Below are 72089 nucleotides of genomic sequence, written 5' to 3'. Positions count from 1 at the left end.
GTTTATGTGTCTTTTACACAATCTAAAGCAATATTCACATCATAGGATTCAAAGTTTTCAGCCTTTGTTCTTAGATATGCAGTCACACGCATCACTGCAAACATGAAAAAAAAATTCTTATCCGTCTAGTAATGCAAGGTGATAATACACCATAAAGAAATAAATCCAGGTAAATTTAAGGTAAAGTGCTTGGCTTTCACTGTGTGAAATTATTGTAAGATAATATTTAACACTAATAGCTAAACATGATAGGATACAGAACTAACACCAAATTTCGATACTGTCTGTCAGTCATGTTATTCATTGTAATGTATTCTATTGTGTTCATTAAAGACCTAAGTACTTGGTTGTCAATGCGGATGAGGGCGAGCCAGGAACCTGTAAAGACAGAGAGATCATGCGACACGACCCACACAAACTGGTGGAGGGATGTCTGATAGCTGGCAGAGCCATGAGGGCTCAGGCAGGTCAGTGGGAGACCCAGGTTTTCTGTTTAAATAGAATCAGAGAATCTACGAAGAGTTCAGAAGTCTAGTTTAAATTTGTGACATTCAGTTGGTGTACTTTGATGTTAAATGTTTGTTCATATCTGAAATTGATATTGATGAACCAAGAGTTGTTAGTACTCAGTCTCAATATCTATCGTATTTTATCTCTTCTTTCAATATTCACTTTGCAGATGAAAAAATGCCAAAGTATATCACCTTTTTCTATACACCTTACTTAGCTGCTACATTTCAAGATGTTAGGATTTGGATTTCAACCATAGATTTTAGACATGTGAAATTTATACTACCTGTAGGTAATGTTGAAATCATTTATATCGGATTTCTGTTCTGATATTTAATGTTTACTTTTAGCTTATATTTACATCCGAGGGGAATTCTATAATGAGGCGTCTAATCTAAATGTGGCTGTCAAAGAGGTGAGTTGATGTTAGACTCATTACAAAGCTTTTAAAGACAGTGTATAACTTTTCTACTTAAATGCTGCAGTCATTGGTCTTTTAACATCTTTTCACATTCTACAGTGTTCTTCATGTAGGATGTTTCATATTGGACTATTTTCCAGCATACCATACAGGTACTTATCTTGCAAAAACCCATGCAGGTAATAAGTAATATCTCCACCCCATCCCCCCTAATTTTACTCAGAGGTTAAATGTTGCCCCATTGGTTTAAATGAGGCTTTTGTCTTTTGTACTGTGATTCCTATGGTTAGTGACAGTTGCTTGTTTTACATCTACTCTAGGCCTACAAAGCCGGTTTCCTGGGTAAGAACGCATGTGGTTCTGGCTATGACTTTGATGTGTTTGTACACCGCGGCGCTGGAGCCTACATCTGTGGGGAAGAAACTGTAAGCATAAGTAAAGTCACTGGAGAACGATTTAGAAGTTGATGTTATCAGAGACTTGTTATCATTGTTGAATAACATGTATCACTTAAACAGGGTATAGAAAATTAAGTGAATACTGCATAACACATATGTAAGGTATGTGAATATTCACTTTCATAATTATGAGGTAGCTCATGTCTGGTGTAATATAGCATGGTGTAAACTTTGAATAATAATATTTGAGTTTTACGATAAGTGTTTTGTAATAATAGTTTGAATGAAGCCTGAGCTTGGACATATCAAAATTTTATTTATATAAACTTGTGCCTTGTATTAGTGGTAATAAGCTTATCATTACTGACAGTCATTTCAGTAGAGATGAAACAAAGACTATGTTATTGTCCTTCCCCTTCTATGAGTTAAGAACTATGTTTTCGCCATTTAGACATAGGAACACAGTGTGATGTAAGCTCAAAAGTTGAAATGAGTCAAAGCATCCACCATATGTACACTGTTTGGATTATTAAATGTTTCAGTCCCTAATTGAATCTCTGGAAGGAAAGGCTGGTAAGCCACGTTTAAAGCCTCCATTTCCTGCTGATGTGGGTGTCTTTGGATGTCCAACAACTGTAGCTAATGTGGAAACTGTTGCTGTAGCACCGGTAAGTAGTCAACACAGTGTTGCAATAGTACTAGTTAGTAGTTGTTATAATGTCGCAGTAGTACGAGTTAGCAATCATCATAGTGTCGCAGTAGTTCCAGTTAGCAATCATCATAGTGTCGCAGTAGTTCCAGTTAGCAATCATCATAGTGTCGCATTAATTCCAGTTAGCAATCATCATAGTGTCGCAGTAGTTCCAGTTGGCAATCATCATAGTGTCGCAGTAGTACCAGTTGGCAATCATCATAGTGTCGCAGTAGTACCAGTTGGTAATCATCATAGTGTCGCAGAAGTACAAGTTGGCAATCATCATAGTGTCGCAGTAGTACCAGTTGGCAATCATCATAGTGTCGCAGTAGTACCAGTTGGCAATCATCATAGTGTCGCAGAAGTACCAGTTGGCAATCATAGTGTCGCAGTAGTTCCAGTTAACAATCATCATAGTGTCGCAGTAGTACCAGTTGGCAATCATCATAGTGTCGCAGTAGTACCAGTTGGCAATCATCATAGTGTCGCAGTAGTACCAGTTGGCAATCATCATAGTGTCGCAGTAGTACCAGTTGGCAATCATCATAGTGTCGCAGAAGTACAAGTTGGCAATCATCATAGTGTCGCAGTAGTACCAGTTGGCAATCATAGTGTCGCAGTAGTTCCAGTTAGCAATCATCATAGTGTCGCAGTAGTACCAGTTGGCGATCATTATAGTGTTGCAGTAGTACCAGTTGGCAATTGTCATATTGTCACAGTAGTTCCAGTTAGCAATCGTCATAGTGTCACAGTAGTTCCAGGTAGCAATTGTCATAGTGTTGCAGTAGTACCAGTTGGCGATCATTATAGTGTTGCAGTAGTACCAGTTGGCAATTGTCATATTGTCACAGTAGTTCCAGTTAGCAATCGTCATAGTGTCACAGTAGTTCCAGGTAGCAATTGTCATAGTGTTGCAGTAGTACCAGTTAGCAATTGTCAAAGTGTCGCAGTAGTAGCAGTTAGCAATCGTCAGTGTCGCAGTAGTAGCAGTTAGCAATCGTCATGGTACTGCAGTAGTACCAGTTAGCAATCATCAAAGTGTCATCATTGAAATATAAAAATTCTTTGTCAATTAAAAGAAATTCTTCGAAGGCGTAAACAGATGTCACCATGTGGCTAGGGGTGACCTTGGTTAGGGATCACATTATTTGTTAAGCTTTTCTAGGAAGCTTCCAGTTAATTATGTCCCCCAAACGAAGTCCAGGACTCGAAATAATGGAGTTCCTCAGGAAAACATGAGTCCAGGACTCGGAATATCTGAGTCCCACAGGGAAAACAGGAGTCCAGAAATTGTATATTTGAGTCCCAAAAAACATGAAATATGGTGTGGACGCAGAGAATTACAGTAACAAGAACTTACAGTGAGAAGGACAAACATCCTCTGTACTTCAGACTGCATACCCCAGATCAGATATCAAAGGATGTTACCACATAAAGGGTCTATGTCAACAGTATGTCATGGGGTCAAGGTCACTCATATATCTAATAGGTTGAAGTTTAAAGACAAGAAGGAAATAGATTATCACTGTGACAGTTCTCACTTGTACTTAAGATGAATGTGAGAGTAATGTGTGTCATAATTCCAGGCAATCTGCAGAAGGTCAGGAGATTGGTTTGCATCATTCGGAAGGGAAAGGAACCGTGGCACCAAGGTAAATGAAATAATTGATGGGATCCAAAGTTTAATAAAGACTTAATTAGTTTCTCATTGTGATGGTTTTGGGTCTATTTCACATTAGTATTATAACATTCTGAATGGCCTGTCAACACATAAAAGGTCATTAGGGTCATCAAACGGTAAACACAGTGATCCCCATTTCACATGTTACAGCATCATAAAAACGTAAATCGCAACAACTTGATATATAATCTGGGGTCCATTTATTATGTAAAAGAGACAGAAAAAGTTGTTAATCACAGTCAGTAAAGACTGGAAATATAATCTGGGGTCCATTTATTATGTAAGAGAGACAGAAAAAGTTGTTAATCACAGTCAGTAAAGACTGGAAATATAATCTGGGGTCCATTTATTATGTAAGAGAGACAGAAAAAGTTGTTAATCACAGTCAGAAGTTCCTTTAATAAATTGCAAAGAATAATAAAATGAAATATTTTGAAATTTGAAAAGCCCAAGAAATGACACATGGACAGTCAATATAATCCCACTAGCTGAGCTCCTAATATCTAAGTTGATGTGAAGAACCAGTAACTGTGATCCCAAAGGAGTCATCAGAAAATGATTTGTTTGTACTGATGTATTTCCAGCTGTTTAACATTTCTGGCCATGTAAACAACCCTACCACTGTGGAGGAGGAAATGTCTGTACCACTGAGAGAACTCATTGAACGTCATGCAGGAGGTGTTATTGGAGGCTGGGACAACCTCCTAGGTGTTATTCCTGGAGGTTCCTCTACACCTGTCATACCCAAAAGGTAAATGTCACACACCTGTCATACCCAAAAGGTAAATGTCACACACCTGTCATACCCAAAAGGTAAATGTCACACACCTGTCTTACCCAAAAGGTGAATGTCACACACCTGTCATACCCAAAAGGTAAATGTCACACACCTGACTTACTCAGAAGGTGAATGTCACAGAAGGTAAATGTCACACACCTGACTTACTCAGAAGGTGAATGACACACACCTGTCATACTCAGAAGGTGAATGTCACACACCTGTCATTCTCAGAAGATAGTTTTACACCAGTCATACTCATAATTCGACTCAAAGTGTTCAAATAAGGTTGAGGATATCAGTTCCTTGATGTTGGATAGGATTAACGAAGTACAGGCGATGACAGCATAGTACACAGTACGGGCGACGACAGCATGGTACGCTATAACACCCAATCAACTACGTTTATACTCACATTGCTTTGTTCCATACATGTGTAAACTACCCTTACTGACAAATTACATATATACTGAACAAAATAAGTTAAGGATCATAAACTTGAAACAGTGCAGTTTTACATACAAATAATAATATGATTATATTTTAAATTTTAATGACAGAACATTCATTTTAGTCTTTAATTACACAAAACAAATTCATTTGTGGTAATTGCTACCAAGAGCAGATAACCCTGAGTAACAGCACCCTTGCAATCAAAGTGTAAGAGGAAGTAGAGCAAGTTAATCATGTAGACAAGGAAAACTCATCAAACTGCAATTGGCAGTTTAATAGGCAGTATGACCTCCGTTGACATCAATAACTGCCCTGCAACGTCTGCACATGCTCCTTATTAGTCGTCGGTGGCTGATCTGTGGGATGCGCTGCCATTCAGAGCAATCATAAGCTGTTGGCGGTTCTGTGGCGGATTAGGTCGATGTTGTGTCCCAAGCATGCTCGATAGGGTTCAGATCAGGAGAACGACTTGGCCAGTCCATGCGAACGATTGCTTCACAAGATAGTCGTTGACCACACGAGCACGGTGAGGACGAGCATTATCATCCATCAGAATAAAATCATGGCCAACAACTCCTGCAATGGGCCTTACTATAGGGTGTAGAATCTCGTCCCTGTATCGAACAGCTGTTGAAGATCCATTGTCTATGATGTAGAGGTCTGTATGGAAAACAATCCCTGTCATGACCCACCACCAAAGCGATCATGCTGGACAACACAGCAGTCTGCATATCCTTGGGTTCTCCATACCCTCCTCCTACCGTCATGGAAGTCAACACAAAACCTAGACTCCTCTGTGAACATAACATTTCTCCAATGACGTAATTGCCAATTCAAATGATGAGTGGCCCATTGATGTCTGGATTGTCGATGACCTCTGGATAAAATTGGCACTGCTGGTCTTCTAGCTCGTAAATTAGAGGCATGGAGTCTGTTTCTGATTGTCTGGGATGAAATCCTTAGATTTGTAGCACGCTGAAACTGAAGATTCAAGACAGGAGCACTCAAAAACCGCTGACTCTCTCCGTGATGCAAATGAATCTGTTTCCTGTCGTACAGCGTGGTCGTCCAGATCTGGGGCGTTGACGGACGTTATTTGTCTGTTGATAGCGATTCCATAGCCTACTAATCACGCTCTGAGAAACATGAAGCTGTGCCGCCACATTTCGTTGAGTTTGACCAGCTTGAAGGAGCCCTATAGCTCGCGCGGCTTCCATATCATTTAAATGTCTTCGCATGATTAGTTTTTCAAGTTTTCGTTACAAATTGATTAAATGTTTCCAAATTCAACTTTTTTTAGCTTAGAAGTAACAGAATCAAAACCTGCAAGATTCCTCTGTAGTAATAGACCATTTTTCACACCACCATAGTTAACTAGAGCGGAACGGCAAGACCTTCAGATGCACGTGCTTTCACCTTTGACATGACTTTAGGTACATATTGGAGAAACTACAATACATGATTTGAATTTTTAAAGATATTATGGTCACAATTTATGATCCTTAACTTATTTTGTCCAGTATAGATTACATATTTTATGGAATGACAAATGAAAATCAACTTTTGATACTGAAAACAATGTATGAAGCTACAAATCATATTAATAGGACTTGACTATGAATGAATAAATGTATGAAAAACGTGGCACAAACAGCACTAGCCTAAACAAATCTTGCACATATACTCTCTCCATAAAACATTTCCAGCACTTCATTGTCGAAGCACTAAATCTAGTGAAGTGTCCAATCACTGGTAGTAAACAAGCTCAAAAATTAGGACCTCTGGTAATTGTGGTAATCAGACTTCATCAAACAAATTGTACTGGTTTGACAGTTTCGTTTTTTATTGTTCCTGAAGATGCGCATAACCAAGCTAATTGTTTGCATGGCTTGTGTAAACATGCTGTTTGTTTACTGTAAGTCACTACAGGATGGTGACACTAATTAAGAAACAAACTTTTGACTGGGTAATTAATCTGTTAATTAATCAGCAGAGACCATGCAGTGTAGTGTGTACAATTGACTGACACACCACAATTAGCCATTTGTTGTGCACGGGTGATTTTCAGCTGTGTATGTATAGACCAATTTTGTTGCAAGACGTGCCAATATTTTGACAAAAATTGATTTTGAGACAATGAATGACTTTTTCCCTGACTTTACAAGAGACTATGAAACAATTGCAATGAAATTTGAGTCATCGTAACTAAAATTTTAGATTATAGATGGGAAAATATTGGGACTGGGAAATTGTTTTGACTAAAATGGAATTTTGAATGAAGCGATTAAGTGAAGAGTTTCAACTGTATATCCATCAGAAAAATTAGAGATTTCACAGTCTGATAATTTTCCAGCTTATATCAAACAATAACTTGTGTTTGATCTCATAGATATCCTTGTATATACAACACAATTTGACTGATGATTCGGGCAAGTGTTGGTTAGGAGGAGGTATTTCTGTATCATGATGATGTTGGATGTGATGATGGAGTTAAACAGCCTCAGCAACATATATATGTGGTTTTTATTTCTAGTGTGTGTAGCGATGTTATGATGGATTTTGATGCCCTCGTACAAGCCCAAACTAGTCTTGGCACAGCTGCCGTTATTGTGATGAATAAGGATGCTGATATTGTGAGGTGTATCTCGCGTCTTATTGAGTTCTATAAACATGAAAGCTGTGGGCAGGTAAGGACACTGTTATCCCCAATGTGCTTTGTCCCCATCTTTCAACCATTTTAATAACTAGTTCTAAAAACAGGAAATTTGTGTAAGGTTACTATTAACTTGATTATTGTGTCTCAATTCTGTCACAAAAAATCTCAATCAGTGTGTACAGTTAAAAGTTATGTATAAAATTTACAGTTTTAGGAAATATTTATCATTTTAGATTCATGGAAATATTTGCAAAGATTTTTTTTCAGCTTGCCAGGACTTGTATAGAAAAGAAATCTTAAGCAGTATCGTATCAAATAGGAACACCTGTTAGACGAGTTTGGGTGACACTATACAGATTAGAAATAGGCTCTAATTAAACACTGTCTGTTTCAGTGTACACCTTGTAGGGAAGGAACAGGTTGGATGACAAAGATTATGAGCAGATTTGGTAAGATACCTAGCATTCCATCATCGATATTAATATGCTTGCTACTTTTCCAATTTTAGTGATCAATTTTTTTTTTTGACTTTAAACTGCCAAAATTCAGAAACTGCAAGCGATCTTTATCTAAAAGTTATCAATTTAGGTTTTAGTTGGTCCAAACGTCCTGATGTTTTTCAATTTTTTCCACAATTATCATTCGAATGCCAACACAGATGCGTGACACTTATTTGTTATAGGGCCAGAGTTCTGACGTCCATTGACTGAATTTTAAGAAACATGATGACGTCACAGAAGAATTATACAGGGTCACATAACTTAAAGTATCCAACAAAGATCATACCAAAATATAGCTGCTGTTATTGCATTTAATAAAATTTCTTTTTCATTGGTCAAGATCATTAAGGTTTCTGAAATTAGAAACTGTTTATGGTTGATTTTTTCATCACTACAGAAACAGGAAATGCAAGACCAGATGAAATTGACATGTTGTATGAGCTCAGTAAACAGATTGAGGGACATACCATTTGTGCTTTAGGAGATGGTGCAGCCTGGCCTGTACAGGTAATTTGATATTTATCACACACACTAAGAAGAAGTCATTAATGCTCTGAATATTACCTGTAGAATGAGACCTTTGGTGTTAAGGGACTGTCTGTGTTGTTTTAACGACGACATAAGATGAACACCTGTAGGAGAAGACCTCTGGTGTTAGGGGACTGTATGTGTTGTTTGACCGACTACATAAGATGACCACCTGTAGGATAAGACCTCTGGTATTAAGGGACTGTGTGTGTTGTTTGACCGACTACATAAGATGAACACCTGTAGGATAAGACCTCTGGTGTTAAGGGACTGTCTGTGTTGTTTGACTGACTACATAAGATGAACACCTGTAGGATAAGACCTCTGGTGTTAAGGGACTGTCTGTGTTGTTTGACTACATAGACGACCACCTGTAGGATAAGACCTCTGGTGTTAAGGGACTGTGTGTGTTGTTTGACTACATAAGATGACCACCTGTAGGATAAGACCTCTGGTGTTAAGGGACTGTCTGTGTTGTTTGACTACATAAGATGACCACATAAGATGACCACCTGTAGGATAAGACCTCTGGTGTTAAGGGACTGTCTGTGTTGTTTGACTACATAAGATGAACACCTGTAGGATAAGACCTCTGGTGTTAAGGGACTGTGTGTGTTGTTTGACTGACTACATAAGACGACCACCTGTAGGATAAGACCTCTGGTGTTAAGGGACTGTGTGTGTTGTTTGACTGATGAGTAGATAAGACCTCTGGTGTTAAGGGACTGTCTGTGTTGTTTGACTAAGGGACTGTCTGTGATGTTTGACTACATAAGATGACCACCTGTAGACCACTGTGTGTGTTGTTTGACCGACTATATAAGATGAACACCTGTAGGATAAGACCTCTGGTGTTAAGGGACTGTCTGTGATGTTTGACTACATAAGATGATTACCTGTAGGATAAGACCTCCGGTGTTAAGGGACTGTCTGTGTTGTTTGACTACATAAGACGACCACCTGTAGGATAAGACCTCTGGTGTTAAGGGACTGTGTGTGTTGTTTGACTGACTACATAAGACGAACACCTGTAGGATAAGACCTCTGGTGTTAAGGGACTGTGTGTGTTGTTTGACCGACTATATAAGATGAACACCTGTAGGATAAGACCTCTGGTGTTAAGGGACTGTCTGTGATGTTTAACTGACTACATAAGACGACCACCTGTAGGATAAGACCTCTGGTGTTAAGGGACTGTGTGTGTTGTTTGACTGACTACATAAGACGAACACCTGTAGGATAAGACCTCTGGTGTTAAGGGACTGTCTGTGTTGTTTGACCGACTACATAAGATGAACACCTGTAGGATAAGACCTCTGGTGTTAAGGGACTGTCTGTGTTGTTTGACCGACAAATAAGATGATTACCTGTAGGATAAGACCTCTGGTGTTAAGGGACTGTCTGTGTTGTTTGACTGACTACATAAGACGACCACCTGTAGGATAAGACCTCTGGTGTTAAGGGACTGTGTGTGTTGTTTGACTGACTACATAAGATGAACACCTGTAGGATAAGACCTCTGGTGTTAAGGGACTGTGTGTGTTGTTTGACCGACAAATAAGATGATTACCTGTAGGATAAGACCTCTGGTGTTGGGGGACTGTATGTGTTGTTTGACTGACTACATTTCCTTTTTGTTGATAAAGAGACCTTAAATCAACTACATTTAGAAAATATTTCATAGACTGAAAACAGATTTTTTCTTGATTGCAGTATTGATATGAAATCCTGCTTTGATTTATGTACATGTATGGTACTAAACGGGGTCATCACAGTCTAAACATTGATTTTGTTATTGAGAATACATATTTGATATCCCAATATTCACATTTGATTTCTAATGTCCAGCTGGACCACTTCTTTGGTTCAGGAAACCCCTCTCAAATTTAGAGCTGATAATGTCACATGATAGCTTTTAAAAGGAGGCATTTAATTTTGTAAACACAAAATGCAGGATGACAGGCAGAAATGAGAGCGACAGTATTGACACAGTTAAATCCAGTTTTTCAGCACTGGATATTATTATGAGTGTGGCAAATGTTATTTGATAACTCTGAATTAGTTCAGAGTTATGAAATAAGTAACATTTATTGATCAACAGATAAAGATTTCCTTTTTAGAATTATTAGTCCCCTGCCGATGAAACCAGAGGGGACTGTAGTGTTTGTCTCCGTCTGTCCGTATGTTGGTTTCCAGATGATAACTTGAGAACAGATTGATGGATTTGGATCATACTTCATACAATGGTAGTTTATAAGGCAATATAGTGTGGGATTTTGTTTGGGGTCAAAAGATCAACTACAAAGGTCACTGTTACTAAAAATAGAATCTTGTCACAATTTAGTTTTTAGATTATAATTTGAGAATGGATTGATGGATTTGGTTGAAACCTGATACACTGGAAGATTATAAATAATAAAACAAGACACTTCTGATACAGAACAAGTTCTGTATTACTTGAAAAAATAATGTATAAATACTGCAGATCATGGGGCCAATATATAAACTCTGATTCATAGTAAAGGGTTAGCTTATTGCAAACAGTTAAGTAGTATTTGCTCCCATTTGCTTTACAACAGAACATTGATGGGCTTATTAGCAGACATGGGCATATTTGCTGATAAATACAGTAATTTACGGCAGGGGACGTGTTGCATGCAACACTAACTGTAAGCTTGTCGATTAACCTCTTTTTTGTGCATATTTCACCGAAAACCAGTTGTTATTGCTCATAATGTGATACACTAGATAAATATGAAAATACTCCATAAAAAAATATTGCTTAACCATGATGCCACTTTAAAGATTTCTCTCTCTCTCTGTAGTTGAACTTGTAATCTTGCTTCATAGTAAGTAAGCTATAATCAAAATGCAGAATGTTGGACCAAAGGAAATGAATTCAAATAATTTTACAACTGTTTTTTTTTTAGGGACTTATTCGACATTTTAGACCAGAACTTGAACGGAGAATGTCAGAATTTGCCAAGAAACAAGCAGCCACCGCATGATGGATTTAAAATCAGTTGATAAAAACTCTATTTATGATATTGGTAAATTAACAACAGCCTTTAAATGTTACTACAGTGTTTCGGGGAAGAGTATAACAGTCCCTGTCTGATAATTTTCAGAGGAAATGGTTGCTGTTGTAATTTCAGGCATTATTTACAAACTTGAACTAGGATATTGAAGTGGAATGGACAAATACAAGTAACACCAGTGTGTATGGATTATGAATTTGATGAAGGACAAATAATGTAAATATGTATATTGTGATTTAGTGTGGGAAGGAGTTTCTTCTACAGAAAGTTGTAAATGATATGATGTACCATACTGTGTGATTAAAAGCTACATCAAACATCTTCGGAGTTACATTATTACTTTCAGTTTCTATATATAGACAACCATTCTCTGATGGTGGGCTATTCAAATTGCCCTATGTCGATGGTCCATCTGGCCGTCTGTCAGTAAACAATTCTTGTTCTCGTTATTTCTTCAGAGAATCTTGACAGATGATCTCTCTCGCTCGAATTTCACATGTACCTTCCCATTGGTCCTTAGTTGTGCCTGTTTGATTTTGGGACTGATCAGATAAAACATGGCCAAAAGATGGCCATGTTGGATTTTGCCTAGGAAAGTTTGTTATTGCGAAGAACTGAAAGGACCTCTCTCAAATTTCATATTTAGGTTCCCATAGTCCCTAGTTGTCATATATATTTTTGTTACTGATCAGAAGAACAAAATGGCCAACTGACTGCCATCTTTATAACTTGACAGTTAAAAATTATTTCACTATTTCTGCACAGGAACATTCAAGTTTTGTATCTTTTAGAATGGAAGAGAATTAAAAAGAAGGGAAAAGATCCAACTTTTTAAGAACAAAGATGAAACAATAGTGGGCACCAAGGTCCCTTCGGGATCTCTTGTTGATAAACCTGTTAAAAGCTTTAACTAGATATATTATTGTATGGTCCACCTGTACAGCCTTTTGTTTGTATGCTGTACACAATAATTGGTCCGTAAATCTTCTCCCACAGTTTTCTGCCCTACTGAAAACTTGGTAGGCTTGATCACCCAGACACACAATGGTGTTTTCCAGAACAGGATATAAAAGTATTTTTGGAAGAGTTATTTCCCTTGGTTTTCTCCTTCAGATTAATATTGTCAGTTGATGTCTGTTCTAAACCAGTCTCTTTCAAACTAAGGAGGCTTTATGATAAGAAAAGTTTTTTGTCCTGAAAGCATCATGATTCAACAATTTTTGGAGCAGTTATTTTCCTTCGTTCCTTTCAAGTGTTTTTGATGCTAGATTTTTATCATAATGCCAGGTGTGCTTTTGAAGTGATATAGATATTAAATTTATGTATGTTGAAGGGTCAAAATGACAATAGTCATCTTGCCTCATCCATCATCAGGTGTCGAGTGTAAACACTTGAAAGGTGAAAGGGATCAAAAATCTTAAAATCTTTTAATGACTTCTCAATAACCAAAAAGCCAAGAATGACAACTTTCAAGGTCACAGGTATCAAATGTGTTAAATCACTTCTCAATAACCAAAAGGCCCTGGGTGCCGATATTTGGACCAACTTTAAAATTTAGGGGTCAATTGTGCTGAAATGCTTAAGCAACTTCTTTTCAATATCGAAAGGCCAAGGGTCTTGATATTGGGCCTGTAGTTTGCTTTTCAACAAGCAATAGGTTCGGAATTATGGTGATTGTGTAGTGTATGTATAAAGAATATGATTTCTAGCTTGCAGAAAATGCCTTGTTGAACCAACAATGTCTTCTATGTAAGCTGTAGAGTAGTTGAGTTATTTATTTCAGGTCTATGATGATGAAGGTTTCTCGTCCCAGTGACTCTGCCCGTTGCCGGGCATTGTCCAATTGACGTGTGTCGATTCTCTGGCGACGTCATTTTAGGCCTATTGTGCCTCTTTCATTTAATAGGTCTTTATAGTCAGATGACTGTTGAGGCCTGTTTTATACAGTTATGTTTCTCTTTGGCATGGGAACAGAGTATGTACTTCTCTTATTTTAATTTATAATTTAATTTATTATTAAAGGGCACTGGTACTTTTCTGGGTGATTTTATCACTGGCTGGAATGAAACTTACCTGCTGGGTTTTACACCACACAAGTTAATGTTGTCACATGTCAGTCAAGTAAGTGTGACCACATCGCCAGTCTACAAACAACGGATCCGAGGAACTTCTTGAACATGAGTATCTGTGAAACTGATGAACGATCCTGAAAACAATTTAAATGGACACAAAATTTTAATGAAGAGAAATGATTCTGCAATTAAGGGATTTCAGGCCCTTAACTTGGTACACTAAACATCCCCTTAGTATGACCAGATGATATATACCAAGTTTCATGATCCTAGCTCAACTTAAGGACAAACAGACAAAGGGGCTACTACATGATGTGTATACTGCACACAAATTTTCAGGCAGCATAATAAAACAAGAGATCCCAGAGGGATCTTGGCGCCCACCATTTGAGGATCTGTTTTCAGTTCTTGAAGATTTGTATATTTCTTTTGTGTTACAGGTTTTGTAAATGTTCATGAACTGGTCTTCATTGAATGTTCTCAATGATGGCACAAGATATTTTTATTAAGCACCTATTAGCAAATATTTGAAAAAGATATTATTATTAGATAGCAGTCAGTTACAGGTGGATAATGGACATGGTCTTGAATCAATATGATAGAATATCGAAGAAAATATGCTTGTGGTGTATTACTGTCAACATCCAAGATAGCTGCCTGTGGGCCAACTTGATTTCAAATCAGTCCAAAAAAAGTACAATGCACAACTAGGGACCAAGGGAAACCAATACCAATGAAATATCAGAAGTATCCATCCAGTACTTCCTCAGAAATAGTGGTAACAAGATTTTACTCTCAAAATCCAAGATGGCTGCCTGTCAGCCATCTTGATTTCAGATCAGTCCAAAAAGGTACAATGCAAAACTAGGGACCAAGGGGAACCTGCATATGAAATTTGAGAAAGATCCATCCAGTACTTTCCCATAAATAGCGGTAACAAGAATTGTTTACGGACGGACTAGATTATACTAATGTAGATACTAATACACTGAAAACTGTTTTCTAAAAACGTTGAAGATTCCAGTTACTAGATAGAGTAATGAAGCAGTTTACTGTGGAGATGTGTTGGCTGGGTTTTTCTCTCCACTTCAAAGGTGAATGGGATCTCCTTTAGTGGCTGGTGTCTACCTCACTGAACAATCTACTGGAGGCCCACCAAGTATCCTCGACGGGAATGCGGGTGTCTAGCACAATAATCACAGCACAATACAATCCAGGAGAAACACAAACCTGTCCATGATCATCCATCTTCACAACTTAGACTTGCAGCTAGTAAGTCTGGCACTCGACAAACCAGGCTTTTGTGTTCCTCTTTCATTGTAGAAACATATACTTTAATTCACTTATATTTTCACATGGGATCTATTTTTGCTTAAATATGCAAAGAGAATCAATTGCCAATTGAAATCCCTTGTAATTATTAGTATGAAAATAACCGTGGCATCCATTTTGATTCCTTCATCAGTATCAAAGTCTCACAGAGTTCATGTCTCTAATAGCTCACCATTTACAAATTTATAATCATTTCTAAAACAGCGTTTGCGAAATCATGCATTCGCAAATATGTCTGAAAAGTTAGGTATAAAGTATTCATGAAATCTTAAGTGATTTATGATAAGTAATTACTTATATATATAATGATATACAATTCAGACAATTTTGTAGTTTAGAAATGCGGTAAGGCATATTGAGGAATTGTATCAGTGCTTTGTTTACTTGGGTATTCTGTCCAGGTTTTGATGAACTGTGGAAGTAGTTTGTGAAGATCACAATGAGACACTTACACACACAAAGACCACATCTGTACCAATTTAATGTAAATTTCATTTGGTGATGTCAAAAAATTCAAAAATATTGCATACAAAAAGAAGTAATTCATGTATATTTTGTACTGGAATGATCTGAGTCGTATAGATGTACTAAACAATGTACACAAGAACAACAAACAGTGTTACTCACCAAATCCACCCGGCTTAACAGGTGGAAATCTAGCACCATGCCTCTTATCTAACAAAAAATACTAAATTATCAATTATATATATAATATGAAGAATAATCCAGTGAGAAAAAGATGACTGAACACCAGGAAACGATTATAGATTAATGTATAACAATCGGCAACATACAAAGTTACTGAACATACATGTTTGTACTACTGACTACAAAGCCAAGATCCAATGTAAAAAACATTAATTTGACAAGTATATAGCAGTAATGCTATAAAGGTACCATGTGAAAACAAATGTAAATATTTAAAGTGAACCCTGAATAGAAATACATCATATAAAACAAAATAGAGAAAATAGCAGTATAGGTAACACAAAGAAAATCAGTTATACATATCGGAAAAATAATGTAAAGATGTCATTGAAAAATATAACAGATTAACAATATAAAGCTTTGTTCAGGCTTCACTCAAACACTGAGTTCTGAAAAAGGGTCGATTCAAAGCTGATTTTTTGCATAGGAATTTGAAATGATTACCTGTATTATACTAGAAAAGTAAAAAAAGATCAGTTTTGTGAAATTGCTCACCAATTTTGAGGCCTATTAACAGACATTGGTCATGATTCTCGAACTAACATCACAGATATAGCTACCAATGTTTAGTTAAAATCACACACTTAGTGATATTAATGGATTGTAATTAAATCTTTGTACAATACGGCACTTAAAATATAACTTGATCGTTACAACAGTACAGTATAATAACTATGTTTGGGGAAATATTGTCTTTTATTTTTGTATGTCACAAGATATATCACAGCTTCAACATCACCAGATCTGAAATATCTGGTTATTGTATTTGACCTGCTGACCTGCAGCTTGCTGGAATGAATTGCCTTCAATTGCTTTAAAAATTAATTTTGGTCAATAATGTTTTAAAGTTCCAACATTCTTATATCTTAAAAGAGTGAGGCAATATTTCTTCTTCAAATAAGATCACGTAAAATTCTGCAGGTCAGAGCGGTCAAGACTTCTGAAATTTTCAAACTTCTCAATAAATATCTATAAGATCTTGGAGTATTGGCAATTGACTTCCTGGTGTGGAAAAACATCACAAAACTACAGAAAAAACAATACATGATTATAAAAGTAGAACATGGATTACGGTGAAACTCACAGGTCAGTTTTTAAACTTTGCAATATCACTAAAACAATCAGCATGGTATTGAAAAACATGCATCTAGTACATAGAGAGTACAAGGTCACTGTCTTAAACTATAAGCTGTGTTCTGACAAGTGTGAGCCACTTTTGTCTTTCTGTCCCCAGCCAAAATACAATAGATATTTTAAGACACTGACTATGTACACTATTTACCCTACAACACTTCATCAAAACTGGAAAACGAAATTTCAACGGTTCATTAAGCCTGCATGATGTTTGTTCAACTGACGCTGACATTATGCTGCAATGTGCCTGATGACGCACATCAAAATAATTACTCTTTGTGGGAATATTGTCCCATTCTTCAATGCATATGGAAAGCAATTTCATGAGTTTTCTTTATAAACTTGTTTGTTAAAATGAATAATTTTTATTTATTTAAAACAGTTCTCCATATTTCTAGATGAAACATGTAAGTAAACGTGAAAGTGGTGGTGTAGAATTAATACACATGCTAAAATACATGCATATGTGGCAAGTATATCCTGCAATGGCAGCACAGCTGCTGGATAAAACAGAAAGATTTCAAAATAACCAGCAGCCAAGAAAACCTAAAAGAAAACAGAAATTTTACCTGATGGAATGTTAGTAGTTATAGAGACAATGTGTTTTATTTATAATATTCAGAATGAAATAGGTTTTTTTGTTACAATCATTGCTACATCTACACCAGAATAGATTTGATAGAAATCTCACATGGAGGTTTACACCAATTTCAACCTCTGTAATACCTTTTATTACAAGTTTCAAGTGTCCAAACAAATAGTTCAACAAGACAATTCTCGTCTCCTCTTGGATTCCTGTTTCTTAAGCTTTTAACAAAGGAGTATTTTGGATTTACAAACTTTTTTCATGTCTGTACATTTGATTTATTCAAGTTGGTAATGAAGTCAAGAAAAAGGGTACAACAATAAATAATATAGATAATAAATAAATAAGTAAATAGACACGTTAGAAAAGAATACTATACCAAACTGAAGACACAATGACCACAAAAATTGTCTCCCCTGAATATAAATGGCGAGAAAACAATCAGCAGAAACCCATGCTGGTGTAAATGTCACAAAAATAATGAAGTGGCTATTTCAAATACGTCCTACTGTAAGTGTTATTAATTAAGCATCCTCAAATTTTAGCAGATCATCACGTTTTGGAAAACTAGTACAATGATGAATCGGTGCATCGTGAATGATTGCTGGATATAAACACTTTAAGCCACAAATAGCTAAATAATATTTTTTCTACAAAAGGCCTTAACAATTAATGAAACCCCTACACTACCAATTTTCCATAATGTTTAAAAAAAAATGTTAAAATAACAATATTTTAATGTTAAATCTTTAACTCATTTTTAACTACCGTGTATATTAAAATATTGTTAAAATGGCCTTATTTTAATGTTAGACCTTTAATGTTAATCTCACCTGAAACAAACACATACATTAAAATAATGTTATAAATTAATGTCTTTTTAACGTTAGATAACCCTTATTTAATGTTAGATTAGTGTAACAATAACGTTGAAATTTTTTCGTGTTATTTTGATGTTAAATTTTGATTTTTTAAAAAAATCATAACATAATTTTAGGATAAAATTTAATGGTAATTGATGTTGAAAAATAATAACGTGATACTAATGTTGAAATGACGTTTAAATAACTTTGAAATATTGGCTGTGTAAATTTTGTTAAGACATTGAAATTTAAGGCAGTTATCAGGTAAAGAGGTTCAGAACTTCTGTCATCAAACTACCGCAACCAAAATTCAAAACTTCGAACATTTCCATAAATAAACACAAAATAATATGAGGAAAATTTGTCCACTCTTAAGTATATTACTAAAAGTTAGAACACCTGCAAAACTCTGACTGGTATGTACCTAGATAATCATATCATCAAAATTGTTCTAAAAGCTAGTCATAAGGTTGAGATCTGATAAAATAGCATTAGTGAAAGAAGAAATGTATGTATAAAATGTATTCTTTAATTCTTCAACTACCAAATTCATTTTCACTTAAAAATATAAAAAAAAAAACACCCCGTTTGAAGTTGTTCAGTTACACAAAAAGTAACTCCTTGGTACTAGAATCTTCACGAATAATTTTATTAATTCTATCAAACTTTACCTCCAAAGCTAAGAAGAAATGAGTTATGGTCTATGGAATGAGCTGAAATACTAAGGATCATGTTTTCACAACAGATTTTAAATATGGCTTCTTTCATTGTACTACAATAAAAAAATTTACATACAAAATATAAATTAGATTACTGACATTGAGAAGATAAAAAATTCTTATACATAAATATTCCTTAGTCATCACTTGAAGTTAATTCTTCCTCCCCGCGAAGTTTCTTCAGGACAGCTGTAGCGAGCTCTTCAATCATGGAGGGTTGTGATGTGGAGGCTAACTTGATAATGACGGGCTCGATACTGTGGTTTTGAAATGCCTTAAGGAATACCGCATCTGATGGAACAAGGTTTCAAATTTTGAAATCTGTCTAATGTACCTCAACATGCCTTTCTTGTTCATTTTGATAAGTTATTGAATATCTTACATAACCTACAAATTATTACTATTGAAATGGGTTCATTGTAGGCGACAATTTTTATACTGTTTTCAAATCATATGATACCATCAATCACTATGACATTTTCATTGTCACATTGGCTGGGTAGCTAGGCATAGCATCCCTTGCCTATAAGTCTGTATTCTTACCTAAAATTACTTCTATCATAAATGGTTAAACAGATTTTGATCAAATTTGGCCTAAAGCATCCTTGTTTTTGTATAATTTGAAATTCTAGTAATTATAAAAAAAAACATGTAAATTAGTTTTTTTTAAATATTTGTCAGTCAAATATTCATACATGTAAAGGGAGATAATTTTCAGCTTTATTTCTAAACGGTACAATATGAATTGCAGGTATCACTATACCATACTAACTATTTAATCTTATCTGTGTCCTCTTTGATAACCTGATAATAATCACTGCTTCATTTCTTTTACCAAAACAACTACCTATCATTTGGACAAAGGTCAAGCAGAATGATAGGGAAAAGAATGAGTTTTCTCCCATCATTCATAGGCTTCCGTTTTACCTGTTCAAGAGTTCTCTGTCAACCCCTCGGGTATGGTTTCTCTGTCGACCCCTTGGGTATGGTTTCTCTGTCGACCCCGAGGGTATGATTTCTCTGTCGACCCCGAGGGTATGATTTCTCTGTCATCCCCTATGGTATGATTTCTCTGTCGACCCCTAGGGTATGATTTCTCTGTCGACCCCTAGGGTATGATTTCTCTGTCGACCCCGAGGGTATGGTTTCTCTGTCGACCCCTAGGGAATGGTTTCTCTGTCGACCCCTAGGGTATGGTTTCTCTGTCGACCCCGAGGGTATGGTTTCTCTGTCGACCCCTAGGGTATGATTTCTCTGTCGACCCCGAGGGTATGATTTCTCTGTCGACCCCTAGGGTATGATTTCTCTGTCGACCCCGAGGGTATGATTTCTCTGTCAACCCCGAGGGTATGACAGATAGTGCATGCACCGGAAGTGAACCAGAACTACTTCTACACACGTCGTCTGCTACATGTATATAAACAAATACACATGTACAAATTTATGAAGCTAAGTCTCTCTGAGAAAAAGTATGATGGGAGAAAAATAATCATCTTCTACCTTGAGGGTGTAACAGAGAAATCTGCCGACCCTCGGGGTGATATTCTTGGTTGTCTAACCCACGGCATAGCCTCGGGTTAGACAACCAAGAATATCACCCCTCGCAGATTTCTCTGTTACACCCTCAAGGTAGGGGAAGATTCGATTAATCACTACAGTTGATTATCAGGTAACATCCCATGTGCAGAGAATCTCAGGCGACAAATAAAATTAAGATGGCAGACTCCAAAATCTCAATAATTATCATCTATTTAATGATATCAAATTTTATTTATTTTAGAATCTTTTCGAAGCAGGTTTTCAGACATATTAATCACTCTTGTGAGTGCCTTACCACTGCGCCACCCAACCATCAATTTGATATGCTGTCTTTTAACGGGGAAATCACATTCCAGACAGAACATGCCAGATAGACTTCTTTCAGAAATATCTAAGTTATTTATCAAATTCACAGACAAAAACAATTCTACCATACGTTAGTTCAAACACATAGGATTGTATATAGGTCATCAATGAAAACAGATTGTATATAGGTCATCAATGGAAACAGATTGTATATAGGTCATCAATGGAAACAGATTGTATATAGGTCGTCAATGGAAACAGATTGTATATAGGTCATCAATGGAAACAGATTGTATATAGGTCATCAATGGAAACAGATTGTATATAGGTCATCAATGAAAACAGATTGTATATAGGTCATCAATGAAAACAGATTGTATATAGGTCATCTATGAAAACAGATTGCATATAGGTCATCAATGGAAACAGATTGTATATAGGTCATCAATGAAAACAGATTGTATATAGGTCATCAATGAAAACAGATTGTATATAGGTCATCAATGAAAACAAAGTTGAGCACTAAAGTTCCATGGCTAGCTGGCTACAGTAACAAACAAGATATTGGTTAAAATATCACTAGAAACAAAACGACCGACCCTTGAACTGCCAATATTTTACATTAGAGAAATACATAAGGTGGGATAGGTTATACTCACCTTTGAGAAGCTGTACCAAAGTCCAGAGGGCTATATGGACAAAGTTAGGGTCGGCAGATTTCAGGAACATGTCTATATATAGCACTATTCCAGAAACATTGGCTGACTTCAGGTCTTCGGGAATTTCTGTGAAAGATGGAAATGTAGAGTTTGGATGTTCTACTGTTTCATTATTTCTGGAAATTTGACTGTAAAAGTGTCTTTGTTTTGTGAGCTCTCACTTAGTCAGTGATTTGATTGGTGTTCAGTGGCCACAGCCGGGGTCATCCTCAGTTAATCTTTTTTTTTTAAATTATGTAAGCTGCAGGAAGGAATGATTGAATAAAGCTTTTTAAAAGGTAAAACAAAGGATTTCAAATGGTTTCTTAGCAATATCAATATATTTAAAACATTTTTTTTGTTTTATAAAATAAAGAAATAGGAAAGTAGCATGTCTAGACATAGAGACTAGTTTGTGTTTTGTTACCTGCCCAACCCCCCCCCTCCCCTCCTCCCACCCAAAGAAAAAAAATTGGGTATTTTATCCACTTTCCCAAAGGTTAAGAGGTATTTCAAGGTCAAGACCAGAACAACTGTATTGAAATCTGAACAATTAATTAAAACATGTTCCATTATAAGTATTTTGTGGCAGATAAAACAAACAGGTGGTTCATCACCCTTAAGTGAAATTGTACAATATATAGAATCTCTCACCATCCTCAGGGTGAGATAGGGGGATCTTGTTGTCAAACAGAAGGTCTTAACCCCAGTATTGAGATCCCCTATATAATCCTTAAAGGGTGTGAATGATTATTCGCTTACCCTGTTTTCCTTGTCTAAGTGCAAGACAAAGAAATTGGGATAACAACTCTCATAATCAAATTCCAAGATGGCCGCCTTGTCTGATCAGTCCTTAAATCAAATGGACACAACAAGGGACCAAGGTGAACCTACTTATGAAATATGAGAGAGATCCATCGCACATTTCTCAAGAAATAGCAATAACAAAAATTGTTTACAAACGGATGGACATTGGACATTATATATAGCCCACCATATGGTGATAGGAGGCTAAAAAAGCGTGGATTTACCAGTCCAGGGTAAGAGAAATACGTGTCAGTTTCCACTTACCTGCTATAATTACCTGAATATCTTTCCTCATAGGATAGGAGACAATCAACCATAGGTCATCATTTACTTACCTACAAGAAATAACTGACCCAGGGTTCCCACACTGTTGTACTGAACCTCTGACTGGGTGGACAGTGTAGCCAAAGTCACCAGTTTACCGAAGACCTTTCCACCGTGAAGGTGTAGCAGTTTGTATTTAACATCATCTGAAAATGTCATAAAAGACAACAGTATCAGTTAGTGACCCGTTTTATTTCTGTTGTTGATGAGTTTCTTAAAGCCTACGTGACAGCTATCTATACAGATCAGCGAGTCTATCGTAAACTTACATTCTGTAACTTACCGTATTTATTCCAATAAACGCCCCGGGGGCGATTAATAGAATACAAAATTTCATAATTTGTTGGTCGTGACATGCCATGGCTGCCACTTAAAAACATTGTTTAACAAACTAACGAATTACTCAGCAAAGAATGCATTTGAAAATTGCAGTAATTCCAACATCGTTGTAGCTTTCAACATTGTTGTCAATTGCATTCTGATAACCTGAATTCTTGTATGAAATGACACGATGTCAATCGTGTCAGCTTCAGTCAAAAACGTACAATGTTTATCATCGCTTGTAGGCCTAGTTTGCATAACAAAATAAAAAACACAGCGGTATATAAGCCAGTCTGTTTCTTAATAAATCCCACATACCTGATAACAATGTCTGGGACAAAAAGAAATTATGACACTGCTTTCAAGCTTAAAGTAATCGCCTTCGCAGAGGAGAAGGGTAAACATGCCGCTGCGAAAGTGTTTTGTGTTGACAGAAAACGAGTGCGGGACTGGTGTCAAAACAAAGAAAAATTAAAAAATCTTTCTAAAACATCTAAACGCTGTAAAGGAGGTGGGAGGCATGTCAGATATGAAGATATTGACAAAAATCTGATGAGATGGCTACAGGACAGACGGGAGGCCGGAATACGCATGACTGGGATTTGAGGCCCTGCGTATGCATAAGGCAAATGGTAGTCAATCGTTCAAAGCCTCCTATGGATGGTTTTCTAAATTCAAAAAGAGACATAACATTTCGTTCAGGTGATCTACGCATGTGGCACAACATGAAGTTTCATTAATTGATGATCGTATTGACAGTTTTTTTAATTTTGTTTTAAGAATGCGTCGGCTATGAGAATACCCCGATAGCCATATCGCTAACATGGACGAAACCCCAGTGTGGTTTGACATGCCAGGAAAATCGACATTGGCAATAAAGGGGGAAAAGGAGGTCAGAGTTTACAGTACTGGCCATGAAAATAAAAAAATAACGGTGACACTGGCAGCATATGCCGATGGGACTAAAATTGCCCCTCCTTGTGCACATGCCAGGCATTCGTCCCCTTCCAAAAGATGACATACCAAGTGGTATTGTGGTATACATGTGCAGGGCCAGACAAAAATCCTGGGCAAACGAGGAAAGTATAAAATTTTGGTTAAAAAAACTCTGGGGTGTGAATAATACAGCTAGGCGGTTATTAGTATGGGACGCTTTCCGTGGTCATCTTACTGAAGATGTAAAAAAACTGGTTCGTCTAAAATATAATTCAGACATCTGTGTTATACCCGGGGATGTACATGTAAGCTACAGCCAGCCGATGTGTCGTGGAATAAAACCAAATCAGGGAATTGTAAAGCCCCATCTAAAGCTGTAATGTTGTCTTGGGATAAGAAAGCATGGGATAGCATTAGCCCGGACACAATCAGAAGATCGTTCAAAAAATGCTGTATCACAAATTCGCTGGACGGTAGCGAGGATAATATTTTCCAGTGTTTATTAGAGACGGGGCGTTTATTGGAATAAATACGGTATCTGTACTAAAACTAGTTGTCATAATACCTGTCCCAAAAAATGTAAGTACAAATATTTCAGTAACTTTTTTATATTGGTCTTGAGTCTATAAAATCCAGAATGATATTCTTTTTAAAAAGTTGATAGAATGTAAGAATGATTCAGACTGGTCAAATATCATCACGTTCTGTGTTACTTATCAAGATTATTTTTCTAGATTTTTTGTAAGTTTGTAAAATTTAGCCATTAAAATAACAGACATGAAGGATAAAACAGCTGTATTATGCAGTTCATTAATAAATCCAAATTTCATTCATTGTTAAATACAACCCAACACATATAAGGAGGTCAAACTACACACCTCAGACCTTCAACTGATGCCAAACTAAGGTCAATGCTCAGACTAAGATATAGGGCCCCACTCTGCAGTATCTTTGTCAATTACCACAGTGTAAATATACATATCTCATCAGGCCCCACTCAGCAATATCTTTGTCAATTACCACAGTGAAAATATACATGTCTCATCAGGCCCCAATCTGTAATATCTATTCCAATTACCACCGTGTAAATATACATGTCTCATCAGGCCCCACTCTGTAATATCTTTTCCAATTACCACCGTGTAAATATACATGTCTCATCAGAAAAATTGAGGAAAGGTGTTGCGAGATAATGGAAACATTCAAGAAAATGCTTGAGGATTAATAATCTGTCTTCAAATGACGGACTATTTGCTTGTATGACGACAGACGATATGATGCCAAGACATGAAAATGAAAGTAAAAGATGAATTGTGTCAGTTCCAATGCTATAGAAACAAGAAGCATGAATTGAAATATAAGGATTGAATCTCGCTTATGTCGATTTCATGGGATGATGAATTGAGTTGGTCTTGAGACAAATTTAATGAACTGCTTTGATTAAATTTGTCTCCAGACCAACTCAATTCATCATCCCATGAAATCGACATAAGCAAGATTCAATCCTTAAATCAAGGCTGATCAAAATCCAGGTCATGAAATAAGATGTTTGGAGTTAAATTGTTCACGAAATAATTTCGTAAACAAATGGATGACACTTTACAGTAAAGGTCAATATTCTTCTTGAAAATGTTATTACCTATTTCTGAAGAATCTCTGTACACTAAAGATCATACTGGCTTTTGTAACATAAATACAATATGTCTGAATTAATCATTGTTATTTTATTGTACCTTACAAAACACTGACCTTCGTCAGCAAACACTGCCAGTGCAGCTGTCACCTCCTTCAGTGTACTAATCCTTGTCTCTAGCCCCAACAGCACAAAGGTCAAGGCCTCCACACAGTCATGTTCTACCAGGTCCTGGACACAAACACTTACGTTAAAGATACTTATGTAAAAAAAAATATGTACATAAAAATGCTTATGTAATTAAAAATACTTATGTCAAAATGCTTAATATGTAAAAAACAATACTTTCGTGAAATTTACAAAAGTATTACAGAAAAAAGTTTAGCTTATAGTGAATTTTAAAAAATACTCAGAAAAAGACAAATATCTTTATGATTTTTTATGAATAGTGTTATTTACTTATTACAATAAACACACTTGAGAGGTTTTTGTCATAACAGATGCCGAGCTACCATATATTTGTAATACATGAAAATATATTTCAGATTCTGCTACGATTTCACCTAAGAAAACATGTAAGATTTAATATATAGGCTACTGAATATGAACATGCGCCAATCACCATCATCACATCATTATGTACTGACCATAGCTAGTTCAAAGGTCAAAGGTTACCTGAAGTGGTTACATTTGATAAGAGATCCTTATGCTGATAAACTGGAACTGACCATGGCTAATTCAAAGGTCAAAGGTTACCTGAAGTAGTTATATAGAAAAAGGAGATCCTTATGCTGAAATACTGGTACTGACTGAGGTTACCAGGAGTGGTTACATTACAAACGAGGTCATTATAAGCCTGATATACTGACCATACATTGTAGTTAGGTCAGTTACCTCCCATGATTACTATAGAAAAGAGCTACATGCAGGTCACAGGTCAAAGGTCATCAGATATGAAAACAACAGATAAGAGGTCCTAATTACCCTAATTTTCTTACCATAGTTTCTGGAGGTCAAAAGCTGGATGCAGCTGACATATTACATAAGATAAAAGGCCCTTACCCTATTACATTCATCATAGTAACAGGCAGGTCAAGGGTCAAAGGTCACCAGATGTGAGTACAACAGATAAAAGGTCCTAATTATCCTAATTTTCTGACTATAGCTACAGAAATTCAATAGCTGGATGTAGCTGACATATTACATTAAATAAAAGGTCCTTACCCTGTCATAATGACCATAGTTACTGGCAGGTCAGAGGTCAGACGTAAACAGATAAAGTCACAATAGATAAAAGGTGCTTATCTTGTCATAATGACCATAGTTACTGGCAGGTCAGAGGTCAGACGTAAACAGATAAAGTCACAATAGATAAAAGGTGCTTATCTTGTCATAATGACCATAGTTACTGGCAGGTCAGAGGTAAACAGATACAGTCACAATAGATAAAAGGTGCTTATCTTGTCATAATGACCATAGTTACTGGCAGGTCAGAGGTAAACAGATACAGTCACAATAGATAAAAGGTGCTTATCTTGTCATAATGACCATAGTTACTGGCAGGTCAGAGGTTAACAGATACATTCACAATAGATAAAAGGTGCTTATCTTGTCATAATGACCATAGTTACTGGCAGGTCAGAGGTCAGACGTAAACAGATAAAGTCACAATAGATAAAAGGTGCTTATCTTGTCATAATGACCATAGTTACTGGCAGGTCAGAGGTAAACAGATACAGTCACAATAGATAAAAGGTGCTTATCTTGTCATAATGACCATAGTTACTGGCAGGTCAGAGGTAAACAGATACAGTCACAATAGATAAAAGGTGCTTATCTTGTCATAATGACCATAGTTACTGGCAGGTCAGAGGTTAACAGATACATTCACAATAGATAAAAGGTGCTTATCTTGTCATAATGACCATAGTTACTGGCAGGTCAGAGGTCAGAGGTTAACAGATACAGTCACAATAGATAAAAGGTGCTTATCTTGTTACACTGACCATAGTTACAGGCAAGTCACAGGTCATAGGTCACCAGATACAATCACAATAGATAAGAGGTGCTTATCCCATTATAATGACCACAGTTACAGGAAGGTCACAAGTCAAAGATCACCAGATACAGTCACAATAGATAAAAGGTCCTTACCATGTTACACTGACCATAGTTACAGGCAAGCCACAGGTCATAGGTCACCAGATACAGTCACAATAGATAAGAGGTGCTTACCCAATTATAATGACCATAGTTACAGGAAGGTCACAGGTCAAAGGTCACAATAGATAAGAGGTACTTTCCCTGTTATAATGACCATAGTTACTGGCAGGTCACAAGTCAGAGGTCACCTGGCAACACATGATCACACTCGGTAAGAGAAACTTACCCTGATATAATGGCCAACAGCCAAATTACGTATGATCCCTGCTGCGTGTCGCTGAGCCTCGGGATTGTGACTGTCACACATAATATGACACAGATCTATCACAAAATTATTGGCTACGATCACCACCTACAAAATATAAACATTTTACAAAGTTCATTCCAAGCTTTTACTTTCGAATTATATTCAGTTATTTGGGATTGGAAATATATGGAATTCATAATATACAACAGAAGTTCTAAAAACCTGAACAGTATCTACATTATCTAGTCATGTGAAATCTGATCCATGTCTGTAGTTTGGGAGAAAATTCCTAAACAATGAGAGCCATTCATGAAAAGTCTCAACATAATTTGGTTGAAATCTTCTCAATAGATCATGAGGAAGTGTGTTTTAGATTAAATCAGCCAATTGTGACACCATTCATCATCTCCTAAGAGAATCTGCCCCTTTAGCTGTATGTGTTTTGATTCTCAATGGATAAGAATGCTACCTCTACAGTTGAAATCAGACCTATGGCTTGCTATTTCATTATTCAACAGGTAATCTTTTCTGAGACAATAATCTTGATGTATTTAAAAAATTGTCTGCTGTCTCAAACACATACCTCATTTGCCTTGTGAATTGAAAGGTTTCGTAAACATGCCACTGCAGCCACCAAAGTGTCTTTGTGGCCTGTCCGTAACACTTTCTGTAATCGTGGCAATGCACCATATTTCACAATGAGGGACTGGTTATTACCTGAAATTCATGCAGAGATGTCATTATAGGTCAAAGGTCAAATCAACAGTATAGACCTGCATTAACATGGACAGGTCTGTTAAGATTGAAACGTTATACCAAAAAGGTTTCATTTGAAATAGACTGTATAAATGCCCTGCCCTCTGCTTTCTGGACCCAAAATTAAGGGTGATAACCTGGGTTAAAATGATATGTACAAGGAGATGGTTGAATTACAAATTCATTTAATACTAAAACTTAGTGACAGAAGTGTTTACTATTGGAAATGGTATATGCTTCCACAAAGACAAAGCAATACAAAAATTATACATGTGACTAGCCATTCCCTGCCAGAAAGCATTGTGGTATACAAACAACACCTCTGTATATGACTCACACCATTTCAAGATTCTTGAAAAACATATTTGTTAACAGTAATAAAGTATTTCATTATTTTTCTGTTTTTATTCGTAAACTTATTTTGAAAATAGATGTTTGTTGATCTGGAAAATGACTCCATTAGTTTCTATGGTTATAAACATTATGGATTATATGGTCAAATTTGAGTAAACAGTCACCTATCTTTAGTGGCGTAGCCAGGATCTAAGGTTGGGGGGCAAAAATCTGGCAACGCCGGCGAAGCCGTGCGTCGTGAGTGCCAAAGGCGCGAAGCTTTGGCAAGGGGTCTGGGGGAAGAAAATTTTGAACATTTTGGCTCCATTTCCTGCATTTTGAGTGTATTTTGAAGGAAAATAACAACACAATAATACTGGGATAAGTCGATATAAGGTATTGAAATAAATAATAAAATGGGACCCGCACCCCCATTAAAAACTCAACGGATTTACACGTTTCACAAAAGTAGAGATTGGTGTCTACCGATGGATTGAAGTTTATCAACTGGATATTGTACTTTGGTAAATTCTATTAAAATTCAATACTGCATTTCTGAAGAAAAAATAAATAAACAGCATCTGTCCATATCTACAGATCATTCCTTCAAAGTTTCATCAATATCATTCAAACAGAATTTGTGTTATTAGTTCAAAATAGATCCTAAATAGGAAAGAAATTGTTCAATACACTGAACTGGATAATCACATGAAATTTCATCAATATCTGCTGAGTAAAGATCATGGACGACAGAGAGGCCCATAAAAAAAGATGACATGAGTTTATTAGGCAAGTTATGACAATCCCTCATCTCACGATCAGATTCCCGAGAATAGATTCCCAAGAATAGATTGGACCAAAAATATTGGATGTAAATTCGAAATGAAGTATTCCTAGAAAATATTAAGACTTACCATCAGATGCAAGATTTCTCAAGGCTAAACAGGCCTGACATTGTACCTAGAAAACAATTTGAACAGTAGGTCATAAACCTTTAATTAGAAAACACAAGTACATAATAGATATATAAGAAAATATAAAGTATAAAAAAAAATCTGAATTAAAAAGTAAAGTAGGGATTAATGAGGATCAGTGGAGGCAACAAGACCTAAAAGTTTTAGGTCTGCATGTTGGATGTTTCCTTCACAGTATCTTAGCAACACATATAAGTATTCATGACCATAATCCCATATCAATCAGAATAAATACAAATGACAGGATTTATCAGTATAAGGCCATAGTTTTTGTGTAAATCATACTAAAGACATTGTCTTAAACCAAATCTTAGATCACAGAATTTTCCTACTGTCACATGCATGTCAAAATCTCAAGGTAGACAACAGTACATGTGCCTCTGAGACTTACTACTTATTGTGCGAAGAAACTGGAGTACCCAGGGAAAACCCATATGGTCGGGCAGGTGACCACTTACCTTTTCATGTCCTTTCCAGGAATCGAACCCCAGACGGCTAGGCAAAAGGCGAGTGCTTTACTACTGCGCCATACAAGATACTTTTTGTTGTTGTTAATATATCACAGTATAACTGTTGCATTGTATTCTTTAATTGACATTTGATTTTTATGACAGTTTCAATATTTTCCCAAACTTGACCTTCAAACTTTGCTTAACCTTTAACCTCACCTTTTCTGACTTGACAGATACCAGTTTGATGAGATTTCGTATAACATCAGTGTGACCAATAGCAACCATTAAAGCTCTGTGTTTTTCATTGACAGCAATGTTACTGAGGGAAGCAGCACTGTAGTATTGAATGTCCTGGTCCGGAAACTGGAGGAGGTCAACCAGTACAGGAATGACACCCCCAGCCACTAAATCATTCCTGTGGTTTTCTGTAAATGATAGCAAAGCAAGCTGAACATTCAGTATGTTAAGTTGCCATTATACACTACGTCAAAAAAGAAAACATGTATAAATTTAGTTTTATAAATTCATATGCAAAATAATGATACATTTTGTACCAAATCTTTTTTTACAAATCATTACCTTCATAACATCATCGATACTTCAGGGGTTACAATAATTTTCTCTCCCTGTACCCCTGGAACCATCCTCAATACTACAGGGGTTACATTAATTTTCTCTCTCTGTTCCCCTGGAATCACCCTCGATGCTCCCGGGGTTATGACCACTTTCTCTCTCTGTACCTCTGGAACCATCCTTGATACTCCAGGGGTTACAATCACTTTCGCTCTCTGTACCCCTGGAACCATCCTCGACACTCCAGGAGTTACAATCACTTTCGCTCTCTGCATCCTTGGAACTATCCTCGATACTCCAGGGGTTACAATCACTTTCGCTCTCTGCATCCTTGGAACCATCCTCAATACTCCAGGAGTTACAATCATTTTTGCTCTTTTTACCCCTGGTACCATCCTCGATACTCCAGGGGTTACAATCACTTTCTCTCTCTGTACCCCTGGAACCATCCTCGATGCTCCAGGGGTTACAATCACTTTTGCTCTCTGCACCCTTGGAACCATCCTCGATACTCCAGGAGTTACAATCACTTTCTCTCTCTGTACCCCTGGAATCACCCTCGATACTCCAGGGGTTACAATCACTTTTGCTCTTTGTACCCCTGGAACAATCCTCGATACTCCAGGGGTTACAATCACTTTCTCTCTCTGTATCCCTGGAACCATCCTCGATACTCCAGGGGTTACAATCACTTTTGCTCTCTGTACCCCTGGAATCACCCTCGATACTCCAGGGGTTACGATCACTTTCTCTCTCTGTACCCCTGGGAGAGAGTGAAAGTGTTCGTAGCCCCCAGAGTATCGAGGACTTAAACATGTGTATATCTCACTGGGATCATGAATGATTCCATGCCTACCTGTCTGCTGAAAACACATAACATCTATCATATCAATGTGCACCCAAATCTGTCTTGCCATATCATTCTAAAATATTCCAGCTTACTAAATTGATCGGTTTTTAATTGGTAACAATCTGATTCCTCCACTCACACTATTGTAATCTCAGGGAATAAATAATCACTTACGAAGATGAGTGAGATTTAAAACAGCACCAGCAACATTTCTCTGTACCCGTAAATCTTGGGACCTCAACAGCTTCAGTAGATGGTGTATAACATGACCCCCGATAATTTTCTGTTTATTGGCATCTAAAAAAGAAGCAGAAATACACAGATATAATCCAGAAATCTATATTAACTTTGTTAGTTTACCACTATACTTATATACGAACCTCAATAGTCTACAACTAGTCCTACTTATTAACCACAATAGTCTACAACTAGTCCTACTTATTAACCTCAATAGCCTACAACTAGTCCTACTTATTAACCTCAATAGTCTACAACTAGTCCTACTTATTAACCTCAATAGTCTACAACTAGTCCTACTTATTAACCTCAATAGTTTACAACTAGTCCTACTTATCAACCTCAATAGTCTACAACTAGTCCTACTTATTAACCTCAATAGTCTACAACTAGTCCTACATATTAACCTCAATAGTCTACAACTAGTCCTACTTATTAACCTCAATAGTTTACAACTAGTCCTATAGAGTAACCTCATCAGTTTATACTCGAGGCTTCAATATTATTCATTATTCAGAGTAACTATACACTCAGCTGTGTTACACTGGACATATGTATTACTGGACTGACCTGAGGTTACTAGAGTAACTATATATCCAGCTGTGTTACACTGGACATCTGTATTACTTGACTGACCTGTGGTGGTTAGAGTAACTATATACCCAGCTGTGTTACACTGGACATCTGTATTACTGGACTGACCTGTGGTGGTTAGAGTGACTATATACCCAGCTGTGTTACCCTGGACATCTGTATTACTGGACTGACCTGTGGTGGCTAGAGTGACTATACACCCAACTGTGTTACACTGGACATCTGTATTAGTGGACTGACCTGTGGTGGTTAGAGTGACTATACACCCAGCTGTGTTACACTGGACATCTGTATTACTGGACTGACCTGTGGTGGTTAGAGTAACTATATACCCAGCTGTGTTACACTGGACATCTGTATTACTGGACTGACCTGTGGTGGTTAGAGTAACTATATACCCAGCTGTGTTACACTGGACATCTGTATTACTGGACTGACCTGTGGTGGTTAGAGTAACTATATACCCAGCTGTGTTACACTGGACATCTGTATTACTGGACTGACCTGTGGTGGCTAGAGTGGTTATACACCCAGCTGTGTTACACTGGACATCTGTATTACTGGACTGAAGTAGACAAACAAGAGCCTCGATTCCTCCACATTGACCAACAGTGTCCTTGTTAGAATCTACAACAGAGAGAAAAGATTGGTTACTGAAAATGCTCTTAAATAATCCCAGAGGCAGACTTGTCCATTACATTACCTGTAACTGATATGAAGGGAACCGGGGAATGATATATCAAATATCATCTTTAGGGATTTATAGTAATACACTATACAGATGTAGATTATTTTCAACCATTATTTCTTTACCAGTATGGCACAGGATTGTATTAATGATTCTAAAGATTACCTGGACCATGAAGAGTGAAGTTGCTCACAGCCAGAGTCGTAGATTTCTGTACTTGGAGATCTTGAGATTTCAGGAGCTGAATTAATGGCTTGGCAAGAGCTACTGTCAGTGGAGCTTTAGCTGGACAAAGGCACAAAAATCACACTGAACAAGCATTCTGTCATTGTTCAACACTATTAGCAGGATATTCTGCTTGCTAGTAGTTTATAATTTTAACAAACTATTTGTGAAAAGATAAAGTACAAGTTATGAAATTCCAAGTTAAGTTTAGAATATAAATGAAAAGAAAATTGAAATCTGTAAAGGAAATTTGAAGGCATTAATGATCTCCTTTGAACAATTTCGACGCTTTTTTATAATAATGTCTGAATAAATCCTTTCTATACTGTATACAATTGTAAGAATATATATTGAAGGTAAGTCATTATTCATTTCTTCCAATTTACTGATGGTCTGCAATGCTAAACACTGCTGATTACTTTGACTATCAATACCTACTTTCTTACTTAGAACTCTTCCTGACCTAGTAAAACGCAACATTGCTGTTCCCTACAGCTTCGTTGTCTATAACTGACTTCCCTCACTGAGTGTAAATGACTGTTGAAGTTCTATAACTGACTTCCCTCACTGAGTGTAAATGACTGTTGAATGTCTATAACTGACTTCCCTCACTGAGTGTAAATGACTGTTGAATGTCTATAACTGACTTCCCTCACTGAGCGTAAATGACTGTTGAATGTCTATAACTGACTTCCCTCACTGAGTGTAAATGACTGTTGAAGTTCTATAACTGACTTCCCTCACTGAGTGTAAATGACTGTTGAATGTCTATAACTGACTTCCCTCACTGAGTGTAAATGACTGTTGAATGTCTATAACTGACTTCTCTCACTGAGTGTAAATGACTGTTGAATGTCTATAACTGACTTCTCTCACTGCGTGTAAATGACTGTTGAATGTCTATAACTGACTTCCCTCACTGAGTGTAAATGACTGTTGTATGTCTATAACTGACTTCCCTCACTGAGTGTAAATGACTGTTGAATGTCTATAACTGACTTCTCTCACTGAGTGTAAATGACTGTTGAATGTCTATAACTGACTTCTCTCACTGAGTGTAAATGACTGTTGAAGTTCTATAACTGACTGTTGACAGTTGAAGTTCTATAACTGACTTCTCTCACTGAGTGTAAATGACTGTTGAATGTCTATAACTGACTTCCCTCACTGAGTGTAAATGACAGTTGAAGATCTATAACTGACTTCTCTCACTGCGTGTAAATGACTGTTGAATGTCTATAACTGACTTCCCTCACTGAGTGTAAATGACTGTTGAATGTCTATAACTGACTTCTCTCACTGAGTGTAAATGACTGTTGAAGTTCTATAACTGACTTCTCTCACTGCGTGTAAATGACTGTTGAATGTCTATAACTGACTTCCCTCACTGAGTGTAAATGACTGTTGAATGTCTATAACTGACTTCTCTCACTGAGTGTAAATGACTGTTGAAGTTCTATAACATACTTCTCTCACTGCGTGTAAATGAGTGTTGAATGTCTATAACTGACTTCTCTCACTGCGTGTAAATGACTGTTGAATGTCTATAACTGACTTCCCTCACTGAGTGTAAATGACTGTTAAAGTTCTATAACATACTTCTCTCACTAATTTCCATGAAGCAGAGTGCTGCAGATTTCTGTAGCTCCACATTGTCAGATAAAGCCAAAATACTAAGGGCCCGGACATGTTCATTATTCAACACTGGGTCACCATTGGCTTCTGCAAATTATGGAAACAGAACATAGTGTTATAACACCCTGTATCTGTGATAAATTACAAGCTGTAACATCTCAATAAAAATTTCTTAAATCTTCCAGTTATATATTTAAGTCTTTAAAGAAATCATAAACGAATTTTACATTCCTCAAAAACAAAAATTTCATATCTTTTAGTGTAAACAAACTACATGGATCTTCAGACTGAAAACTTGCAAATGGAGGTAATCTAATAAAAATACCATGTTCTAGATAATGAAGGAGGTTGCTAACAGCTTGTCTCTCATTTTCCAGTAGAATCATTTCGTAGCTGTCATCAATGAGACCACCATTTTCCTGTGGTATTGGGATACAGCCACAGGAGAGACAACATATACAATAGTCTAGCAGGTGTCGTAGTAACTCAACAATCTCCTCAAGGACATTGGTTTTGTCCGTGGATGTCGATCGCTCAATCTTTATCTCAAACTGTTGGTCCAATGATCCTAATGACTGAGATAAAAGCGTAAATTGCCTACTATTAAAAACATGTTCATTGAAATCTAGAGCAGTAAAACATCCGTTGAAATTTAAAACAGTTCTGTGTTTGTATTTGCAGAAAGGAATGTAAACTTTAGCAAAAATGAAACAGAAAAGATAACTTTCATATACCAAGATGTTAAAGGCTTGCATGCATACATGAACATCCATGTTCTTCAAAATGCTCTATTCATTATCATAAACATATTTATGGGGATTGATCTTCATAAAAAGCAACAGAACCATTAAAACTTAAATATGGCATCTAAATTACAAATATGCATCTGTTAATTGTGACTTTGACCTTTGAATAAAAAAAACAATAATTATCTGTAACTATGACCTTGACCTTTTAAAAAAAATTTGAATTTGTAAATGTGAGCTTGACCTGTTAGCATTAAAAAAATCTGTTTGTGACCTTGACATTTGATCACATTTTTACTAAGAATATATGGATTAACATATAAAGAGTCAATGGAATATTGAACTAATGTAAGATCTTGTCATCCACTACTGCTCGCTCTTTATTTGTTCTTTAAAAGTTCAATCTTTACAATTCTTTTCAGAGTAGACAGATTACTGTACTAAGAGTAGACAGATTACTGTACTAAGAGTAGACAGATTACTGTACTAAGAGTAGACAGATTATCACACTAAGAGTAGACAGATTACTGTACTAAGAGTAGACAGATTACTGTACTAAGAGTAGACAGATTACTGTACTAAGAGTAGACAGATTACTGTACTAAGAGTAGACAGATTACTGTACTAAGAGTAGACAGATTACTGTACTAAGACTAGACAGATTACTGTACTAAGAGTAGACAGATTACTGTACTAAGAGTAGACAGATTACTGTACTAAGAGTAGACAGATTACTGTACTAAGAGTAGACAGATTACTACTAAGAGTAGACAGATTACTAAGTAGTAGACAGATTACACTAAGAGTAGAGTAGATTACTGTACTAAAAGTAGACAGATTACTGTACTAAGAGTAGACAGATTACTGTACAAAGAGTAGACAGATAACTGTACTAAGAGTAGACAGACTACTGTACTAAGAGTAGACAGATTATCACACTAAGAGTAGACAGATTACCACACTAAGAGTAGACAGATTACCAAGAGTAGACAGATTACTGTACTAAGAGTAGACAGATTACTGAGTAGACAGATTACTGTACTAAGAGTAGACAGATTACTGTACTAAGACTAGACAGATTACTGTACTAAGAGTAGACAGATTACTGTACTAAGAGTAGACAGATTACTGTACTAAGACTAGACAGATTACTGTACACACTAAGAGTACTAAGAGTAGACAGATTACTGTACTAAGAGTAGACAGATTACTGTACTAAGAGTAGACAGATTACCACACTAAGAGTAGACAGATTACTGTACTAAGAGTAGACAGATTACTGTACTAAGAGTAGACAGATTACTGTACTAAGAGTAGACAGATTACTGTACTAAGAGTAGACAGATTACTGTACTAAGAGTAGACAGATTACTGTATTAAGAGTAGACAGATTACTGTACTAAGAGTAGACAGATTACTGTACTAAGAGTAGACAGATTACTGTACTAAGAGTAGACAGATTACTGTACTAAGAGTAGACAGATTACTGTACTAAGAGTAGACAGATTACCACACTAAGAGTAGACAGATTACTGTACAAAGAGTAGACAGATTACTGTACTAAGAGTAGACAGATTACTGTACTAAGAGTAGACAGATTACTGTACTAAGAGTAGACAGATTACTGTACTAAGAGTAGACAGATTACTGTACTAAGAGTAGACAGATTACTGTACTAAGAGTAGACAGATTACCACACTAAGAGTAGACAGATTACTGTACTAAGAGTAGACAGATTACCACACTAAGAGTAGACAGATTACTGTACTAAGAGTAGACAGATTACTGTACTAAGAGTAGACAGATTACTGTACTAAGAGTAGACAGATTACTGTACTAAGAGTAGACAGATTACTGTACTAAGAGTAGACAGATTACTGTACTAAGAGTAGACAGATTACCACACTAAGAGTAGACAGATTACCACACTAAGAGTAGACAGATTACTGTACTAAGAGTAGACAGATTACTGTACTAAGAGTAGACAGATTACTGTACAAAGAGTAGACAGATTACTGTACTAAGAGTAGACAGATTACTGTACTAAGACAGATTACTGTACTAAGAGTAGACAGATTACTGTACTAAGAGTAGACAGATTACTGTACTAAGAGTAGACAGATTACTGTACTAAGAGTAGACAGATTACTGTACAAAGAGTAGACAGATTACTGTACTAAGAGTAGACAGATTACTGTACTAAGAGTAGACAGATTACTGTACTAAGAGTAGACAGATTACTGTACTAAGAGTAGACAGATTACTGTACTAAGAGTAGACAGATTACCACACTAAGAGTAGACAGATTACTGTACTAAGAGTAGACAGATTACTGTACTAAGAGTAGACAGACTACTGTACTAAGAGTAGACAGATTACTGTACAAAGAGTAGACAGATTACTGTACTAAGAGTAGACAGATTACTGTACTAAGAGTAGACAGATTACTGTACTAAGAGTAGACAGATTACTGTACTAAGAGTAGACAGATTACTGTACTAAGAGTAGACAGATTACTGTACTAAGAGTAGACAGATTACTGTACTAAGAGTAGACAGATTATCACACTAAGAGTAGACAGATAACTGTACTAAGAGTAGACAGATAACTGTACTAAGAGTAGACAGATTACCACACTAAGACTAGACAGATTACTGTACTAAGAGTAGACAGATTACTGTACTAAGAGTAGACAGATTACTGTACTAAGAGTAGACAGATTACTGTACTAAGAGTAGACAGATTACTGTACTAAGAGTAGACAGATTACAGGAATAAGAGTAGACAGATTACTGTACTAAGAGTAGACAGATTACTGTACACTAAGAGTAAGAGATAGACAGATTACTGTACACTAGAGTAGACAGATTACTGAGTACACTGTAAGAGTAGACAGATTACTGTACTAAGAGTAGACAGATTACTGTACAGATAAGAGTAGACAGATTACTGTACTAAGAGTAGACAGATTACTGTACTAAGAGTAGACAGATTACTGCACTAAGAGTAGACAGATTACTGTACTAAGAGTAGACAGATTACTGTACAGAGTAGACAGATTACTGTACTAAGAGTAGACAGATTACTGTACTAAGAGTAGACAGATTACTGTACTAAGAGTAGACAGATTACTGTACTAAGAGTAGACAGATTACTGTACTAAGAGTAGACAGATTACTGTACTAAGAGTAGACAGATTACTGTACTAAGAGTAGACAGATTACTGTACTAAGAGTAGACAGATTACTGTACTAAGAGTAGACAGATTACTGTACACTAAGAGTAGACAGATTACTGTACTAAGAGTAGACAGATTACTGTACTAAGAGTAGACAGATTACTGTACTAAGAGTAGACAGATTACTGTACTAAGAGTAGACAGATTACTGTACTAAGAGTAGACAGATTACTGTACTAAGAGTAGACAGATTACTGTACTAAGAGTAGACAGATTACCACACTAAGAGTAGACAGATTACTGTACTAAGAGTAGACAGATTACTGTACTAAGAGTAGACAGATTACTGTACTAAGAGTAGACAGATTACTGTACTAAGAGTAGACAGATTACTGTACTAAGAGTAGACAGATTACTGTACAAAGAGTAGACAGATTACTGTACTAAGAGTAGACAGATTACTGTACAAAGAGTAGACAGATTACTGTACTAAGAGTAGACAGATTACCACACTAAGATTAAACAGATTACTGTATTTAAGGTATGTAAGATATCGTCATTTCAATATTTCATATTAAGTGCAGCTGTATGGGAGCATGAAATAGACAAGACTGAGATCATGTCTATATATATAGTTTGCATAACTTAAAGCTAGAATTTTAGCTTTGTCAACTTGTTCACAATAGAGAAATAGTTGTTTTTTATGTGTAGACAGAGATACGCAGCAGATATTGATCTTACAAGGCTTGTTGTCAACAGATGTTGTACATATTAGCATGAGTTGTATTATACTCACTACCCTATACATGTAGCTCATACATATTGAAGTAAATATTTGAAACCTGAAATGACTCTAGATCTACAGTAACACACATTCTGAATTTAAGTCAAATCCCAAATATAGATTATATATATAAAATGGGTAATATTTTTGTGTTAGATGACACTCAAATCAAAAATAGGACACTATTACTGCTGAGAACATTGTTAGTATAAACACTATATATATCCTGTATGTATATGGTGTATGTATGATGTATTTAATGTGCTGCATTCATGCCCTACATGTATAACATAAGACTAGTAAAAGTACAACTAAGAACACAAAACAAGACAGGTACTACAAAGGTAGAGAACAGTCCGATGAGAACCTCTCACTGCCTGTATTAATACTGCAGCTTTTCTCTGCCTCCATGTATTTGACAAAGTATTTACAGTAAACTACAGCGTAAAACCTCAAATTTTAATTGGATCTTGGTAAATGATCAGAGAATGATTTATTTCATTGATGAACTTACTTGATGGGTTTTTAACACACAACATATAGCTTTGGCTTTACAACTTTCTGTTATTAGTGCTTTTGTTCACGACTTAGTAGATCAGTAATTGGCTAGAGGTGGCAACTGTTTCTATTGTGATGTAATACAATATATATAGGCATGGTAATGTCGCCAACTTAGATTGTTTGCAAAAGTATCAAAATTTACGTGATAAACAGAATCTTACATTCTTTTCATCTGAAGCTTTGTAAAATGAAAGCAGCAATGTATATATTAACAGTTAATTTTATCAAATAAATTTCCTAAGATATATCCATTTATTGAACTGTATCTTAAGCCTGATGATTTGAAGAATATAAAAACCAAAAATTTGTTTCCTACTTCATATTAATCTTAATACCTTTTGTCGTGATATTATTGATATAAATTCAATTAATTGGAATCCAGGCAATTTACTAGGCCGTAGATACATATTTACCAGGGGTAAAGATGTTACACTTTCTCTGCTGTTATAGGGAGGTTTGTTTACTTGCTGGATTTATTGCCCCTTGAACAGCCAGGCTCATTTTGAGGAGAGGTATCCTTATAGTGACTGGTGGCTACCTCACTGAACAACATATGACAGGCCAAATGCAAACCATCCACAGCAATTACAGGTAAAAGTGTCTTCCCGAAGGACACAACACCACCAGCAAAGACCTGCCAGCTTCAGTTCCTAGGAAACACAAACTGTCCTTGGTAAGGAGTGATGAATCTGTATACCTCTGATTTCCACCTGTAGTTACTTAAGTCAATGTTCTTACCACATAATAAAGATTGTAGGAGGTAACTAAGCATTAAAGATTCTAGATATAAAGACATATCAGAGTTGATAAATAGGCAAAAAAACTTTGTCATCATGTTATTTAACATTATGTATGTAGGGGAGGGGGTACCATGCTGACTAACATTAGGTATGTAGGGGAGGGGGGTACCATGCTGACTAACATTATGTATGTAGGGGAGGGGGTACCATGCTGACTAACATTATGTATGTAGGGGAGGGGGTACCATGCTGACTAACATTATGTATGTAGGGGAGGGGGGTACCATGCTGACTAACATTAGGTATGTAGGGGAGGGGGGTACCATGCTGACTAACATTATGTATGTAGGGGAGGGGGTACCATGCTGACTAACATTATGTATGTAGGGGAGGGGGTACCATGCTGACTAACATTAGGTATGTAGGGGAGGGGGTACCATGCTGACTAACATTATGTATGTAGGGGAGGGGGTACCATGTTATTTAACATTAGGTATGTAGGGGAGGGGGTACCATGCTGACTAACATTAGGTATGTAGGGGAGGAGGTACCATGCTGACTAACATTATGTATGTAGGGGAGGGGGTACCATGCTGACTAACATTAGGTATGTAGGGGAGGGGGTACCATGCTGACTAACATTAAGTATGTAGGGGAGGGGAGTACCATGCTGACTAACATTAGGTATGTAGGGGAGGGGATACCATGCTGATTAACATTAGGTATGTAGGGGAGGGGGGTACCATGCTAATCAACATCATGTATGTAGGGGAGGGGGTACCATGCTGATTAACATTAGGTATGTAGGGGAGGGGGTACCAAATCAACATTATGTATGTAGGGGAGGGGGTACCATGCGAATCAACATTATGTATGTAGGGGAGGGGGTACCATGCTAATCAACATTATGTATGTAGGGGAGGGGGTACCATGCTGACTAACATTATGTATGTAGGGGAGGGGGTACCATGCTAATCAACATTATGTATGTAGGGGAGGGGGTACCATGCTAATCAACATTATGTATGTAGGGGAGGGGGGTACCATGCTAATCAACATTAGGTATGTAGGGGAGGGGGGTACCATGCTAATCAACATTATGTATGTAGGGGAGGGGGTACCATGCTAATCAACATTAGGTATGTAGGGGAGGGGGTACCATGCTGACTAACATTATGTATGTAGGGGAGGGGGTACCATGCTGACTAACATTATGTATGTAGGGGAGGGGGTACCATGCTAATCAACATTATGTATGTAGGGGAGGGGGTACCATGCTAATCAACATTATGTATGTAGGGGAGGGGGTACCATGCTAATCAACATTATGTATGTAGGGGAGGGGGGTACCATGCTAATCAACATTATGTATGTAGGGGAGGGGGGTACCATGCTAATCAACATTAGGTATGTAGGGGAGGGGGTACCATGCTAATCAACATTAGGTATGTAGGGGAGGGGGTACCATGCTAATCAACATTAGGTATGTAGGGGAGGGGGGTACCATGCTAATCAACATTAGGTATGTAGGGGAGGGGGTACCATGCTAATCAACATTATGTATGTAGGGGAGGGGGGTACCATGCTAATCAACATTAGGTATAGGGGAGGGGGTATGTAGGGGAGGGGGGTACCATGCTAATCAACATTAGGTATGTAGGGGAGGGGGGTACCATGCTAATCAACATTAGGTATGTAGGGGAGGGGGTACCATGCTAATCAACATTAGGTATGTAGGGGAGGGGGTACCATGCTAATCAACATTATGTATGTAGGGGAGGGGGTACCATACTGATTAACATTGTTGCTTTTTCTGCTTGTTTCAGATAGAAAAAGGTGAAACTTAATTGAGCATTACAGGTATGAAGATAAGGTTACATACCAATAACACATTAGAGAGGGGACTTCACAGCTCGGTGAATAAACAACAGGAGCAAACAAGTAATTGTCCAGCTTAGGGCATGATCACTATCATTTTACACCTGTGATCTCTTTTATGACGATAAAAGGAAACAACAGCATTTTGTAGATCTAAAAAGGAATTGATAACTGATATGTATGTGTTTAGCACATGTGTAATCTTGCAGTTGGTAAGAAATGGAAAGAAAATAATAAAGAATTGAATTAACACAAACAAGGTTATAGACTCTGTTATGATGGGCACCTTGTTCGGTAGAACTTACTCCCAACTCTACATTAAAGGCAATGACAAAACCGGAGTACTGCAGGCAGTATAGAGATGAAATCAACAGTGAACTATCAGTACCTAATAACACACCATCCAGCAGTGTCATAAACTGACTGTGACATGATTTTTAAATAATTTAATGGAAATAAAATACCTGATATGTAATGAGTGTCATTTGATCCAGCTGTTAGTTTAATTTCCATATCTAGGATCAGTTCTGGTGTAGTACATACAAAAATGTCACAGATTATAGATCATAGAAGATGTGAGAATAAATATGTAAATTAACTGACACTAAAAACTAGAGAATGGACATACATGAAAAGTACATAGAATATTTCAATCCACCATTTATCACCTTCTCCATGTATAAATATCCCTGTTTTAACATACCTTTAATCCCTAGAGGAACAACGACCTTTTTGCTTAATTTCTTCATTTCTCAAGGCTATTTATGGTAAAATACTGGCTTTAAGCATATGAGGTCAATGTACTTGTCGATGTATGTACGTTTGGTCAATTCCTGCATAGGTCAGTTGATCATGAGGTTATTGACCGTTTACAATTTTTTTTTATATCATCTCCCAACAACACTAAATGGATATTTATCACCAGATTATTTGCAAATACATGTACATGTTATCTGCCACTTTTTTTTCAAGAAATAATTTTTGAAAATTGATGTGTGAATTGGAGTAAACTTTGCCAGCTGATACTTGTGAATTGACAAGATTACAAATTATGACATGGTCATCAGTCCTTTGCACACACACCCCACCCCCACCTCCACACACACACACCAATTAAGACAGCCCCCCCCCCCCCTTCCCCTACACACACCAATTAACACATAAGTGCATGCATTCACTAACGCATATTCCACATTGGAGCATGTAATAAAATGTTGTGTACAATATTAGATGGGTCCAACAACCCCCTTTGTGTACAGGCCTATTATTCTGTGTTCCTGTACATGAACTCTGTCTGGTCAATGTCGTGCCGATTTATTTAGCTTCAGTCGCAAAACGACAACAAAATCCTTTGTAAAATGCAATGGCTGTCAGTACAGGGATAAGTCCTAACTTCAACACCGTTATTAACATTAGGCTAGGAAATTAACAGCAGAATATATATAGCCTTTGTCACTGGTCCCTGTGACTGCAAGTGTGGTGAAAAGATCATTTGTTTATACACACACACAAACGCTTTCCTCGGATTGGTCACAAACACAAGGTAAAATCTCGCGTTACATTACAATATATAGCAACAGACAAATGCATGTTATTTATCAACGATGTACTCACTTCACCGCCCTTTCGTTTCCCTTCCATACTCTGTTTACACGTGCTACCTCGCTGTATTTACAGTAGATGTTTACCTGGTGTGTAACATTAGTACTCGTGAGGTCGTAAAAATAACCACCAATCAAAACATTGGATTACAGAATTATAAAACCGATGGCCTTAACAAGTCTGATTACCTCCCCTGACCTACACCGACAGCGTACAACAGCTGGGAGGTTAATCTTGCTTGCGTACGACGGGATTCGTAGCCAATCAATTTTGTGTTGTTTTCTAGATCCGAAGTAAAGTCACCTAGTATAAGCTATTCATCTATATCGTACGACGCCTGAGGTTCAGCTGAGATAGAATTAATTTTTTTTTCATTTCGTTGAACATTTTTTTCAATCGTAACAGAGACGTCTCTGATCGTAACAATTTGGGATGTAAAAGCGTTTAATAAATACATTTTAGTTAAAACTGGCCTTTCGATGTGTTTATCTAATTTTCTCCTGTATTATATATATATATTTTGCTGAATAATTTTTCAATTGAACTTGATAATTTTTGTGACAGTTGAATTACAACATTAATAATCATATCAAGTATCAAACGGTGTTAATACCAATATCACGAATCAATAGAGGTTTAGGCTGTAAGTATCAGACCAAAATGTGAAGAAACTTATCTCTAAGTATCTCGTACCAAAAATAATTTTCCATTTGGCATATATAATTTTGATGATTAATGGTTATGACAACATATACTTTTTCAGGGACGTATATATTATATATATACGTCCCTGACTTTTTTGAACGACAAAACTGTTCTGGACTAACTATATATATAGATCATGTATGTCAATCAATCAATCAATTCTTTTATTCCTCAACAGTGAGATTTACAAGGAAATATCAAAATTTAAGCAAAAGTTCAAAAAGCTCAAAATCTTATCTTTTTACATATATTGTCACTTTGAATCACATCACATACTATGATGAGATGCACCATCTACTTAAACATCACATCTTGCGGTTGTTTTGCGATAAAATGTTTTTGATGCGGTGTCCAAGAACTCAATGCCGTCTCTAAGGAAGAGAAAGTACTGATCGTCGGATTCGAAATATTGTTTAAATGTCGAGCAATACATCCCAAGTAACAGTCTCAGGGAGTGTTCATGGGAGAGGTTATCAATGTAAATACAAATATCCGTTCCATATGAAACAAGGACATGTTCCATGAACTTAGTTCTACTTTCCTGTGTCACAGAACACTTAGATGAGAAATGGAGAATCGGATCAATGTACAGTTCTTTGCAAACAATCCCGCCCTCCCTACGATCCATGAGCTATCACGGCAGGAACATAGAGTGATCTCCCTTCCTCTTACCTTTATGGCTGCCGACGAGTGCGAGGTGTATGAGCTGAGCTGCTTTTCTAACTCCTTCTCTTCGTACTTCCATTGTCGTTTGAGTATATTGTTACTCTATTAGTAGTCTATAAACCCATCTCCCAACTTATATTGTGAAATTAAGTATTGTCATTTGTTTATTTTAACAAGTTTTTCCGGCCGTGTTTTCCTCCACGTATTCGAGTGCGTGACTACTTGTCTCGTTGCTCGGATTTTCGTAAAGTTGGAATTTGTTTTCTTGCTGCTTTGTCGGCCGTTTTGTACGACCGTTTTCTTTTTTTGCAGTGCAGTCTTGCTGCGTACGGTAGGCTTTGTACTCTCGTTCGTAGGGGAACAGCCTGACCCTGACTCGGCGCAGTCGAGGGTCGAATTGACCGGAAGCTCCCGTCAGCCGATAGTGTTACCGTCTGGTAGGGACTTCCGCGACCGCCGGCTCCGGACCTGGACTTTCGAGTGCTGGTTCTGGGTCCACAGATTTCTTGTCAGGGTTGTCCTTGGCTACGGGGATTAGTGACTCGCAGTTCACAAATCCTTGCGTCAGTGCGGGGCCTTTCTTCCCGCCCTCACAGGTTGCTGCTTCTGGTCAGTACCAGTCCAGTCCAGTCCAGTCCAGAGTACCCTGTGCAGAGGTACCCAGGGGATTTCCCCCCAAGGGGTTGGGTTGTCAGGCCAGGCGTCCGGTTTCCGGTCACCTTTTCCCCCGGGCTCTGGGTATACAGGTGCCTGCGGGCATTCATCCCTGGGTCGCCAAGGCCGGCCTGTGGATGGCTCTGGGTACCAGCAGTATTCCAGCAGTTACAGCCTAACTCGTACATGTCTGGGTGTCCACCTGGTGTGAGTGGCGGTCCACCCATGTTTTTCGGACAGGGTGGCCAGTTCCAGACTCAGGTGGGCCATGTTGGCCAGTTCCGGAGTCACTCCCAGCCCGTGGCACCATTCCCATTCACTCAGGGGTTTGGGTTTAACCCTATGGGTTTTTCCCTCGTGGAATCCCTTGGGGTCGATTTCTCCCTCTAGGAGACAGTTAAGCAGTTCGGAGTCCCCCGAACGTTCTGCTACTTCGGGGGCCTTGTCGGCCGGTCCTAAGAAGGTTTGCCGGACCTTTAGGACTTCCGCCTCCCGCGCGGGCCCGTTGGTCTCCAAGTCCCAGTGGTCGCCTTCGGGTCTTAGACCTAAGCCTACAGCCACGTCGGTTAGGCGCTCTGCGTGTAAACGCCGTATGGAAGAGCCTCACTCTCTGAAGTCGGCTCCTTGGACCTCTCCAGATGTTCCTCCTGTCCAACTGGGTCCCGTCATCCAGGAAGTGGGAAGCCTGGATTCCGCTTACCCAGTCGGTCAGGGAGTTCGCTCGCTGTTGGACCATTCAGGAAACTGTTCTCCGCGGGGTGCCTCTGACCAAGCCTGTCCCCTCTATGACCCTTTTCACGGATGCGTCCAAGATAGGATAGGGATCTTACCTCGACGGCCAATGCCGCTCGGGGGAGTGGTCTAGCGAACAGCTCTCGAAGCACATCAATGTGCTCGAGATGAAATTAGATTAAATAAAATTGACATTATGTTGATGTTAGTTAATATATTGAGGATGATTCATGACTAATCTACAATGGACATATAAAGCTTGCTGTTTCACACTTTATCACACTTTTTTCTCTAATAATATACATTTATACATATTTTGAGATGCAGTTGCTATTTCATGGTCATATCTGAGCTCAGGCAAACGGATAGTTTATGTCAGTCCGGGCCAATGAATTGATATCAGCCGGGGTTGATAACTGATATCACTGGCCTGAGTCAATATCACGTCATCGGAATTAGTTATGACGTCATCAGACGCTTCTGGTCAGATCGCAGAGGACGCCACATAAAAACAGTCAATGACTGGCCGAGCCAGACGAAATGATCGAAGAGGAAGAAAGAAAAAAAGTTTTAAGGACAGTGACGAGAAATAAACGACAACGATTGTAGAAAATATGGAGAAATACAAAATGTAACACAGAATCTAACCTGGGCGACAGTATCGCGGTTAGCAGTCGTCAACAAAGGTAGGTTAATTCATACAATTCCACCTGGCCAGGTTATTTCTGTCTGTACGGAAAACAAATGGATCAGAGTATTAAGAAGCGCGAAAGTTTCCAGAGCGGTATATATCTGTCCACAGGGACTAGGCTTATCTGTCGATACACTCGTACTAAAATGTACTATTAAAATATAATAAATAATAAACTTTATTTATTTTAATTGCGAACAAAGTTTTTCCAAATTACATAAAACACTCTTGTTGGCTCAGATGGAAGAGCGCGTGGTCTTAATGTGGGAGGAAACCGGAGTACCGGGGAAACCCCACGTGGTCGGGCAGGTGACCCCATACCTTTTCACATCTATTCCGGGAATCGATCCCCGGACGGCTAGGTGAAAGGCGTTACCACAGTGCTACCCGACCAACCCCTAGTAACATAAGCCTTGGTGTATTGACAGAAGAGGCTACATCTTCTGATTTTAGAAAGTAGTTTCAAAAAATTCCGCACTACTTTTTCCGGTACAGTTGTCAGAATATGTGTGGTAAAAATATTCATTTTCACATACAGTTGTGACGGAACTAGCTACACAAGTTCTACTTGTTCTTAAAACGGATCACGCGCCATGGCGAGCATCGGACGGCCGATTGCAGTAGATTGTCTCAAAACATGTTTCTGGATCGGGTAAGCCACCAAACTGATAGAGAATACATGGTCAGTGTCTTATGATATGAGCTGAATTCTGGCGAGGATGAAGAAAGACAAAAGTGGCGGTAATTCCACAGAGGCTCGCCATTGTTGTCTGACTTCACCCTCGCCACAATACAGCATATATTTTAAGACACTGACCATGTTTTCTCTATGTACGGGATCTTTTATGGTGGAGTTTTGCTCTGAAACTTCTATTAAATAAATTAGTAATTTTTTCGATGGTCTGCTCATTCGTCCTTGGGGTCTAAATAAACGAAACCAAGGTTAATGACTGAATTATTCCATTTTCTTTAAACTTAATTTTCAACTCACTTGTTCATTTAATGTTGTAATGATGCGTTTGTAATTCATCAAATTATAGAGAAACATTGAAAGCCAATATCTCATTCTAGTAGGTTAATTGTTTCAGTTATTTTATCTGTTTTATTTTCTGAACTTTTGTTTTCATGACTTAAATCATTCCATTTTATGAAAATTGCACAAAGAATTAGATACTGAAATGTTTTTTTTTACCAGTTAAAGATTAAAGGTTGATTAACCAAAACATTTTTCAACAATATTTAATAAGTTAATAATTAGTGGAAAACACTGTATTATTCGCTCTCAAATGATTTTGATTTTTCTTATATCATCCTATGAAACTGAGAATATTGTTAAACCTTACTTGTCACATTTGTCGGGGGGAAAACCAGATGTGGTGATTCCAGGTGAATCATGATGTATGCTTCACTAGGTATAAATTCAATCTCTTGCATACCCAACAAAGCATCCTTAACTACATTGATACATACACTTGTATTTGTCCTACCCTATTCGTGGATTTTGTTTGTTTCTTATTTCATATGCAAATAAGTGAACTCCCATGTATAGCATAGATGGACAGGCGATTGACCCTCGTCTGAGATATGGATCTTGGCCAATGGGGACGTAGAGAACGGATAAACCCTGCTGAGATTCAGGTGCGAGGCCCTGAAGGTTAGAAGAGGGGACGAAGCCCCAAAGTTGTAAAGATATTAGGACGATTTGGCACATAATAAATAAGATTAAAAAACAGATCTTGATTCACCACTCCAATACTTTCCGCTCGTGAAACAGAAAGTATTGGAGTGGCAAATTAAATTCTGTATATAAATCAGATTTGCAAATAATTTGCGTTTTGAGAATGATGTGAATTCAGCAGCGCACCTGGAGGCATGTCGTTTGTCTAAAAATATCTTTCAAGCTCTTTTGTTGCTTTTTTCTTGGAAAAGTTCTGTGATCATTCTATTTCACATATAAATTTCTCCCTGTTTGCCAGTAGCTATCCAGTTTAAGACTGCACCAACGATAAAATAAAAATCGCCGTCTTGTTTTTTTAGACTGAAAAAACTTTTCGCTGCTATTTCTTGATAAAACAATAGAGAATTCTTTTTGCAAATTCCATACGTGTATATGTTCCTTGGTCCCTGGTGTTCGATTATCAGGTTTTTTTTATATGTAAAAACGTCAAAAAAGTCAATACAAGACCGTATCTTGGATTTCAACAAGTTATATAACTGGATTTCATATACAGGTTTTACTGCTGTTAATGATCCCTGCTTAGTGTTGAACCTGATTGTAAAGATAACTTGTGGGCGTTTTTTTCCAAATAAATGGATAAAAATGTGACCAGGTGAACTATTTCACCTAATTCAATGTATTTTATTTTTCAGTTAATTTACTGTATTTTACATCAGTGTACATGTAGGTCAAGTTGTGTATTGTAAAGTTATTATGCAAATTAGGGTCTAAGTATATATTGACGAATTTTCAGTGTATAATTGTAGTGCACCTGTATTATGTGTAATGCAGAGTAAGAACTTGTTATATCTATATACAGGTACTGGTGATGTATATGGAAAGTGGTAACCACTTAATGGAGTATCAGTGTTGTATATGTTCTATGTATAGGTATGGTCATGTGACCTACCTACCTAAGTATTGTCCAGTATTACCTGTACTGTCCATGTCTTGTCTGCATGATATTTGTATGTAATGTCCATAACTAACTTGACCCTTGACATGACCTTTTAATTGACCTTTTATTTTCTTGGCTGTATATTTGGAGGGAAAGTTCTTTGTGTAAATTGTTAGAAGGAAAAGAGCCTTAGCTGGATATAGGTGTGTTTCTCACCTCTCGTAATAATGTGATATATACAGAAACTAAACTCTTTTTGGTACTTATCCTAGTAGATCGGGTTAAGGCGTATGATCCTCAACCCATAGTCGAGGTAAGCACAATAGCTTATCTTAGTGTAATTTACATTTTGGCAATTGTACTTTAATTTATATGTCAAATGTGATTGTGTACTATTAATAGCCGGCCAGTGAATTCTATATATCATGTGGTAAATGTGTGTTTTTTATCCACTATCTTGATAATTGCTATATATCTGTATGTGTGTTTTTTATAGTTGAGCAAGTGGATTATCTCCCCTTGTTCTATCAGATTTTATAGGGGTAATACTTGTCTTTGTTTTATTATACACATGTATGTTATTTACCACTGACAAGTAAATCTATGTATAAGATAGTGCTATTGATAGTGATGTAGGTTTGTATTGTTATCATTGTGTTAAGACATGTATTTTCAATTGTGTATTGTAGGGATTATATGGATTGCGGGTGGTAAAGCTCAATAAACGAACGAACCCGACCTGGTTGTCCTAGTCATTTTCTTAGACCCATGTGCAACCCGGTTACAAATAGACCATGCTGCAAACGAATAACAGATACCCCTAAACCCCACTCCCAGCCCATTCCTTAGGTATTGGCAAATTAGAAAAACACAGTAGAAAATGGTATTTTTCATGTACTAAATATTCACCAAAATTAATAAGCCTTATAATTCAATTGATTTTGTAGCTTTCAAAATTGTTTTTTCGAAACGTCCCGTACCGGATATTGCTATTGTTAGAGACTTCCCGGCCAAACGCAGGTAAGTTAAGGAACCAATAGAGTGATAGAATGCGTTCTATTTTAAGCCGTACTGAATATCATAACAATAGGGCGCGTATTTAAGTGTCGTTAGCTTTTACTTTAGATTTTCAACTTCCGGGTACATCAAACAACATGGTGTATTGTTTTGTTCATCGAACTGGTAGGAAACAGACGCGTTGCCTGTTTAGGTTCCCCGTTAACCTCAAGGAGAGAAAACAATGGGTCGAACGATGCAGGTAGGTCAGAAATCAAACTGGAAATCGCGAGGATTTGGCAAGATTAAAAACCTTCGGCCATAGTCTATATTTTGGATGGTTTGACAAGTTATAGGCCTAGTGACTTCTTATTTAGCGTATACTTTTATTATTTTATAATATTGATGAAAGAAATGGGTTCAGATAATATTCGCTTATACAGATATGACAAGATGAAATACGCCTTTTTGGCTTATGTAAAGTATCTGTAGATTCATATCAGTTGAAGCACAAGGGTTTGTTACGAATATAAAGACATACGTCACATAGGCCTACCAATCTATTTCTTTTTGTAAGTCATTCGTAACAAATCCATCTGGTTGAAGTTGAGTTGCTTCCAAATCAATCCTAAATACTGTATAAATTTAAACTTTGTTCATCTTCTGATGAGCTATATATACATTTTCAGATGACAAAATATGTAGCTGTCATTTCCTTGATGGAAAGAAAGAGAATGGGCCAACTATTTTTTTGTTTTAGTAAAGACGTTGGCTGTTTCCCTGAAATACCCACTCCACAAAGGTATATAATACTTGTTTAGATAGAAAAGGAAAACAATTAAGCATTGAAAGAAAAGAAATATATATTTTTTATACAACTACAAAAGAAAAAAATATTTGCAAACTGAATGAAGCGCATTCATGATAGGTTTGCAATTTTTTTTTTTTTTCATAGTTCAGCTTTGGTAATTATTTCAAATTTGACTTTATGGCAATTTGATATCCATACTCCATTCTGTAAAATGTTGAATTTTTGCATCAATTTTCATCCAGATAGTTCAAAGCAGAACACACTATTCATGTAGTGAGATCTAGGTTCAAATCCTGGTCTGGATTTTTGTTTTGGCAAATTCAACGTTTTGTTTACAATACATTTAGAGTTTGACAAAACACAAAAACCTACCTTGAAATAATTTCACCCCCATTTGGTGTTATTTTTCGTAGCCTTGGATTGTCTAGCATTTTTCATACAAACAACTAAAAATTAATTATTGAAAAATAACTATTATTTCTTGATAATTCACAGTAACTAACAATTATGAAAATATACATAACTACACTCCATACATGTGTAAGGGTGTTTAAATTTAACAAAAAATATCAACCTTCCTGAATTAGCTTTTTTTAACATTTCACATTGTAACATCATGAAAGAGAGTGCATGACATTATTTAATGGCACAAGTCAGTTAATATATTAAAACCATTGAAAATGCATAAGAGAGGTTTAAATACTGTATTTATCCGGCAATAAGTCCATGCCTGGTAATAAGCCCACCCATGTCTTTTTCATAGATTTCAAATTCAATGTCCTAAATAAACTATATCCCTGAAATAAGCCCACTCCCAATTATTGATCCAATCTTAAACAATGGCCCCCATAGCTTATTGCAGGATAAATACAGTATTTAAAGTTGTCTGTTGCTTACAACCTGTTCTTACCTTTTCGCTCATGGCTCATACTATAGCGATATGATAATTATGTAAATAGTGCCCCTCACGTTAACTTAAGATTGAACTACAAAAAAGGAAATGTCACTTTAATTGATTTTTCCTACAGACGAAAAAGACCAAAAGTTGAATTGGATGGTGAGGTGATGTTCGACAGCGACAAATCTGTTACAAAGGAATTAGCAACACTAGATCACAGCTACCATATTCCAGACTGTGGGGATAATGTTGAAGTACAGACAGTAAAAGTGAAATCAGGTATTTATGAATTATAATGCTTTCAAGTCAATCTAAACTTTCTTTTAAGAGGATTAGCAAAGAAAGGAGTTTTTAGTGCAAATTTATATGTACCAAGAATATTAAGCCCATGACTTTTTTCAAAGTTCAAAACTTGGAAGAGGAGATTGCTTCCTTAGAAAAAGAAGTAGAGATATATTAAGCCCATGACTTTTTTCAAAGTTCAAAACTTGGAAGAAGAGATTGCTTCCTTAGAAAAAGAAGTAGAGATGCTTAAGCTGAAAAAAACCAAGAATGAAAATACAGGACATCATTCATGACACAGACAAGGTTAGCCTTTAAGTAATTATTTTATACTAGATTCCTCCATACCTGAGGTGAAGTTTTAGTATTTTAAAACATAATGTTTAGTTACTTGGCGACATGAAATATATTATTTCGCTTTTGGTTTCCATAATATGTTAGCACTATAGTATATGCAGCACATGTCTTACCATTTGAAATATCAGAATGTTGGCCAAGTGACCTTATGGGATACTACAGCATCCATCATCTGCCAATTTATACTATAAATCCCTTCTTCTCTTGAACCACAAAATCAATTTCCACCAAAATTGTTCAGAAGCATCCTTGGCTAAAGGGAATCAAATTTTGTATAAAGAAGGGTCTGGGCCCTTTACAGGAAATTTAGCCAATTCTCTAAAATCTTACTTGTTTGAAGAATATGGTCTTCTCAAAAGTAGGTCACTGTAACCTTGACTTCGACCTTTGACTTCCATAAAAGTACGCCAGGACTGTAATTCTTGAATTATCTTTGTTTTGGCATATTTTGTTCTGATTTGCGGTACTCTTATCATTTATATTGACAGATGTTGCTGTACACTTCACTTCAAGCTGATGTATTTAATGTGTTAGCCGACTTACTGAGAAGAATGTCACCATTTAAATACAATACAGGATGGAGAGTCAATTGTTTTAGCATAGAAGACCAGCTGTTAATGACTCATGAAATTAAGGCTCAACTGTAGGGATTTAGATTTAGCAGAGAGATTTAGCACAAGCCATGCAACTGGTTCAAATATCATAAACACTTACATTTCTGCTCTACATGAAATTTTATATGATGGTGTCTTGAAAGACTTTACTTCTGCCTGAATAGCAATGGATAGTACAGAAGTTATTCAAGATGTTCCATCAGACATGAATTGTCAATCTCTTTCCTATCGTAACTATAAAAGTAGGCATACTGTCAAAGCTGTAACATGTGTAGCTCCAAATGCAGCATTGGTATATTAATCTGATTTGTACCCTGGATCAACTTCTGATGCAGCCATTGTAGAACATTCCAGGTTACTTGATCAGCTAAAACCTGGGGACATGATACTGGCTGATAAGGGCTTTAATATTTTTGATAAACTACCTGCTGGTGTTTCATTAAATATCCCTCCTTTCCTGTCAAACAAAGGTCATTTTACCAAAGAGGAGACAGAACTTTGTTTTATGATTGGAAGATGTAGGATCCACGTTGAGCGAGCAAATGAAAGAATAAAGAATTTTGAGATTTTAAATCACATACCATCACAATACAGGCATTTATCAACGAAACTTTTTCAAGTTTGCTGCTGTCTTGTCCATGTTCAGGCTCCATTGTTAAAGGAAATTGCAGATAAATATGAAATTGTCCAATCTTGAAATGTCAGGTGTAGACCAGTCTGTTTTTCTATTTATAATTTAATATTTCTTGCACATTCTACTATTTTCTCAGCTGTAAATCTTGAGAGCTATTAAAAGGACATGAAGGCTATTATTTCCATACCAGCATTAGTGATGGGTTATCACTGGGTTAAGGTTTTTGCTTGCTATTCTTAAAGCATTAAGCATAAAAAGAATTCACTTAAAACTGTTTTCTCATGAAATACTGAAGGCATTCAAATTTAACTTCACACACGAGTTTGAGACCATATGGTACTTTATACAAGTACCACTGTTAAGACATATACAGTAAGTCATGACAATCATTTAATAATTTCTTGTACTCTTGAAATAATAACTATTTATTGTTTCATAATACTTTCACTGGAACATCTTATCTTACTGATCATTTATCTGTTGATCTGTAGATGTACATTATGTACATTTATCTGTAGATGTACAATATCATGATCATTATCTGTAGATGTAAAGAATTTGTTGAGATGTTATCTATAGATGTAAAAATATGTTGCAAATAGAGTTGTAGTACAATTTGACATTATTTTAAATTGAACTGTTTTAATTACAGCGATGGCAAGAACGTGTTGAAACAAAAATCAATCAGAACAGAAATAGTTGGTGTCCACAGTTGATCTTTTGTTATCCTTATCACCTGAAAGTCTTTTGTTGTCCAGACAACAAGGTCACAACACTGAGTCCCTGTCAGGTACAGCTGGCCCTGTATCTGGTGCCAGTAGTCATGTGACTGTTTTAGCACAATCTTTCCATCATCTGATATTTCTGAAATTAGATAACAAATACTGGAATTATAACTACACTGTTCTGAGTAATCTCCATTATGTACCACATATGCATGGTCATATACAGGCGAATATACACAGCCTATGAATCAATATAAACCTCTTGTTAGAAACAGTCGAAAACAGCTGAGAAAGTTTCAAGTACTGGGTAGTCATCTTTAGAACATAAATTATCTCGGCAAAAGGGAGTTATATGTCTGTAACTTGACAGAAATTTAACATGTCAATCTGATACACATCTTTTAAGAGGTTTCAGTCCGAATATCTCCTTGAAATGAACAATTTAGTCTGACTGTTGGGAAAGTCACAGAGCTTTTAAAGACGTTCTTAGTTACTTCTTACTCAGGAAAAAAACTGTGATAGATTCACATGCCTCTAATATTGTCATGTCTCTGGCTGTGTATGGGCATTTCACCTCAACTATGTCTGGTGATGAAGTTAAGTGGTTTCTACACTGATGATGGATACTCCCATCATTCTTAAACTCTCCTTGTACAAATCCATCAGGTGATGCACCAAGTACCCCAGACTCATGCCGCCATATACCTGTATATAAGAAAAGCATGATCAAATCAGTAGTTCAGGTACAATTTTCTGCCTAGCAAATATTGTGATTAATAAAAAAACATAGTTCCAAAAGAAACCTTCTACGTTCTGCCAGTTAAGTTTAAAGTGTAAGTAAGACTTTTTCATGTGTACTGATCAATACTCTAAAACAGAGACCAAGGTTGATAACTTTTAATCAATATATGACAGATTTGATACATTTAATAAAGTAAGCCAAAGAATTAGATTACAAATTACAAACTGCATACACATTGGTTTTAAACTTGCCTGTCTGCACCACAGTTACTCCTCCTTTCCTACAATATTTATTCTTCAATCCCATTTTTTTCATGAGCTACACCCCACTGGATAGGTGCTCGTTTCTCCAAATTGTATGCGCTAAGGAGTCTTTCTTTTCTTCAATGAATTTGACAACCTGAAAGTATGTTACTGACATATTAAGTAAACATGAAATATAGCTTCCTTGACATGTTTTTGCTCTTCAAAACAGCTCTACAATTATAGTGAATATATATTAAAATAGGCATAGCTGCAAACTGTGTGAAATAAATGTTAGTAGTGATTCTTCTGAAAAAATATCTTAAAACTCTTATTCGTCGAACATGATAATGACACAACATTTTACATAATTAATCTTTCAGTTAGTTACAGCACGAATCATTCAGAAAAGAATAACAAGAGATCCCAGAGGGATCTTGGCGCCCACCATTTGAGGATCTGTTTTCAGTTCTTGATGATTTGTTTATATTTTTTTGTGTGTTACAGGTGTTGTAAATGTTCATGAACTGGTCTTCATTGAATGTACTCAATGATGGCACATGATATTTTTATTAAGCACCTATTAGCAAATATCATTTGAAAAAGATCCCAAAGTATTATTAGATAGCAGTCAGTTACAGGTGGATAATGGACAATATGCTTGTGCTGTATTACTGTCGACATCCAAGATGGCTGCCTGTGGGCCACCTTGATTTCAAATCAGTCCAAAAAAGGTACAATGCACAACTAGGGACCAAGGGAAATCAATATCTATGAAATATCAGAAGGATCCATCCAGTACTCTCTTAGATATAGCAGTAACAAGATTTTACTCTCAAAATCCAAGATAGCTGCCTGTCAGCCATCTTGATTTCGGATCGGTCCAAAAAGGTACAATACACAACTTGGAACCAAAGGGAACCTGCATATGAAATTTGAGAAAGATCCATCCAGTACTTTCCAAGAAATAGCAGTAATAAACTTTTACATCCAAAATCCAAGATGGCCACCTGTTGGCCATCTTGAATTCGAATCAGTCCAAAAAAGGTACAATGCACAACTAGGGACCGAGGGGAACCTGCCTATGAAATCTGAGAAAGATCCATCTAGTACTTTCCCAGAAATAGCGGTAACAAAGTTTTACATCCAAAATCCAAGATGGCCACCTGTTGGCCATCTTGAATTCGAATCAGTCCAAAAAAGGTACAATGCACAACTAGGGACCGATGGGAACCTGCCTATGAAATTAGAGAAAGATCCATCCAGTACTTTCCCAGAAATAGCGGTAACAAACTTTTACATCCAAAATCCAAGATGGCCACCTGTCTGCCATCTTGAATTCGAATCAGTCCAAAAAGGTATAATGCACAACTTGGAATCAAAGGGAACCTGCATATGAAATTTGAGAAAGATCCATCCAGTACTTTCCCAGAAATAGCAGTAACAAACTTTTACTTCCAAAATCCAAGATGGCTGCCTGTCGGCCATCTTGAATTCGAATCAGTCCAAAAAAGATACAATGCACAACTAGGGACCAAGTGGAAACTGCATATGAAATTTGAGGAAGATCCATCCAGGACGTTCTCAGAAATAGCGGTAACAAACTTTTACTTCCAAAATCCAAGATGGCCACCTGTCGGCCATCTTGAATTCGAATCAGTCCAAAAAAGGTACAATGCACAACTAGGCACCAAGGGGAAACTGCATATGAAATTTGAGAAAGATCCATCCAGTACTTTTCCAGAAATAGCGGTAACAAGAATTGTTTACGGACAGACGGACGACGGACGGACGACGGACCACGGACGCAGGGCGATTTGAATAACCCACCATCTATTTGAATAGATGGTGGGCTAAAAATATACAAATTGCATCTATATAGTGAATTGTTCTACCTATTTCGATTTGCTGCAACAAGAATTTGTCCAAAATTGGATGCATTAAAGTGCAATTTCCTGACTGCTGCCCAAAGGGGATTTTCTCTTTGGCCAATGATGACGTAGGCTGTCTCTTTCACCTTTTTCTGCGATACAAACAAGTGTTGCCTCAACCATGTTTTGGTGTCCTTAGCTGAGAGGTAGTTAGGGTTCATCAGCCAGTCATCCATTAGGGGCACTGGTACTTCCTGAACCCCTGTGTCATCAGCCAGAATCCAATGTAAAGCTGCAATAAAATACTTATATATAAACATAATTAATGAAAGCATTAAAAGGCTTGCAAAAGATGTGTTTCAATGTCTTTCCCAAATATTGCCTTCATGATGAACGGTATACATGAGATTAACACTCAATGTTACCCAACCTCCTCCCCCTACCCTCGCAAAGAAAAAAAAATCCTTAAACTTATGTTTTCATGTGGTGATATAGTTATCGCCTTAAATACTAAGTACAAGTACTTGGGGCTATGGTTTGAGGAGCACATGGATTTGCATTTCACTGTAAAAGAACTCTGTAAATCTGCGAGCAGAGCACTAACATCGTTGTATGTAAAATATTCTCATGCCGGTGAAATGACATATGATGTGTTTAACAAGTTATATCAAACTTTAGTTCAACCGGTTCTTTTTTATGGCTGTGGAATATGGGGTATAAATAAATACCGTGAGGTGTCCACTGTACTCCACAAAGCGTGTAGATACTTTTTAGGCGCCTCCCGTCGATCAAGTAACTTAGCCCTCCGAGGTGATATGGGATGGCATTCTTGTAATGTTAATCAGGTTTTAGAAACGGTACGCCTGTTTTTAAGAATAAAGTGTTGTAACGACAGCCGTCTTATGAAAAAAGTACACCTATGGTCTGTAAGGTTGAAAAAATCCTGGGATTCTAGAGTTATTACAGTCATAGAAGAGAAAAAATTAAGTGAAATTGTAAACTCGACATTTTCCATTAGAAACAAGATAAGAAATATTAAAGAAAAGTTAATTACTATAGATACAGAGGAATGGTACAACAGCTTGTGGAATGATAGTAATAGTGTAAACGGTAACAAGTTGAGAACATACAGAACCTTTAAATCTGAATTAGCGCCAGATTCTTATGTCAAACTCGTGACACAAAAAAGTAAACGGAGGGTAATTTTTAATTTAAGATGTGGTTCTCTACCTCTTGCAGTCGAAACCGGCAGATTTACCAAACCTGAGATTCCATTGGAGAACCGTGTTTGCAAAATATGTACAAATGTAAATAATTCGATAGAGGATGAGATACACTTTTTAATTGAATGTAATGTATATAATGATATTAGATCATCCTTATTTAGAGCAGGAATCGAAATAAGAAATGATTTTTTAAACCTTAACGATTTAGAAAAATTTGATTTTATAATGTCTTGCAGGGAATTACAAATTCCACTTGCTAATAATTTATACAATATGTTCCGGAGACGTAGCACTTTAAGTGAGTAATCAATGTTTTAACAGTGTCTTGTAAGCCATTTCTGGCTGAATATCACGTATGATTACATTTTTAGAATATATGCTTTAATTGATTCGTTGGGTAAATCAGAAACTTTTTTATATCGATTGATTATCTATTATTAATTATAATTAATTATTGTAGGTAGCGTAAGTTTGGCAAACCTCGATGGTAGGGTTCTCCCCAACCCTTGGAATGCCAAATTTCACTACTGATGAATGTATCATAAATAATTTTTGCCATGTGTATTGTTATATTATTTCATATATAACATGTAGCTACAGTATGGATGAGACCTATTTTAGTATTACAATATATATTATAATTTATATATTTCGTATATAATCGAGAGAGCTTGTTAGGTAGGGGCTGTCCCAATCACCTGTTCTCTGGATTACGATCTGTGATAAGTAAGTTTTAATTCATGATATTGGATTTACCTGGTTTAGTTTAATATGATTGATCCCAACGGTCTCACTATGGTTTTATATTGTGTACTTTACATATGATGTAATTGTGATATATGACACTTTAATAAACAAATTTGTATTGTATTGTATTGTATTGTATGAACAGCAACATTGAAGCAAAATTGGTACATTGTGAACATCATTTCAATGCCAGTATTTTAACTGTATATTGCAACATAATCCTTTATCACGAATCAGTATGCTCTAATGAGATAAGTTACACTTATCTTTGAATTCAATTCTTTCAAAATATCTACATTAGTTAAATTGCACTTTATTTAAGGAATGACATGTATAAACTCTGAACATAACACAAATGAACTTCAAAACCGAACTGATAAAAAACCCCCAAAAAACAGGACCATTTAGCAAATTACAGCCCCCCCCCCCCTACATACTTAGAATACAACTGAAGTGATACATGTCAAAGGCCAAAATGTTGGTCACAGTGACCTAATTCTGATATGCAACACACTGTCTCAGGAGGTGAACCTTTATATAGTGTTATTGAAAGTACTCCTACTCTTTTTAGAGTAGGAAATATAGCACGGACAGGATAATGTTTGGTGGGGATTAAAAACTAAACAAAAAATCATTTCAACACAACTGAACAGAAACTATGAGTCAACCTGTGAAATGTCCTAATTGTTCAAGTTGCTAGTAAAGATATGATCTGTCATCATCAGTGACAGGCCTCATCAGAGCTCGGAGTAATCACATTAATTACATTAGAAAATGATGTTCATAACATTTTGATACAAAGAGCAATAATCCTACATTGGCTCTTTCTTAAAACTTGTTTATTTCAATAACAAAAAGATTTTGATAATCACCATAATTTATTTCCATATTTCAGTAACATTTAATCGGGTGTACATGATGGGACACATACTGGCAATATAAACTTTTTAAAATGTAACAACACGAATAAATTTGCAGGAAATATATTTAATATCACCACTGGCTTTTAAAAGTGTGAGTTCAATTGTATATAGATATAAGACTTGATTCTTTTACCTGTATCCTGGTTGCTTTGGGGGATATAATTCACTCATTGTCAGTGTAGTTTTTGGAGGTGCTGACTTGGGGTGTTTCATCCAACTGTACTTTACATTAGTTTTACTTGCTCTTTTTGTACCTAAAACACAATTTAAATGTCATATATAAAATAAATGGTCATTTACAAAAATAATAATAATTAATAAAAAAAATCCCACTTTAATTATTACCTACATTATTGTCACATATTGAATTTACCTAGTCTTTATTAACTTATCTATTCTTCTAAGCATATGCTTACCCATACAACAATGCAGCTGCTACATGATGGCATTTATATTCCCCCATCGGGCATTGACATGATGTTGCCTTAACTGCACCATTGTCTTCATCATCAGGGAAGATCTACAAGGGAAAATATTGAACTAATTATAAAAATTAAAACTGGTTATGCAGTTTTTATAAAAAAAAAAAAAAAAAAAACTGGTGATGAAAAAATACTTGTCAAAACACAATGACCAATTACTATTGAACCGATATAATTATGTTTTTCTGCCTACAAGATCTACTGTATATGTACATGTAGTACTGATCAGCAGACTAATAACCTGATAACATGTATCAGTGAATATATTCCTGTCTAGAGTTCCAGAAGGCGATAAAGAAATCACACCTGCCAGTCTGAATTCTAAGTCACAAGGTGGCCAATCTACGTCACAGGAAGTGATGTCGGACGCATTTTTAAAAGCCGAAACTGCTTGCCTGGAGGTAAGTTTTCACCTTAAACAGTACTAACGAGCTACAATTCCCATCCAAACACTCGAGCGTCAAAGATGCAGAGTTATGAAGTATACGAAATCACCTTTAATTGTTAGGAAAACCAGAGATTTCTTCAAACACTTCGTTACAAATTATCAATACGTGGCGACATCGGGCACATTTTTGTAAACAAAATTATGTTTATGTTAGATTTTCGGATAATAAGACAGATTCCAAATTTCCTTCACTGTTTTTTGTTAACCGCTGATAGATTACAAGATGGATGGCTTCATAAACATAAACACTGGCCTCGGTTGTCGTTTTAAACAATAAAAATATAATTGAAGATGTAGGTCACACATATTCATTAGAGTCGAAATGCTTATGTCGGTCACACAAAATGCTGTTGTACATGCATACGTGTTGAATGAGACCGTACTTTCTAATCCGAATGTAAGATTACTGTGATCTAGATGTTCATTCAGTATTGATTGGCTTTGAGTGAAATTAAACCACTGTTAGGTATAGTATAAAATTATGTTCCAAATGAGTAAAAGTGTCTTCTCCTTTTATTGACAACAGAACCTTACTAATAACTTGTACTGATTTTTTTTCAGCATCATTTTTTTATGCAAAACATGTGGGAAGGTCTTAGCGTCAGCATCATCCTTGCGTCAACACGAAGGGAGACACAACAGAACAGGAAAATATTCTTGCAATGTATGTAATAAAGTAACTTTTAGTAAGGCTAATTACAGAAGACACGCCCAAACACATACCAGCAGATAAGTTCCCCAATATAGAATCACCATGCTTATCACTATGTGATTGAACATCCAGAGGTTTGATTCCTCCATCCAGTAGAGAGGAAGTATTGAATAAGGATTTTGAAGACTTGCATATCTTAGGTCTTAAAACCTTTAAAGGTGAAGGTGAAAAAAACCTGGTTTTCATTGAGATAGGCAATCTGCGTGGTGTAAACACTTTGGTACAAGGCCGTTTATTGATGGATTTCGGAGTCCTATTCGCAAATTTCGGTTGCATAAATTTTGATGATATTGTATTTTGTTTTTTCGCTGAAAACAACCTTCTAACAAAATGTTTCTTTTTTAATCTACATAAATTGAGATTCGATTTTTTTTCTTTGACATTTCTGTCTATAATATATGAAGAGGATGTCGTCAATGAAAATCAGCGTGAAACACTGAAAGAAAGAACATATACTACCATAAGCCTTGAGAATAACAGGATAAAAATTTGTTCATAGAAGTTATCTTTATCGCTAAAATTTAATGATATCTGTGTGACCGACATCGGCAAATGAGTCAGATGTGAAAGAAGTTACATAAAACACCAATACTTATCGGATATATAGTTTTTGCGAACTCTAAACAGACATGACTTACGTACCCTATTCCGGAAATGTATGGGTGCATCGACCCCGTTTTATTCGATAAGGGTACACAAATTACGAATGCGTAACTTCAGGTTACTTTATACGAAACCACGTTAGGTATGGTAAAAGGCAAGATGTTCCGACTTTTTCTGGTTATGTAAGTTGCGGGTTAGCTGGTTCAAAAGGTTCAACTGTTTTCACGAAAGCGACCATGCTGCGCATGACACTTCCGTGTTAAATTATAAAGAGTGAGGTAATGATCCCTGTGTCGGTACTCTGAATCGATTGGGTGGGTCGATAGGCGCATTTTATTTCCTCTTTGGTCAACTAGACGCCATTTTCGTTCTGAAGAAAAATACAAGAAAACATTTGGTTAGTATACATCATCAGGTAAGCGTGGTTTTGTAACACTTTGATATCTGTAAACTGTCATTATTCTATTTCTAGTCTAACAACATTTAATTGGATTTCTCCTTTCCTAAGTAATCGTTCCCAGTTGGCAGTAATTAATGGTGTCTCTGATAAGAGTCCAGGTGTCACGTACCATCCTCAGGACCTGTTAGGCACACATATTCAAATTCAAATTCATTTATTGACTTTGAGCTTTACAGCTCATCAGTATGTACACAATACATATAAATACAGTGGCAGGCAATGCAATACCGCATTGGAGAATGGACAGAAAATGCATGTAGTTACATATATTTTAACATTATATCATGCTATTCCTCAACTGGGTGGCATCATATATATATTTACTTAACATAGTTAATTCTTAAAAGTTCGTTGTACTCAATAATTGTATCAGCTTGAAAACTGATGGTTTTTTCCAGTAATACAATTTTATACGTCTCTCTCTTAAAGCTTGATAAAATGGACAAATAAACAAAAAATGATATTCGTCTTCAATATCTTCAGAATTACAAATTCTGCATATACGTTCATTTCTAACAATGTTTCGGTATCTCCCGGTTTCACTATACAGCATATGCGCTGATAAACGTAATCTAGTTAGAGCAATTCTATTTCGCTTTGGTATATATTTACATAAATATTGTTGCAATGTTAAATTATCAACTAAATGTCTATACAAAAAACATTTCGAGGAATTCTCTAATATTTCAAACAATTCTTGCCGTGCATTATCAAAGATTCTCTGTTTAACAATTGGCAGGGCAACAGACGGGTTCACATTGTGTTGATTCAACCACACTTCGCCAAGACCGAGAAAAAAAAAGTTTGTCTTTCACAAAAGTTACCCAATTAAAAACAGTATTTCGCTGTGACATATACATGAGTTCATCATAAGCAGTTTTAAGAACACAGTTCTTAGTATTTAAAAGCTTGAACAAGTATTTAATTAAATTATAATGTCTGGTATGTACAATTGGAAATCTACCCAATTCAAAATAGATCATTACATTGCATGTTGACTTCTTAACACATAATATCCTTTTGCAAAATTCCAGGTGAACTTTCTCAATATCTATGCCTTTGCACGAGCCTCATACCTCAGATGCGTAACACAGTATACTGTTAACATATGTATCAAAAAGTTTAATCAAGGTATGGCAGTTTAAATTCAAATTTTTACATTTTGTATATAAGGCAAATACTGACTTTCGACCTTGCCCGGATAATTGCTTTTGTACAACATTAAATTTATTGTTCCATTTAAAAACGATACCTAAATAAGTAAACTGTTCAACGACTTCTAATTTGTTTCCATCGAAGAAGCATTCCTCGTTATTACCTAAGCGGCCTCCATTTCTAAAGACAACAATCTTAGTTTTTGCCGTGTTAACGGTCAATTTCCATGAATTCGCATATGTAGACAAACTAATTTACATATTCTGTAGCTCATTGGCTGATTCTGCAAGTAGCACCAAATCATCCGCATACATTAATAAAAAGAGACTGAGTTCTCCAAAATCATACGGCCTTATACCGTTAGCAATAAAGTCATTTTCAAAATCATTTACATACATTGAAAACATAATTGGGGATAAAATTTCCCCTTGGGCGAGACCCATATTGTTTACAAAAAAATCGGAACATCTTCCCTTCGATGAGACACATGTCTTAACTTTTTTATACATAGCTTTCAAAATTGATAACAGCCTTCCTCGAACTCCTAATTTTGACAATTTATACCACAATTTACAACGATCGACAGAGTCGAAAGCTTTCTTGTAGTCAACAAAACAGCAATACAAACGTTTACTATCATTTAGAGATTTTGTAATAATGGCATGAAGCGCGAAAATGGCGTCAACCGTACTTGTTCCAGGACGAAAGCCAAACTGTGCATCTGTGATAATGTCATTCGCCTCCGACCAGTCTACTAGTCTTTTGTTAAGTACAGATGTAAAAAGTTTCGCCATACAGCTCAGGAGACTTATTCCACGATAATTATTAGGATCGTTTTGATCACCATTTTAAAACACCAGGACCATCACCGCTTTAGACCATTCTTCAGGGAAACATCCAGAGCTAAATACATTATTAAAAATAGTGTGTAAGGCTTGCAGTAAAATGTCACCAGCTTCAATAAAATATTCGTTTGATAAACCGTCTAAACCATGCGCTTTTTCACGTTTTAGATGCTTAATAGCGCATTTAATTTCGTCCCTAAATATACTACGGTCAAGCTCATCAAAGACGGTGTTCATATCAACATTATCCTCTAAACTTTCATTATCCGGCGGGTCAAGATTCATGGCTATATCCTTGAAGTGATTAAAAAAGTCATCCAACGACACATTTGAAACATTGGATTTTGTGGTTGAGAATTTTTTTATAAAAATACCGTGGATTGGTTTTCCGTGAGTGTTCCATCATATCTCCCTCGAACTTCCTATATTGCCTTTTACATGCGGCTTCAGAACGTTTGTATTCCCGTTTCCTTCGTATTAAAAGTTCATGGGTTACATCACATATGAAGGTGGGGTATTGACCGGAATAGAGTCGAATTTACTGAAGTGGAGGAAATTGAGACTTGCATTGGCTGTGTTTGAAGAGAATGGACCTGGCATTACCTTCTTCATTGGTTTAAACACGTAAAATTGGGGGGTTATTTCAACACATTTGTTATTTCAGTTTTAGGTCACCTGGCTTGAAGGGCGAAGTAATCTATTGGGATACTGCGGCACTGGTCAGTTTTTTCTATGAATTGCAACTAGTCTGGAGCAACCTTGGGGGATGAAGAACTAATGTTGTGTAAATGGTGGGTCTGGCTCTATGGTGGCTGAGTGCAGGGTCCGGTAGGGAAAAAATCTATCTTGTTCCTCAGGAATCACAGGTTATTTTGCAAATTTGGTCTAAAGCATGCTTTGGTGAAGGGAAAAAGGTCTGTTTAAATGGAAGGTCTTGGCTCCCTTGGGCCAGAGGGAGGTAATGGACAGGAAATCAATATTTTATAAAGAGATGAATCCATTATAGCGTTCTTTGTTATACATTTTGGTCATATGTAGAGTTTATATTATCAGGGAGTATAAAAAATAGAAATTACCCCCAAATTTTGACATTTTAACCAATATGTCAATAGAGAAGGTAATGCCTAGTTCAATCTCTTCAAACACAGCCCATTAAGTTTCTTCCATTTTGACAAAAACCCAAACTGCACATAAAATTAATCTCTGTATTATTATGTCCATGTATCAAATATACACAATAACAAACATATGTGATATAGTGGAGTAAAGGCAACCTAGAGAACATTTAACACATTTCTCTTGAAGCCAGTCCAAACACACTAGTACTCCTGAACACATAACAGGGGGGCAGGGGGGGGGGAAGAGAGAGAGGAGGAGGGTAAGGGTGTTAAGAGAGAGTTGGGAGGATCATATTATATTATAATATTCAGAATTAGATTAAAAGGTAATGAAATTAGTGTAAGGTGATGTCAAGGATCTGAGGCAATTTGGGGGGAAAAGGTACCTTGTATGATCCTATATTTCCAAAATGGAATTCCACTTAAAGAGAGTATTTACAATGTAGAGTTAGAGATTTGTGCACAAATCTGGTCTTACAGGCATAACGATTATAAATAATTAAAATTTCATTATCTCCAACATTAATTTTCAGAGAAATAATTCTTCAAAAATGTTTCTTTAAGTATCCAGAATGGAATCAATACAGTGAATATTAAGAAGTGATTCAAATCTCGCTTACAAAATCTGTCCTCACACAGAGCACATAAAGGAGTGGGACTTTGGAATGTTTTGATGAAAAGGTGTTTGTACGATACATAACTCTCTTACTTGGAACCATTGTAACTGTGATTGTAAAAGGGATTTGTAGTATATTTTTCACTTTTGTTCATCAAAGTAAAATTCTTGATGTACACCCCTTTTCCATATATCAGATGTTTGTGCTGGTTTAATGATCCTTTTTGAGTTTTAAAGGAAATTTTGAAAGGAAGTAGTATTTAAGACTGATGTAGTGTTAAAGTCTGAAAGTTATGTTCGACCGGAAATGCTTTACAGCTGTGATCAGACCATGATAGTGTATATAGTTGGTGTTTATCGGAAAGTTATGAACAAATTCATCAAATGAGAAGTGTCAGATTATCAGAATTCTTAACTAGGTCATTTATAGTATCTACACTAGAATTAAACCATTTCAGATAAAAGACATTGTTATTCTCCTCTTGAAAATCTATACTATATCACAAAGGAGTTTTTTTTTAAATCTTACTGTTATGTTCCTTATTCAATTACCAATACAGTGTCCTTTTGATATCGAAAGTAGTTTTTATTGGATCAACTTCAGACTTCATGGAAAGTTTCAATATCATCATACCTTGGACAAGTTGGAAATTTCGGACCATAATTCATGGAGTAAGACAGTGTCTGCTCAGTTTCGCAAGTAGTTATCAACAAATCAACTTCAATCATTATCGGAAGGTTCATTATTATCATTGCCTGGACAAGTTCAATGACAGCAATTTTCGTACAAAAACTTATTATACCACAAATGAGTCTTTAAAAATTCATAGAGTTATGTCCCTTTATTTAATTACAGAAACAGTGTCTTAGCAGACAGACCAACTTCAATCTTCATAGAAGGTTCATGTATATTAAGAATACATACATTTTCATTTTGAATATCCTTGATGTTTTCATTGTTCCTAATTTCAGCAGCTAAGATTTCAACACACAATACAAAATATATGGATCAACTTACAGGGTCACCTTGACAAAATCATGTTGACTTTTAACAGGTGCAGATATATCTTCTCTGAGATTAAACGAGGAGTAAACATTATCATGTAAATTGCTCACCCACTTTCTAATATTCCACCCAAAATTGAAATAATCAAAAACTGAATTGAACGCTTTTTCAAAATCCACAGTAAGGGACATACCTGGAATATTTAAATCTTCTGCATAACACATTAAATCATAGAGAGTACAGTTGCCTTGCTGTATGTAATGCCTAGATAAGAAACCTGTCTGGTCTTTGGTGATAAGCTTTTCCACCTTATCCAATGAGAAATTACTCCAAAAGCTATTTTATAAGAACTGTTTAAAAGAAAAATAGGTGTCCCAAGTTTTCAAAAACTGACATGGCTCATCTCCCTTTGGAATACAACTGATTGTACCTTGTTTCTCAGTTATAGAAGCTGACCTATTAAGGAACTGTAATTAATAGAATGAACAACATAAATTTGGTGTTAATTAATAACTAAATATATTCTAATACCAATTATCAAAATGACTTAAATTTCAAAAATTTTCTTCTCATCACCCAGATATAGTAGAATAAATTGATATTCATGAATGGAAGCATCTTAAGGTGCTTTACCAAAATTGAAAATTTCATGGCCCCAGGGTCTCGCATTTCCCTGTTGAAAGGGATAAAGTTTACTATAGTTTATATAGGAAAAATATATTTTGAGTATAATTTGTTGAATTTCCATTGGAAATATTTCAAACTTGGTTAGAATTATGAGCTAAGGATAATGACTAGATGGTATGTCCATATTGATCCTGACTGTCTGAACCCCAGGGCCTGTGAGGCAGGGCCAAAAGGGGTCAAATTGACTTAAATTTCAAAGATCTTTTCTCAACACCCAGATATGGTAGACTCAAATGCTCTATATGAATGGAAGCATGGAAGGTGCTTTGATTACCAAAATGGGTATCCCATTTCTTCCTGGGGAGGAAGTGTTAGAAACTTTACTGTAATTTTTGTAGAAAAAATGCATTTTTGAGCATAATGTTGGTTATTCCACTCTAGAAATAACTTTTTAAGAATTATTAGTAGAGGATGAAAGTTTTGATAGTATGCATACACTGATACTGGCTTACTACATTCAGTGTCACAATTTCTATTTCATGACACTTGATAACTACCCTTTAAGCTTTATATTCAATATTGCTTTTCTCAGGTGACTATTAAGGCTGCTAGGCCTCTTGTTTGTTTTTTTCAATTTAGTTGTTTAAGGCAGCATTCATCAGTTTCATTGATATTCTTATCTTTTTCAGGTTTGAAGGATAAAGGATAAAAGAAATGGCCTCTAGAATAACATTACCTGAAAATGAAAAAGCCATAGCTGCCCAGAATTTATTGGAGTATAAAATCCAGCTAAAATTAACGAACGACGACATTGAGAGTGTGAAGAATCTTTTCAAAGAATGCCCCAATACCTGTATACTGGATTGAACGTATCTCAACTATAACAGGCATCTTTGAAGAACTTCATATATATGGGAAGATCTCATTAGGAGAGTATGGATATTTTACAGAAAAAATAATGCAAGTAAACCCATCTCTGGCTACCTTTGTACATGAAGAAGAGGAAAAGATCAGAGGTATCATGAATGGAGGTGAGAACTGACAATTTAGTTACATTGATGGGAATTAGAAGTGATAGTTCCTGGCAGTATCATGTGATATCGTGCCTGATGTACAGAAGCAGTATTGATATGAGGGTTGTTGTCTAGGCCGTCCACCTTGCATAATCTCTCCATTCAAATGACTTCCTTTCAATAACCAAAAGGCCTAGGGTGCTGATATTGGGTCTGTAGTATAATGGGATAAAAGACTACCAAGTTTATTAAAATGAATGACCTTGACTTACTTTCAAGGTCACAGGGCTTAAATATTCAAATGACTTCCCTTCAATAACCAAATAGCGCAGGGTGCTGATATTAGGACTGCAGGATTACATGATGGAAGGGCTACCAAATTTATTAAAATGAATGACCTTGACTTACTTTTAAGGTCACGAGGATCAGATATGTTGACTTATTCAAACAACTTCTTCTCAATAACTAAAAGGCCCAGGCCTGTAGATTGACGGAGGAAAGGTTACCAATTTTGTTCATGTGATTGACTTTTTCTCTTATTAAAGGTTACAGGGGTCAAAGGTGTTAAAATATTCAAACAACTTCTTCCCAATCAATGAAAGGTTAAGGCTGTTGTTATTGGTTCTTCAGTTTAAGTGGATGAAGGGCTATTTGTTCAAATAATTGACTTTGACCTATATTCAAGATCTCTGGGGTTAAGTGATCTTAAAATTCTTTTTCAACAAGCAATAGGTCTGGAGTAATGGTAAAGGAAAAAAATCATCTCTGTAGGAATGCAGTGATTCTGCCTAAGTTTGGTCCGAAGCATCTGTGGATGAATAGTCATTTTGTATAAATGTTGTATCCGAGCCTTCAGACCCACTGTTTGGGAAAATTTAATCAAATTTAAAAATTGCATTTGATGTGTAGATCGGTTGAAACATCCTTAAGTAAAGGGAGCTAATTTTTTTTGTAAATGGTAGGTCTCGTATTTTGATAGAATTTTAAGTCAAATTTCCCCAGGTGAAGGGGGTCCGATTTCA

At 36.4% G+C, this 72089-nt stretch overlaps 2 protein-coding genes and 1 pseudogene across 2 annotated transcripts in view; 1 reads left to right on the top strand and 2 right to left on the bottom strand.

Annotated features, from left to right (window-relative positions):
- The window catches only part of LOC132564184 (NADH dehydrogenase [ubiquinone] flavoprotein 1, mitochondrial-like), a 14922-nt gene extending 2945 nt beyond the window's left edge, over positions 1–11977 (top strand). The window contains exons 5-14 of the mRNA XM_060228858.1: positions 334–467; positions 861–925; positions 1252–1356; positions 1872–1997; positions 3610–3675; positions 4289–4455; positions 7469–7622; positions 7986–8040; positions 8489–8598; positions 11550–11977. Of these exons, the coding sequence (XP_060084841.1) occupies positions 334–467; positions 861–925; positions 1252–1356; positions 1872–1997; positions 3610–3675; positions 4289–4455; positions 7469–7622; positions 7986–8040; positions 8489–8598; positions 11550–11627 (1060 nt within the window). The 3' untranslated portion in view covers positions 11628–11977. The remainder of the gene's footprint in view (positions 1–333; positions 468–860; positions 926–1251; positions 1357–1871; positions 1998–3609; positions 3676–4288; positions 4456–7468; positions 7623–7985; positions 8041–8488; positions 8599–11549) is intronic.
- A 6923-nt stretch (positions 11978–18900) lies between these two features.
- On the bottom strand, positions 18901–44890 carry LOC132564182 (uncharacterized). Its single transcript, XM_060228855.1, has 14 exons — positions 44864–44890; positions 35688–35937; positions 35327–35449; positions 33668–33787; positions 33319–33441; positions 32158–32280; positions 30777–30985; positions 30049–30094; positions 28629–28762; positions 28025–28150; positions 25752–25866; positions 22757–22891; positions 21576–21701; positions 18901–19362 (listed from the first exon to the last, which is right to left on the bottom strand). Exons 1-14 carry the CDS (start codon positions 44888–44890, stop codon positions 19208–19210), a joined length of 1812 nt encoding a protein of 603 aa, XP_060084838.1. The 3' UTR covers positions 18901–19207.
- Positions 44891–56152: 11262 nt separating this feature from the next.
- Positions 56153–66972, bottom strand: LOC132564179 (uncharacterized; annotated as a pseudogene).
- Positions 66973–72089: the final 5117 nt, after the last annotated feature.

This window comes from Ylistrum balloti, unplaced genomic scaffold (genome assembly GCF_031769215.1).
Source record: "Ylistrum balloti isolate Yb309-2 unplaced genomic scaffold, AGI_CSIRO_Ybal_v1 Utg372036, whole genome shotgun sequence".
NCBI classification, from domain to species: Eukaryota; Metazoa; Mollusca; class Bivalvia; order Pectinida; family Pectinidae; genus Ylistrum; species Ylistrum balloti.
Note: the sequence above shows the minus strand (reverse complement) of the source record. Positions and strands in the feature narration are given on the sequence as shown.

Coding starts and splice junctions, on each gene's coding strand:
- LOC132564182 (XM_060228855.1), bottom strand. CDS start 44,890: ATGGAAGGGAAACGAAAGGGCGGTGAA. Junction 30,095..30,776: donor TATCTGTCAAGTCAGAAAAG/GTGAGGTTAAAG, acceptor ATTGTTTTCTAG/GTACAATGTCAGGCCTGTTT. Junction 25,867..28,024: donor CTGTTGGCCATTATATCAGG/GTAAGTTTCTCT, acceptor GTTTGTGTCCAG/GACCTGGTAGAACATGACTG.